This window comes from Engystomops pustulosus, chromosome 7, assembly GCF_040894005.1.
Source record: "Engystomops pustulosus chromosome 7, aEngPut4.maternal, whole genome shotgun sequence".
Taxonomy (NCBI): Eukaryota; Metazoa; Chordata; class Amphibia; order Anura; family Leptodactylidae; genus Engystomops; species Engystomops pustulosus.
This window is the reverse complement of record NC_092417.1, coordinates 168,167,473-168,223,995: the sequence shown is the minus strand read 5'-3', so window position 1 is coordinate 168,223,995 and position 56,523 is coordinate 168,167,473. Positions and strand designations below refer to the sequence as shown.

The 56,523-nt window shown below is 46.3% G+C and overlaps 2 protein-coding genes across 5 annotated transcripts; one reads left to right on the top strand and one right to left on the bottom strand.

Annotated features, from left to right (window-relative positions):
* Nucleotides 1-3,749: 3,749 nt before the first annotated feature.
* On the bottom strand, nt 3,750-35,565 carry USP47 (ubiquitin specific peptidase 47). 4 transcript variants are annotated; one of them, XM_072118859.1, is made up of 29 exons: nt 35,384-35,565; nt 25,353-25,412; nt 24,458-24,649; nt 24,082-24,195; nt 22,549-22,702; nt 22,323-22,419; nt 21,940-22,085; nt 21,383-21,462; nt 21,142-21,291; nt 20,421-20,516; nt 20,190-20,342; nt 19,082-19,246; nt 18,876-19,004; nt 18,057-18,133; nt 17,757-17,812; nt 16,578-16,690; nt 16,400-16,504; nt 16,013-16,220; nt 15,807-15,922; nt 15,508-15,627; nt 14,194-14,956; nt 8,648-8,823; nt 7,696-7,776; nt 6,716-6,831; nt 6,523-6,641; nt 5,616-5,746; nt 5,486-5,533; nt 5,206-5,336; nt 3,750-4,281 (listed from the first exon to the last, which is right to left on the bottom strand). In XM_072118859.1, the coding sequence occupies exons 1-29, from the start codon at nt 35,420-35,422 to the stop codon at nt 4,107-4,109; spliced, it is 4,110 nt and encodes a 1,369-aa protein (XP_071974960.1). In that variant the 5' UTR covers nt 35,423-35,565; the 3' UTR covers nt 3,750-4,106. The 4 variants fall into 4 exon arrangements, with proteins under 4 accessions (XP_071974960.1, XP_071974961.1, XP_071974958.1 ...); XM_072118860.1 differs by lacking the exon at nt 25,353-25,412; XM_072118857.1 differs by lacking the exons at nt 25,353-25,412; nt 35,384-35,565 and adding an exon at nt 29,240-29,384.
* A 13,564-nt stretch (nt 35,566-49,129) lies between these two features.
* On the top strand, nt 49,130-55,041 carry LOC140069061 (uncharacterized). Its single transcript, XM_072114392.1, has 3 exons — nt 49,130-49,191; nt 51,530-51,607; nt 53,632-55,041. The coding sequence occupies exons 2-3, from the start codon at nt 51,566-51,568 to the stop codon at nt 54,850-54,852; spliced, it is 1,263 nt and encodes a 420-aa protein (XP_071970493.1). The 5' UTR covers nt 49,130-49,191; nt 51,530-51,565; the 3' UTR covers nt 54,853-55,041.
* The last annotated feature ends 1,482 nt before the right edge of the window (nt 55,042-56,523 follow it).

Sequence of the window (56,523 nt, the reverse complement as noted above, 5' to 3'; positions counted from 1 at the left end):
CTCAGACCAGCCCTTCTGGCACCAACAACCATGCCACGTTCAAAGGCCACAAATCACCTTTCTTCCCCATACTGATGCTCGGGAGAACTGCAGGAGATTGTCTTGACCATGTCTACATGCCTAAATGCACTGAGTTGCCGCCATGTGATTGGCTGATTAGAAATTAAGTGTTAACGAGCAGTTGGACAGGTGTACCTAATAAAGTGGCCGGTGAGTGTAGAGGTCATTGTACAGGGAGGGGGGAGGAGATAAGCTGTGACATCATCTATTGTCAGTAGTGATGTAATGATGGGTCAGTGTTATCTATATAGAGGTCATTGTACAGGGAGGGGGAGGAGATAAGATGTGACATCATCTATTGTCAGTAGTGATGTAATGATGGGTCAGTGTTATCTATATAGTGGTCATTGTACAGGGAGGGGGAGGAGATAAGCTGTGGCATCAACTATTGTCAGTAGTGATGTAATGATGGGTCAGTGTTATCTATATAGAGGTCATTGTACAGGGAGGAGGAGGAGATAAGATGTGACATCTATTGTCAGTAGTGATGTAATGAGGGGTCAGTGTTATCTATATAGAGGTCATTGTACAGGGAGGAGGAGGAGATAAGCTGTGACATCATCTATTGTCAGTAGTGATGTAATGAGGGGTCAGTGTTATCTATATAGAGGTCATTGTACAGGGAGGAGGAGATAAGCTATGACATCATCTATTGTCAGTAGTGATGTAATGATGGGTCAGTGTTATCTATATAGAGGTCATTGTATAGGGAGGGGGAGGAGATAAGCTGTGACATCATCTATTGTCAGTAGTGATGTAATGATGGGTCAGTGTTATCTATATAGAGGTCATTGTATAGGGAGGGGGAGGAGATAAGCTGTGACATCATCTATTGTCAGTAGTGATGTAATGATGGGTCAGTGTTATCTATATAGAGGTCATTGTACAGGGAGGAGGAGATAAGATGTGACATCTATTGTCAGTAGTGATGTAATGATGGGTCAGTGTTATCTATATAGAGGTCATTGTACAGGGAGGGGGGAGGGGATAAGCTGTGACATCATCTATTGTCAGTAGTGATGTAATGATGGGTCAGTGTTATCTATATAGAGGTCATTGTACAGGGAGGGGGAGGAGATAAGCTGTGACATCATCTATTGTCAGTAGTGATGTAATGATGGGTCAGTGTTATCTATATAGAGGTCATTGTACAGGGAGGAGGAGGAGATAAGCTGTGACATCATCTATTGTCAGTAGTGATGTAATGATGGGTCAGTGTTATCTATATAGAGGTCATTGTACAGGGAGGGGGAGGAGATAAGCTGTGACATCTTCTAATGTCAGTAGTGATGTAATGATGGGTCAGTGTTATCTATATAGAGATCATTGTACAGGGAGGGGGAGGAGATAAGCTGTGACATCTTCTAATGTCAGTAGTGATGTAATGATGGGTCAGTGTTATCTATATAGAGATCATTGTACAGTGAGGGGGGAGGAGATAAGCTGTGACATCATCTATTGTCAGTAGTGATGTAATGATGGGTCAGTGTTATCTATATAGAGGTCATTGTACAGGAAGGGGGAGGGGATAAGCTGTGACATCATCTATTATCAGTAGTGATGTAATGATGGGTCAGTGTTATCTATATAGAGGTCATTGTACAGGGAGGAGGAGGAGATAAGCTGTGACATCATCTATTGTCAGTAGTGATGTAATGATGGGTCAGTGTTATCTATATAGAGGACATTGTACAGGGGGGGGGAGATAAGCTGTGACATCATCTATTGTCAGTAGTGATGTAATGATGGGTCAGTGTTATCTATATAGAGGTCATTGTACAGGGAGGGGGGAGGGGATAAGCTGTGACATCATCTATTGTCAGTAGTGATGTAATGATGGGTCAGTGTTTTCTATATAGAGGTCATTGTACAGGGAGGGGGAGGAGATAAGCTGTGACATCTATTGTCAGTAGTGATGTAATGATGGGTCAGTGTTATCTATATAGAGGTCATTGTACAGGGAGGGGGAGGAGATAAGCTGTGACATCATCTATTGTCATTAACGATGGGTCAGTGTACAGGGAGGGGTAGGTAAGTTTCTAGTGTCAGGTAGGTGACCCCCCCCCCCCTCCCTAATCCCATGAAAGAAGAGACGTGGATATCATTTTTCCATTTATTGGCATGTTCATTGTTGTAAACAGCGCTCAGCATGAAAAAAACAAAAAAAAAAAACAAAAGAAATTATCAAAACCTTGTACTGATCTGTTATAAATTAGATGGCAATTTCCAAAAAAAAAAGCAACCCCTCTCTGTGGAAGGATCCATGACACTGGGGGGGATGTAGAGATAATAAATGAATAAATGATGACGGATTTGATGCCGTTTTACTGGAGATGATTAAAAAACGGGGGGGGGGGGGGGAAACGGAGAGAAAATGTTCACAACTTAAAACAGCGACTCGAAAAATGTCATTAAAAAATCCCCCACAAGCGAGAACAGGAGTCTCTATAGTACCAGGCGCCGGGGGAGTGGCTAACGAAAAAAAAAACAACTTAAATAGACCGGCAGCGATAGCGTCCAATGTACACAGTGTAGATATGTAAGAACGCCATAGGGGGGGCGCCGCCGCTATGTGTCAAGGGGGAGGGGCTATTTACACTCTCAAGGAAAACACAGTAGAAGATTTCTCTATTGCAAAGCGAGGAAACCAGCTCTGCCCCGGCTGCTGCAGAACTACACGTCCCAGCAAGCGTGTGTGTGGGGGAGGGGGTCAACCAGGGGATAATTACTTATTATCACATTATTAATTTATTATTTATTTTTAATTATTATTATTAAAGGGACAGCAACATTTATTTTCCATTCCATTTCTCAGGTCTCTGCTTGCTGTCAGTGAATGGAAAAGTTTAATATTAAACACAGGGCAGCTGAAAAAGTGTCCTGCTCCAAGCTCTAGTTAAAGGGGGTGTCTAAAGATAAAATAATAGTCCCCACAGAGAGTGAATGGAGTAGTAATGTACCCGCTCCAGCATTCGGTGTGTAAAGGACCCCCTGTGTTTGTGATCATTGGGGGCTCCAGGGGTAAATCAGCATGTGACCCCCTATCCGGCTCATCTAGAGACTTTCAGGTTACCCGACAAATTTCTGGTGGATTTTGGCCACTCCATCGGATGTGTCCTCATTCACAGACAGCACGCAGAGTAAGGAAAAATTACATCACACAGTATTTAAAGGGGCAATACAGGATGAGGACAAACCATGGCAGCCGCCTTCAACCTTGTGTGCGATACTGTGGGTCAATGGTCTACACCTCAAGTTGGAGGTTACACTGTCCCTGGTTTGGAAGAAAGCGGCCATGTTTATGTATTCCTCTATGGCAGTGATGGGCAGCATTTGCAAAACTACAACTCCCAGGGCCTCAGAGTCACCTAGGAGTTGTAGTTCAGTAAGCGCTGGACTGCTGGATTCCGGATTCTTCCATATGGACACTGCTGGGACGTGTAGTTCTACGGCGGATACAGAGCTGCAATACCTTGCTCTATTGCATGTCATACCTCATCCCCCGCTCCCACCAAGGCTGCGGCCGGACCCCGTCTCAGCCCACCGGCAGGCGAGAGGCCAGTCCCCTAGTATACAGCAGTATCCAGGCCACATACAGACTCGCACTCTCAATGAGGTAATGTGTGTATCAGCAAAATAAAAGTGTCCAGGCTTTATTTTTTCTTTTTTTTTTTACTTTTTCTTTTCCCCCCCCCCAAAAAATAGAAGCCTGAAGCCATCCAAGGCTGTAGCCGCGCGCGTCTTACCTGAGCGAGGTGATGCCCCAAATCCTCCTCCGCTGATTTAACTTAATATATCTTTACATATATTCTCAATTCTTATTTGCACATCCCTTTCAGCTTTACAGTTTAATCGACCAATAGTGCAGAACATGATTAGAAGTCACATACAAGGAACCCAGAAGGTTACTAGGCTGCTGATTGGCTGAGACACAGCCGGCCAATCAGTGCTGGTGTCATAGCTTCGTCTCCTCCCCCTCCCTTCTCCTGCGGCAGTGAAAACCTGTCTGGGAAAAAACGAGAATCCTGGCGCTAGCGCAGCGGACGTCAGTCTTGTGCGGAGTCTTTATTGGACGGCGCGTCCAGGTAGATCTTCAGCGCCTTCTCTTTGCGGGGGGAGTAAGTCACGCGGTGTCCCGTCTTCTGCAGGCGGCTGCTCTCCTTCTTCATCAGCTCGTTCCTCTGCTCGTCCGACAGCTCCACCAGATCCTCAGTCCTGTCTCTGGGGAAATACAGAGGGAGATTCTGTAAGAACAACATCTAGTGCAGGGTCTGTAGGCTACTGAAATCCTCTGTGCTGCTGGAAGACCCAGCGGCTCCATTGTTCCATCTTTGACAGTGCATGAGCCAATCCATAAAAACTCTGTATTGCTTTTTAAATCAGATAACAAGTGCATCATGTTCCCCCCAAAGTGGCCGCCAGCGGCCTGCCCCACTCCCCAAAGTGGCCGCCAGCGGCCTGCCCCACTCCCCAAAGTGGCCGCCAGCGGCCTGCCCCACTCCCCAAAGTGGCCGCCAGCGGCCTGCCCCACTCCCCAAAGTGGCCGCCAGCGGCCTGCCCCACTCCCCAAAGTGGCCGCCAGCGGCCTGCCCCACTCCCCAAAGTGGCCGCCAGCGGCCTGCCCCACTCCCCAAAGTGGCCGCCAGCGGCCTGCCCCACTCCCCAAAGTGGCCGCCAGCGGCCTGCCCCACTCCCCAAAGTGGCCGCCAGCGGCCTGCCCCACTCCCCAAAGTGGCCGCCAGCGGCCTGCCCCACTCCCCAAAGTGGCCGCCAGCGGCCTGCCCCACTCCCCAAAGTGGCCGCCAGCGGCCTGCCCCACTCCCCAAAGTGGCCGCCAGCGGCCTGCCCCACTCCCCAAAGTGGCCGCCAGCGGCCTGCCCCACTCCCCAAAGTGGCCGCCAGCGGCCTGCCCCACTCCCCAAAGTGGCCGCCAGCGGCCTGCCCCACTCCCCAAAGTGGCCGCCAGCGGCCTCCACCCCGCCCAAAAAGTTTGGGGAGGTCATAAAACTATTACTGAACTCATGAAAGGCCTCTCGAAAAATTATTTTAGGAGACCACACAACCACAAGATCAACACACTCTTCTCTCCTGAAACACTCTGTGCTGCTGAAGAATGACACTTTCTCCATGATGTGCCCGACTTACCTGTAGAATATCACAGCACCATCATCCGAGATGTACAGGGGCCAGGCATTCAGTGTCGATACTTTCGGGTTCCAGTCCAAGTCCTGGTGAATCTCTAGAATGGATATGTCGCAGGGGAACGTCCCTCGGCCCTGGAATAGGAGAGGACACAACTTCATTAGGACCACGTGGAAACAGCTGCCATCACAGGTAGTAGTTTATGGAATCACTACATGAGCAATTCCCTTATTCAGATCCTATTCCTTTAACCAGTTCTTGTCTGTCTGATATCAAGACTTACTTTTGCAAATTCTAAGTTCTCCAGCGTTATTTCTCCGAGCTCACAGATCTGGAAGAAGAAAGGGTAACATCACGTCATTTTTATGGAAGGATAATGGGAGTCCACCCAGCACGGTCACTACTCCACTCACCTTCTCCCTTAGCTCCACCACACTGTTAGTCTCCAGAACAATCTCCTGGAAGGGATCCAGCTTGAGCTGTGACGGCCGCCACCTCCGGGTGAGGAGAGACAGCTGGGACATGGACTTCATCTTCTCACCCTCTGCCAGGAGAAACAAGGGAACGGGTTGGTCACACACAGATTAGGATCCCTGCTGCTTATATATGACCAACAGGCAATAACCACAAGTTCCATATACCCCATGCAAGTACTATACAAAGATGTGAATATATATCATATATATGTCCCTACCTGTGGATCACGGTTGCATTTGCATAGTACTCCCTGATGTTGGGAGTCCCTGCGGGACTACGGTCTGTCTGACAATGCTCCTACAAGAATGCAGGGGCTCCTATGGCAATGGTGGCTATGATGCAGGGAGCTTAGCATTTAGGGTATCCAGCAGCACAGAAACTATTGTGTACAACCATGTTCTGTCTCAGGTACACAAGGTGGTGATAGGACACAGACGTGTGAAGCAAGGACCCCTTTTAATTTGCCGTATACAGAAAAGGGTTCAGTAACAAGTTAATGGGGGGTACAACACATGATACCCCCTTCTGATCCTTTAATAGCAGCAGCCCTGGGACTGTATAGTTGAAAGAAGACACAGCTGCATCCGCTATATAGCATCTGTGCAGGGCTTTCACTGAGCTGCAATAACCAGGAACAGCCAGTGGAGGGAGCAGTTGCTCATAGGTCTGTACACTGACAGAGCTGGCGCTGGGGTGCATGGCGCTGGGGTGCATGGCACTGGGGTGCATGGCACTGGGGTGCATGGCACTGGGCCCCCGCTGATCTGACACTGATGACCTCTCAATATCTGAAACGTGGAAAACTCTTTACTAATAAGAGCAAAGTCATAATCAGTATCTTACCTTCCAGCACTTCCAGGAAGACTTCCCAGTTGCTTGAAATACTAATCTCATTCTCATACACGTGGTAATCTAGGAATACTGTGCCCGGATTCTTCCAGGTTTTCTTCCGTAGACGGAATCTGCAGCAGATAAGAGTCACGTGATGCGTCTGTACATTATAGGACGACTTATGGTGGTGCGGACGGCCACCTACCTGTCTATAGAGAGCTCCAGGCCGCACTGCTCCCTGAGCTGGGGGATCAGCTCCTCTTTAGACTGCCGCACGCTCATCCCTTTGGCGAACACTGCGTCCAGGAGGAACTTGCAGGGCTGTGAAATAAATCAGGACCGCAGAGCTGGAGTAACCCTTCATATACCATCAATTAAATTAAAACCATTAATTTTATATATACACACAACACATTGTGGGTGGTTTGTTTATTGTAGTAAGATCTTCGCTTACATATCATTATGAGCCAGTCCCTTTCACACTCCCATAACTACCATGTCTGCCGTACGAGCAGGAAAAGGAAGAATGTTACAATTCGCTGCAAGCTACCAGAGATCTTAAAAAGTAGCGAGCAGTAAATCTAAAAGAAAAGACTACAATGGCGCAAAAATGGCAGCTGGCTCACAGCCAACATAGAGGTGCATTATACACAGGTATGTTGGGGTGCGCTAACCATGGCTCATCGTGTCTGAGCCTAAAGTGGCATTGGTGTCACAGCAAGGATCAAGTGAACAGGGGCCCCTGGTATCCCAAATGATCCTCCGTATATACTCGTGTATAAGCAAAGCAGTAGATGGCACTGAAAGTAGCAGCTAAGAGTCTGGGGTATTCATTTGGGGGTACAACTGACCCTATCAACAAGTTATATCCTATACTGTGGATAGGAAAAAAATCTTGTTATGAGCAGAACAGCAAGCGAATGGTAGCAGCGGCCGCTGTACGGATCACACCGGTGCAATAGACACAGACACTGGTAGTGATTGTATGCGTCTGGTGCTATGGAAGGACCAGCCAGGAGCAGACACTGGTAGCGATTGTGTGTGTTGCTAGTCTGATGCTAAGGGCCAGCCAGGACTATCAGGGAAATTCTACAGGTGAACAAGGACTTGTTTTCATCTTTAATTATTTGCAAATAACTGGATCTGTCTTTAATAACACACAATAAATATGGGGCGATCTCGTACCTCGGCCTCATTCACCAGGAGCTGGAACACTTTCACTCTGTATTCTCCTTTCTTCAGGGCCCGGCCAAGCCGGATAGTGATCTATAGGTGAAAGGAAGCAGTTAGTTATAACACAATATGCAGATACACATCCCCAGATCTCTTTGTGACCCTAAGCCAATGCATCACTGATCATGACGCTTGGGTCGTGTACACACTGTCAGCACTAAAATCCCTTTACCATAGGACATTTATGTTGATCTTCCAGCTACATGCAGAGATCATAGTGTATGGGGACATATCTATGCTCATCACGATCATCCATCCATCACATGTCCACAGCACGTCCACTCTTTAAACAAGACAGTGTGCTGCTGACACACCAGCAAGTTTATGAATAAGAGATGAGATTAGCGGCCCCCTGGGGAATATTTACATGCAGTGATGGGACGGGCTCCATTGTTTGTTCACCCTGTTATCCGCCTGTGTGTAGATATCAAACACTTGCTGTGCATGTGACGGGCAGACTGAATTATAAGCAGGTCAGTGAAGAGATGTAATGTCAAAGACACAGAGCTAACAGGAAGAGGGCGACATGAAGGGATGATCCACCTTCTTAAAGGAACGCTCCAGCCAAAGCTAATTCATTGGATAATGCAGGGTGCAGAGCCTGAAGGGATGAGCAGAACTCATTGTCATTGTATTACTAGAACCTTCTAGGCCCAGCACAAGGTATCATTCAATGAATCCGCCATGTCTGTAGTGTTCCTTTGATCAGTTTTTCGGTCCTGCGGAGGCCCCCAGGGCTCCAAGTCTGGTTTTCATGCCACAAGCCGTGCTGCTTGTCCTATTCAAGTCTATAGCAGCGGTACCACAATCCATCATCATAAGCAGCGTGTGCAATAACTAGGAGCCATGATCTCCAGGTACATCTGATCCTGCAGGAGAGATCACGTTCCTGCATTATAAATACCTTGTTGTCATCAGAAAAGGAGGAGAGGGTTTCATTCAGCCGAACACTTTCGAACTCCTGGTTGCTGGCATAAACACGGAAGACTTTAAACTGGGAGGACGAGACCCCCACGAAGGGCTCCAGCTGCTGCTTGAAGGCCGAGAGGGTGATCCTCTTATCTACATTCACCAATAAACCTGCAGGAAAAGAAGAGACTGCTGTCAGAAGGTGACGTCTCCGTCATTATTTATACAGAGGACACTTAACCCCTAGGGGACGCAGCCTCTTTTGGCCTTAAGGACGCGGTCCCATTTTTCAGATCTGCCCGGTGTCACTATAAGTGGTTATAGCTTTGGAACGCTATGAGATATCCGGGGGATTTTGAGATTGTTTTCTCGTGACACATTGTACTTCAAATTAGTTTAAAAATTTGGATGAAATTTTTTGCGTTTAGTTATGAAAAAAACCAAAATTTGGCAAAAATTTGGAAAAATTCTTTATTTTCAACACTCTAAATTCCCTACTTTTGATGCAGATAGTCATAGCACCCAAATAAATTCATAACTTACATTTCCCAAATGTCTGCTTTATGTTGGATGGTTTTTTAAGATTCCACATATTTTACTAGAATGTTATGAGGCTCAGAATTTAGGTATCATTTTTCATTTTTTGTAAAATCACCAAAACCCGTATTTAGATGGACCTGCTCAACTGAGAGGCCTAAATAATAGCAAGACTCATAAATTACCCCATTGTGGAAACTACACCACTCAATGTATGAAAAACCACTTTTAAGAAGTTTGTTAACCCTTTAGGTGTTTTATAGGGGTTAAAACAAAATGGAGGTGCAGTCTACAAATTGTAATATTTTTTCACAATACACTCATTTTGGGTGGAAAATTAAACATTTACAATGGATTAAATTAAAAAAGGCTCCACAAAGTTTGTTACCCAATCTCTCCCGAGTACACGGATACCCCATATGTGGTGGTAACCTGCTGTATGGGCGCACGGCCGGGCATAGAAGGGAAGGAGGCGCCATGCAGATCAGATTTGCTATGTCACATTGTACAGGCTTTTCTTTTTTTAATGTGGACCTATAGGGGCTTATTTCTTTTGCCACATGAGATGCACTTTTCTGGTACGTAATTTCGGGGAATCTATAGGCTAATTGGTGAGATTTTATTAACTCTTTGTTGGTGGAGGAAATGAAAATCATCACTTTTTAGGAAGATTTTTGTTTGTTTTTTTTTTGGCCGTTTACCATACCATAAAAATAGTATATTATTTTTATTCTATGGGTCGCCACGATTACGAAAAGACCTCATTTATATAGATTTTTTATTTTTCCCATTTTTACTGAATAAAAAGTAATTTGGCAAAAATGTTGTTAATTTTAGCATCACCGACTTTCATATGCATAACTTCTTTATTTTTCGCCTCACAAATCTGTTTAAGGGCTTATTTTTTGCAAGAAGGATTGTTCTTTTTAGTGGTCTTATTTTAGATTGCATAACATTTTTTAAATTAATTTTTAGAGCATTTTTTATAGGGTATTAATTGAAAATGGTCTTTTTTTTGGAGCTTTTTGTTGGGTTTTTTTTAACGGGGTTCACTTTGCGAATCTAATAACGATTCTGTTTTATTATTCAGATTGTTACGGACGCAGGGATACCAAATATGTGGGGGTTTTGTGTATTTTATTCAATTGTACTGAATAAAAACTAATTTGGAGAAAATCGTGTTCATTTTAGCATCACCATCTTTTCATATGCATAACTTTTTTATTTTTCGGCTGACAAATCTAGTTAGGGGCTTATTTTTTGCGAGAACAGTTGTTCTTTTTAGTGGGCTTATTTTGGAGTGCATAACATTTTTTAAATCACTTTTTAGAGCATTTTTTATAGGGTATTAATTAAAAATTATCTTTTTTCGGAACGTTTTTGCGTTTTTTTTTCTACAGCGTTTACTGTGCGGGTCCAGTAACGATTCGGTTTTATTATGCAGATTGTTACGGACGCGGCAATACCAAATATGCAGGTTTTTTTTTGTGTTTTTGTGTTTTTTATACTTTATTAAGTGTTTTTATAGGAAAGTGACATTTTAGGGGCTTATATTTTAATGTATTTATTTTTTATTTATTGTAATGTGATAACTTTAGTGTTTTTTACTTTTTTTTTACTTATACATACTTGAACTTGAACCAGTGATGCTCTGATCACTGGTTTAAGTCCAATACACTGCTCTACAATACTATTTTATTGTAGAGCAGTGTAAACTGTCTGAGCAAGCTTGCGCATGCTCAGACAGTTTACAGTCAGACCCGGAAGGGGTCTGGCTGCCATGGAAACCGGGCAGCTCCGGGGCACATGCCAGTCCTCGGAGCTGCCCAGAAGTGGATCGGATCCCCCGATAAGCGGCACGGGGGATCCGATCCACAGCGCAAACACCCTTACACGCCGCGGGCATGCTTGACCGCGGCGTGTAAGGGGTTAACACCCGCGATCGGAGCCGGCTCCGATCGCGGGTGTTAGCGCAGGCTGTCAGCTGTACTAGACAGCTGACAGCCGCTGCTTCTGGTGCCGGCTCCGTTCGCGAGCCGGTGCCAGAAGCAGGACGTTATAGAACGTCCCCGTGCGCTCAGTATGTAGCCTCGGGGACGTACTATAACGTCCTGGTGCGCCTAAGGGTTAAGGACCATGAAAGTTCAACCGCAAATTATCTACCAAGATTTGCACTTAACACCTGCAACGTGTGGGTGAGATATGGTAAACTGTGATCCGCTAAGCTGCAGAAAAATCTGTATCCATCTGCTGCAGAAGTAACCAGCCATTAAGATAGAAAGGGCTTTGTAGTTGCATGAATTTTCAAGATTCACCCCAAAAGTGATCGCCCCCTATTGTACAGTTCAGAATCAGGACTGAAGTAGAAGGTGAGACATGAAGTTTTCTCGCAACAAAGAAAACTTTGTTTGGAACTTTGCAAATTTGACATCTAAATGTCAGTTGAGGATAATGAAGCGAGGTGCTGCTGGTACACACAACGGCTTTCAGTATACACGCTCTACTGTTGATGCAGTATAAAACATGATGAAACACAACTTAATTATGGTTAACCCCTTAAGGACGGAGGGTTTTTCGCCTCATTTCTCGCTCTCCAACTTCAAAAATCCATAAAACTTTTTCATTTTTCCGTGTACAGACCTGTGTGAGGGCTTATTTTGTGCGTAACAAATTTTACTTTCCCGTAATGTTATTTATTTTAACATGCCGTGTACCGCGAAGCTGAAAAAAAATTCCAAATGTGGAAAAATTGAAAAAAAACCGCACGTGCGTCACGTTCTTGTGGGCTCAGTTTTTACGACTTTCACTCTTCGCTCCAAATAACACGCCTACTTTATTCTTTGTTTCGGTGCGATCGCGGTGATACCAAATTTATATAGGTTTTATTGCGTTTTAATACATTTTCAAAAATTAAACGAATGTGTACAAAAAAGAAAAAACAATTTTTGCCATCTTCTGACGCTAATAACTTTTTCATACTTTGGCGCACGGAGATGTGTGAGGGGTCATTTTTTGCGAAATGAGGCGACGTTTCCATTGCTACCATTTTGAGGTCTGTGCGACATTTGGATCATTTTTTATTTCATTTTTTATGTTATGTAAAAAAGTGTAAAAGTCGCATTTCGGACATTTGGGCGCCATTTCCCGCCTCGGAGGTCACCGCCGGCCGTAACCGTTTTTATATTTTGATAGATCGGGCATTTTGGGACGCGGCGATACCTAATATGTCTGTGATTTTTACTGTTTGTTATGTTTTATATCCGTTCTAGGGAAAGGGGGGTGATTTGAACTTTTAATATTTTATGAATTTTTTTTATTTTTTAAACTTTTTTTTTTCACTATCTTTTAGACCATCTAGGGTACATTAACCCTAGATGGTCAGATCGCTGCTACCATATACTGCAATACTTCTGTATTGCAATATATGGCATTTTTGCAGCACATTCATTACAATGAGCCACTGGCTCATTGTAACGAATCTGCAGCTGCCAGATAGCCTCGTGTCAAAAGAAGACACGAGGCTACCATGGCAACCGATCGCCGCCCCCCGATGAAGTTCGGGGGCGCGGCGATCGAAAAAAAGATGGCGGCGCCCGCGCGCCGCCGGCTTTTAAACGCCGCCGGCGGCGTTTGGGGGGTTAATAGCCGCGATCGGTGCAAGCACCGACCGCGGTTATTAGCGGTGGGGGTTTTATGCAAAATGCAAAAACCCCCACCTCTGTATGAAGAGGACTCAGCCCGTGAGCCCTCTTCATACATCCCTTATACCTCTGCGCCGTAGCTCTACGGCGCAGAGCGTTAAGGGGTTAAAGGGAACCTGTCAGCATAAATGGACCCAATCAACCGCTAACAGTTTGTTGTGAAACAGAATAACATCATCCAGATCATGTTTCTTTCATGGACCAATGTGAAGGCATAATCCAGAAAATCAACTTTGTAGTGAGGTGTACTTTGGTTGCATAAAGTCACGAAGGCTCAGAGTTTAGTACGGAAGTCAAGCTCTCGGAACCTCAGAATGTCACCTCTATTGTGATTGACGTCATTCACTCTTATGGAGAGATGGTTATGATGTCCCTGGACGGAGGACCATCGATTACAGCGAATGGGGCATTTGGAGCTTGAATTCTTCGCTCAACTTTATATTACCATTTTGCATTTAACTTCAAAGCTAGTTTTCTGGATGATGCCACCACACTGGGTCATAAAAGAAACACGATCAGGAAGATTTTTAGCTGCATGACAACATACTGGTAGTGACTTATTAGGTCAATTTCTGCTGATAGGTTCCCTTTAGGTAGGGGATGAAATGTCCTTTCTAGAACTCCCTCTTTCATTTGAAATCTCACCCTTTTACCTGCAAAATAATAAAATATATATTACATAGTATTCTTGTCATATTAAAGATTAGAATCCCCTCTTTCAGATCACATAAGACTTGTATTGCATTTCTATCTAGGTCTTTAACTGCCTGTATCTCAAGCTCTGTATGTGTCATCTGAAAGAGGAGATCCTTATCTTTAATATGACACATGCAGCATGTTCCTAGGTGTTCTAGAACAGAAGATAGGGGAGTCTGAAGCAACAATCCCCCTGCAGCTTCTAAATTTGACTCATCTCTGGCATATATGACTCTGACACATGACATTTCTTTACTATGAATATCCTAAGAAGTTTCGTTTTCTGTGTGACAACCTCCTCTATTCCATACTTGTGTGGGGTAGTAAGTAGTGTAATGGGGTAAAATATGGAGCCCCTTTGAGTAAAGTATTTGAGCAAGAAAGTTATTTAGCATCAAATGCTCCTGCACATGTTCATATTATACACATTGAGATAAAATGGGGCCTCTACTGTACCCCATTGTCCATACTTACAGAGGAAGAGTATGGCCTCTGTACACGATCATACAAGATCTATACAGAGGTCAATGCTTTAGAGGTTAATACTCACCAGTATCACGAGAAACACATAAAAAACAAATAATCCAAGAAAATTACAAAAACTTACATTTTTGTCCCTCCCCGGACCCATCCGCCCCAGAGTTCATCTCGGCTTTGAAGTACATGTACTGGGCCTCCCCCCGGCTCTTGGCGCTCTCATCATATTCGCTGTCGGTCCCGGAGTCTTCTTCGGCCGTGTCCCACGTCTCCTTCTTTCCTTCGTTGGCTTTGGACCTGCGGCTGCTGGTTATACTGTGCGAGTCGAGGCCGTTGGCCAGAGGGATGGGGGCATTGTCCGCATTGCACAGAGTGTCGCTGCTATGGCTTGAGCTGAGAATATCACTGTCCACAGAGCTGGTGCTCCGGTCATTGTTAATATCAGAGTCCGATCGCTCTTCTGATGCGAAGTTGTTTTCGGGGTCAGCTGGGAGAATCCGGTTTTCCAGTTCTCTGTTGTCGGCTGACCCTGAAGAATCCGCCTCGTTTAGTGGAGAGTCAATGTTCTCAAAGTCGCTGCCCTCTGTGCTCTTACTGCTGTCCCCATTACCGCTCTCTTCCTGCTGCTGGAGCGAGAGGGACTTCAGTTTTTCGGTGCTTTCCTCCAGGATTGCATCCACGGATTTGTTGCCGCCTTTTACCCGCGCACAAAAGTCATCCGGTCGCGCAGAGTCTCCACAAGGCTTTGGACAGGCGGCGCGGCTGCCCGGTGCGTGTTCCGGTAATGACACGTACAGTCTGATAGTGTTGGCGTGACGGTCTAGAAGCTTCCACAGGTGAGAATCCGGAAACTGCAGCTGGTGATCGGTGGAGTCTGAGCTTTCTACAAATACCTGCAGGGAAAGGTTTGACAAACTCAAGTCAGAGAATGGAAGCAATCACATTGCAGGATTTGTGCAGTTTTAATCCCCACCATTATATTACATCACAAGTGAAGAATTACTGAGCAGTAGGAATCAGTGAGCCACCCACAAATCAGATCTCTGAATCCTTTTCCACATGTTACATACAACGCTTGCTGCAACACAGATGACTGCTGCAAATCTGCAGTCATTTTAAGAGCGCTTTATGGCAAGCTTTATTTGGTTGCCATATGATACATGATGCAATAATTTCATCCGAAAGATTGGAATCCAATGATACCAAACTGAAGAAAAAGCCTATGGATGCCCGGAAAGGACATTAGTTACGGTAAATATTGCAAAATTACATATTGCTGAATAAGAAGTGATGTTATACTGAAAAAGCGCTAGACCATAATACTTGTGTGAATACACACACTCACTTGTCCTTGGTGAAATCAGAGAAGAGAGGACATTGAGTGACACCACTGCTTATGGTAGCATATTCTCTAGGAGCCCCTTCTGGTCCCTGTAGCACTTACCTTATTGCTTCTGAAGAACCCTTCGGCCTTCAGAGTTTTATTGGGTACACTAAGGAGTCGCAGGTCATTGTAACATCTTTCCAGAACGATCCGCATGTGTTCAGGAGGCAAATCTATGCTCTGCAAGACACAATAGTCACCACGTTTAATACAAAGTGAATTGGAAGGAGCTCAATGTAGAAGCCAGTCCTATACGTATCCGGCATTGTGGAGACACACACACACGACTACAGTAACATCACATAAATGCGGACATTCCATTGCTAAATTCTAAGTGTTTGTTATGTACTTAACCCGACCTTAGAGATCAGCTGCTTAAACTCCTGGATGGTTTGACTGAGATAGGCGCGAACACTGACGGGAGGAGCGATAGCTTCAGTCTTCAAGTCCACCACATAGACCTTCACCATCACCTCTGAAGACAAGACAGAGATAGCGACAGACTGTAGACAGGACATGGACTAATAAGTATACAGACAGAATAAGACCAGGGCTCTTGTCTCACCCCCAGGTTTATAGGACTGGAACACTTGGTCCGGCCGCTTGGTTTCCAGCAGGAGATCAAACATATAGGAGGACTTGACGCCTCCGAGCAGCAGCCCCATCGGCCGATCTTCCTCATCCTCATAAGAGCGCTCCAGGTAATCGTGAAACTCATCGTATTTCACTAACCGGCAGCAGTCCAGCGGAACAACACCCTCCAGATCCATTATCTGGAACATAGAGCGTCATAAGCACAAGTCTAACAGGTCATGGGGGTGGCGATTAGGGTCATAAGGAATAATCATCAAACCCATCGCCACAAAATCATAATGTTACTCTTCCTGCACATGGGATAAAGATTCCAACCCAGGACCATGATCCCTTATCTCAAAACAAAAAGATGCAATACCTTATAGGCGATCTCCACAGCCTCTTTCATGGTCTTGTCCTTGTGAACTTCCAGCTTATTCTCCATCAGGATTTGCTTGAGGGGATGCATACAGAACAGCTTCAGCTATAAGAGAACAGAGCGTTACTCCAAGTCCTTACTGTATGTCCCCTGCGCCAGGTGTAAGGCGGATACTTACTTTACATGTATTACGCTCAATCTCCCGCTGCCGCTTCTCCTCCTCCTCCTGTTCTTTCTCCTTCTGAACCAGATGCTTTATGTGCTCTGGAAAATCTGAGGCCTCAAGGAACTCTGAAAAAACAATACAGAATATGTGACTGAGGTCAGAGGTGCTGGGGTCAAACTGTACCCAATAATTCATATTACCCTCTATAATTTTAATTATTGCTGGATCTAAATCGACTGCATTTGGTCAATGTGTGCAAAGAGACTACACCACAATAGTGAGTGCACCAGCAGCAGAATAGTGAGTGCAGCTCTGGGGTATAATACAGGATGTAACTCAGGATCAGTACAGGATAAGTAATGTCATGTATGTACACAGTGACTGCACCAGCAGCAGAATAGTGAGTGCAGCTCTGGAGTATAATACAGGATGTAACTCAGGATCATTACAGGATAAGTAATGTCATGTATGTACACAGTGACTGCACCAGCAGCAGAATAGTGAGTGCAGCTCTGGGTATAATACAGGATGTAACTCAGGATCAGTACAGGATAAGTAATGTCATGTATGTACACAGTGACTGCACCAGCAGCAGAATAGTGAGTGCAGCTCTGGAGTATAATACAGGATGTAACTCAGGATCAGTACAGGATAAGTAATGTCATGTATGTACACAGTGACTGCACCAGCAGCAGAATAGTGAGTGCAGCTCTGGAGTATAATACAGGATGTAACTCAGGATCAGTACAGGATAAGTAATGTCATGTATGTACACAGTGACTCCACCAGCAGCAGAATAGTGAGTGCAGCTCTGGGGTATAATACAGGATGTAACTCAGGATCAGTACAGGATTAGTAATGTCATGTATGTACACAGTGACTCCACCAGCAGCAGAATAGTGAGTACCGCTCTGGAGTATAATTCAGGATCAGTATAGGATAAGTAATGTCATGTATGTACACAGTGACTGCACCAGCAGCAGGATAGTGAGTGCAGCTCTGGAGTATAATTCAGGATCAGTATAGGATAAGTAATGTCATGTATGTACACTGACTGTACCAGCAGCAGAATAGTGAGCGCAGCTCTGGAGTAGAATACAGGATGTAACTCGGGATCAGTAATGTCATTTAATTAAAAGGTAGGCTAGTGAGATTATAATTTGCAAAGAATAAATATTAACTGTTACTCACTTGCATTTCTTGCTGGGTTCTTGAGACGGTACATTAGCATATATGCATTAGTGGAACTGGAAATAATAATTTTAAAAAAAGTTATCAAATGTGATCTAATTAAAAAAAAAAAAAAAACACTAGCTACTAAGTCCACATCCCAACCATACTGACATTACTGATGCAGATAATGGCTGGCATTGAGGCAGAGTTCACACAGAGAATGTTGGCACAGATAATAAACCCAAATTATTACTATGGCAATAGCAGGATACGTCACATCGATAAGAATCAGACGATAAAAGCACAGGATGTACTCACCTAGCGAAGGCACTGGAGTAATAACCACGATTCCCTGTAGATCCCCCATAGGTTTTCTTAATATCCTCTGGAGTGATCTGTAGAGAAACAAAAGGCAAAATAAAATGTCTGAATCCCCCAGCAAGTAACAGGTGAGAAGGGATCTTTTAGACCAGGGGTGCCAGAAGCGGCACTCTGAGCCCTTTCTGTGGGCACCCAGGCTGTAACCCCAGAATGAGGTTCACCAGACAGAACTCAAAGAATCTTCCTACAATGATAGACGAATTTAGATGAATTTGCCCTCCTCCTTTCAACTGGGTTGGTGTCCTTGGGAGGTTGAAGGATTGAAAGTTGTCAATGAACAAGGAGAAATACATTACTGCGCTGGCACTTTGGAATGAATAAGTGGCTTTTGCTTGAAGTTTGGGCACTCAGGCTCTAAAAGGTTCGCCATCACTGTTTTAGACTATGTCCAGAACATGGGCATCATCTTGAAAGCTGCTACATTGCATTAAATGGGTTTTCCCCCTTAGGATAGGACACAGCCTATAAGATCTCCCCTCACCCATGACTCGCTGGCGGATCAGATATGTCATTGCCATTTCTGAAATATAATGGGGTCCATTTGGGACTTTGGATTAACCCTGTAGAAATCTGCTCCATTCTGTAGGACTAACAATATAAATAAGTACAGGACCATAGACCTGAATGTACTGCTTTCATCAGAACCAACTATGAAGTCAGAAATCCAGTCTCTAAGCAGTTTCTGGTCCTGGAAATATGACCCATATATAGTCTATATAGTGATATACTGAAAAAGTGCCAATTGCCACCACTGACCCGACTGACGTGCTGATCATTGAAGCTGTACCACTGGTCGTCAGTGAAGGACTTGATACAGGCGTAGTAATGTCCGCCCGCAGCGCTGCCCGAATGGACCATCACAGAAAACAGTTCATACAGAGAATTCTGGAAAAGAAGAAGGATTCATGTAAGTTTTCACTCTCTGCTCGGTTCTGCGTCTCCTCCTGTCAGTCTCAATTTACCTTCTCTAGAGATTTGTTTGGCTTGTCAACGCTGCTGCTGCTTTCGAGACAAATCCCTTCATCCAGGGCGTCATCCGTGCAGAAATCATTGCTCATCTGGTCGCTGTGACAGCTCCCCTCGTTCTCGGCCCCGCTGTCCGTGCAGCTCTCTGTCTGCGGGGACTTCTTGAGGAAATAAAAACAAAGACGCAGGGAAACGATAAATGTTACTGACGGCTCTGGTCACATCAGGAGCTCCCGTGCGTCACAACGTGAGCACAGGAAAGTTCCACAATAGTTCATACACCAAAACCTGTGCAGATTATGGACAATATTCTGAATCCTGATATACTGATTCTATACGAACCTATGGATTATTTTTAATTGACACATTTTACCCGCACTGATACACTGTAGCAAAATATCAGAGCAGGTGTATTCAGAACGCCAGATATCTTAGAATGTTTCAGTGGGTTTTAAGTTTTTTGAAGTGAAGCTCTACCTTTAGACTGATCTGGCAAGCTCTGTGTAGCGCTGCGTAATCTGTGTGCACTATATAAAGTTATTAATTATTATTATTTAGCCTCTAAAAGTGACTCATCACATGCAAAATAAGACTGCTCTCTGCTCATTTGCATATGACATTGAAGGCGATTTATGAAATCTTGTGAAATCTGCCTATTGACTATAAATACACATATTCCGGAGCTGACACCAGCGACTCCTATGGGAGAGCTTTCCTATAGGTCTCTGGGGAGATAAGCTGTGACGTCATCGTAGAGGAATGCTGGATCCTGTGTCTTATCTACACTTACACGATAGTGTTCATTATACATGTGCTGATAAGTGAGGTCACTGCTGCAAAGAAACCTTCATGATAACAGGAAATGAACCCCGTTATTTTGGTTTAGTTGGTAACGTGGGTGCAGGCGGATTTTCTTTTTGAATCCAATGATATGGAAATAAACAGGTAAATTCCCTAGTTGGCCACAAGCAAGTTCGCCCAAATTTTTTGTCACTTGACACGACTCAGTCCAGTGTTATGAGGTTCGGTCGAGAAAATGTATTTCTCAGACCGATCTTGCTCGTCGGCAAGCAGCCTTTACCCTAAAATGCAACAAAAATGTACCTCATCTTCAACATCGATAAAGGGGCTCATGTCCAGCTCCTCGGGGAAGGTCATGCGGTCGTTCAGCTTGATGCGATGCATGCTGGTGTAGTCAAAGTCAAATCTCTTTAGCTGCAGAGTCAGGAGGTAAGGAAAGTGCAAAAAGCGCAGGCCCTGTGGAGGAAAAGTCATCACTTATAGGTCCTACACCCGAATGTATATAACGTGATGTAAAAGCTTCGGACATCTAACCTTCCTGGCATCGCACTTCTTCTTGCAGCGCTCACAGAAGTACTGGTTCGGACCATCCAGTGTCTCGGGCTGAATGAAGGCGTGCAATGCTTCTTCCTGGAGTTGAGGAGAGAAGATTAGTCCATAACGTACAGAATGACTAGGACGTCAGCACACATAACAACCGCCGTGCAGAAACTACATATATGTAATATTTCTATGCAACTTGTCTACTCCATTTGATGAAGACATCAGGAAAATACATTCAACGATATTGAATACTTATGTGTAAGGATGTATTCAGTCGGGTCCTGTTCCTTGTAATTAATTAAAGGGTGGAATGACCAAGCGTCCTACTGCCTCATTCGATGTCTATGGGACTGAAAGTGATCACAGCTTTTGTCGGATATAGCCGAATGCTGCACTTGGCTATATCAATTAGCGGTGGAGAAAGCAACAGATCATATGGCACACGGGTTACTGGCTGCAATAATAATCTGGAGTACAACGGACCATCACTGAGACCCCACCGATCAGCAAATTAGCCCCTACTTGTTGATTGTCCGGCGCAGGTAAAATATGGTGCAGATATTACAGTGCAGATCTCTTTTATGCTTCAGATTTTCACCATAGACCAATTCCATCTCATGTGATGCAGCCAAATGTAAACAGTATAATACTATAGTCCCAATTCACATATAAGACCAGGAAAATATTAGGATGAACTTTAGGATGTACGCACCACACTGCCAAACGCTGTGCTGGAGCCATAAGGCCTGATGACAAGTGGGATATCCAGGAAGGTGTCAATCCGCCAACTCTCGTAGCCGCACTCCAGGCACCGGACGTAGTCCTTCAGCTTGCCCTGGTAGAGCTGATTGATGAGGTCAGCCTGTAGCATACACAGAACACGTCTAAGAGGATTAAAGGGCTTTTCCCTGTTGATAACCTGCGCGGATCAGCTTCCCGCAGTGGACACGTACCTGCTCCGTCTGCTTCCACTTCTGCTCCAGTGCATCGAACATAACCCTGCACAGCTCCTGGACGTCATGCTGCTGCCATGCTGTCAAAATACAAGACAGATGTTAAGCGAGTCAGTAGTGGAGATACATTTCTTTAAAATTAAAACACCCTGTCTAGGCGGCAATGTATAATAATAGGGTGCAAAGTTATTAGGGTGCCAAGAACTACCAGCCCGGAAACCGTGGTGATTTATGGAATATGTGTGGTTTCATTGCATATTTGCAGGGAACTACTATGAGTAGGCAGCGGAAAATGACAAGTTGTTGCATTTATATAAACTTCAAAACTACTAGGAAAAACCCACTCCTGTGCATGTACCCTAAGAGAACCTACTAGTCTAGCAGTCTTAATCTACAGAGGCCAGAATAGACTATTTTGATGATTCAGGCCCTACTGATATATACGGAATATGCTAGGAGTTGTTCCTGGTGTATATGTTTGGCCTAGAGTGTACATAGTCTTATCAATCATTTACAGCACAGTACAATGTATTGCATTGACTACATTCTGCCTTCACCTTCACTACTGTCCCAGCCAAAGCTTCTTGTCACGTCTGTCGTTTCGATTGCCCTCTTTTTACTAGTTTGCAGTAAGACAAATAATCTCTGTAGCTGGTAAGGGATGCTGGTGACTGGGTCTTCTTCGGAGTCCTCAAATGCCCACCTGGAAGGACGTTTCAAATTATATTGACATCACACAGAGATTTAGTCAACCGCAAAAGAAATTACCAAGATTTTCACCCCCCCCCCTTCTTATTTCATACTGATGACCTATCCATCGGTTGCTATACCATGAACAGAACATTTTGCTTCTGGATTTGTCCATTGTATATTTTTCAGTGCCCTGATGGTGTGAAGACCCCAATAATCAGAAAGAAAGCAGAGGTGCTTAAATACTGACTTGTAAAGAGCGTTCCGAAATTCTGGCGTCATAAACAGCGTTTGGATGAGACTGTTCAAGTAGCAGGTCATGGCCTGATTCACTAAACCCACATAACCTGGGGACAGAAAGATAAGACACAAGTGATTAGAATGGCACAATGTCATTGGAAGTGAAGCGAAATACAGCTCATCTGTATTACACACAGCAGGCTGCACAGAATAGACTATACTGTAACTAGGATTACCGGTGTCTGACTTGCTGAGGAGTGAGGAATAGGAGTAGTTCTGGCTGACATAATCACTGGTGCAACCCACTGACCCATCTCTGGGTAGCGGCCCGATGAACTTTTCTTGGGTGCTGTCCTCCAGACCGCTGCTGTCTGCGGTCCCAGATTCATCCTGGTAACAAAACTCATAGTAAGAAGAGGAATGGAAGGCTACATAATCACAGTACAGGACACAAGAAGAGCAATGAAAGGTTAATGCATAGGTTTAAGTGCAGCTCTACATGATTTTTCCTGATGTGCAAAACACAAAAAATCCAAAGTTATATTCTGTAGTATAACCACCATGCTGGAGGGCGAATGTGCAGACCTGTATGCATCAATATGTAGCATTAAAGGACATTACCACCAGATTACTGGTGATGGGGTCTTAAATAGGCTGCTCGTTATGTCTAGGGGGTGGAGAACAGTGTTTTACATGTATTTTGCCGTTTTTATTGCTGAAATAGTGCATAAATTTATGCACGGCCCCGCTGTATAACTCCTCCTGCCGCCGGGCCAGGGAACTAAGAGAGAGCACACACCCCGGCCCTCAGACATCACCGACCGGATCTTAGTTCCTTGACCGGCGGCATGCATAAATTAAAGTACGGGGAAGCCAAGAGCCGTCTGCCTGATCGTCTCCAGCACTTTTACATAGTTATTATTTTGGCAATAAAAATAAAAATCGCATAGACATAACAAACAGCCTATTTAAGACACTATCACCACTAAGAAAGACGCCTCAGTTATTCTGATCTTATAGCACCTCCATTATGCTGTTATACAAACCCATCTATAAAAAAAGTAAGAGAATAACTGTATATCAAAGTGGGCAGACAAGTCGGGGAACCCCTGTCTGCGCATTACTATTGATGCACATGAGGACAGTCCTCCTCGCTTGGCTGTGCATGACCTGTACATGAGATATATGTGTGGATGTATAGTGGTCTAATGTTCATGTACAGAATTAGACTTCAGGACTTTTCTACCCTGTGTTATATACATTTATTTTGAAAAGTAAATAAATTAAGGCAGGTTTAGGACCCTTAACCTACTGACCCATTTCATTTAAAGAGTTTGTACCGAGACTGATGGTTACCCCTTATGGACAGGACAAGAGATAACAATATGATCTGCGAGTCCGACTCCTGGATCCCCCATCAATCACTTCTCCTGCCATGCTTTGCAATACTATGGGAGCTTTGGAAATGACTCGGTACAACGCTTGAGTAACTGCAATATTTCCATTCACAACCTACGCAAATGCCGGAGATACACCAGCGACGTTCACTGCAAAATCCAACACTCCCATAGAAGTGAACGGCGTGTCCCAAGCAATGCTCAACCTCAATGATTCTAATGATCAGATGTTGGACCCTAACCAATCAGACTGTTATCCCCTACCCTGTGGATAGTGGATAAGAATCAAACTAAGCGAAATCCCCAAGTGCCGTATGAAGCACAGTAACATAACACTTTTCCAACCAATGTACACAGCACATGGCTGCTCACCGACGTCAGCTGCGGTTGCTCCCCATTCTTATCCGTTAGGTGAAGGAAATTCTTCTTTCCTGCCTCGAAACCGGCATCGACTAATGACTGGTTCAGGGGGGCATCCAGCTCGGTCTGGAATGACATGAAACAATATGAAATGGATTTAAATGCCTATAAAATATTCACAGTAAATTGAAATTATGAAATTACAATGCAAAAATTGGCACCGCAGAGGACATATCTGCAAAATGATTTCCCGTGCCACACAATGGCGGTGACTAGAGGGATCCACTTGGCACAGATCAGTTGAGGACATTACCAAGGGATTTGCGCGATTCTAGTCCATGGAGAAGTCATCATGGTGAAAAGCAGGAATTATAGGGACATAACTCACCATCTCCCCATTTGCCCACTTCAGGCTGAAGGTGCCATTGATGTAGCCCACTTTGCTGGCCACATCGTCATACAGCTGGCGCACGGAGGTGGAGGCGGGGAGGTTCAGCGTGATGCGCTCATTGATGGTTTTGCAGCTGGTGGTGTCTTGTACTATGCACAGCACTCGCGGTTCATCAGCAGCATTCTCAATCTGGGAGACAACAAGAACAAAACCCAAAAGTTATTCGCGGGGACAGACAAGGAGGTTATAGCATGCACAGGTTAGTATATCTGAACACGGCATTCAGCAAAACACACAACGTGCCGATCTGTGGGCACAGCAACTTACCAAACATGTCATGTAATTCCAGGTTATGTCTGTGCATTCAGTATGATAAGTATGCATTCACCAGATTATACCCCATTAAACTACTACCCCCCCTCCCCCTCTACCTATAATATATCTCCTCGAAAGTCATGCAACTATGAACAGAGAAGAGTCATATTTTACCTGGGAATATTCTGCAGGAGGAATATTGATTGCGACCTTCCTATCTTCTGTTCTATAGCAACTAGAATCATAGTTCTGGTGTCATTTTAAGAGAGAAGAATCTCATCTTTCAGATAACAGGCTTGCGGTTCTGTGAGCTACAGCACCAGAAAACATAGTAGGAAATGCGAGCTGCAGATAAAGCTCCAGCTCCGGTTCTGTAGTTCTATTATCTCTTAATATGACACCGGAAGTACGTTTCTGTTTGTGTATGATGTAGTATAACCAACTTCCGTCTCACCGATGTTAATGTATTACTACGACAAAGCAATTGTAGATGTCACAAGTGTTAGGCTCCATTCACATGCGGCAGCGATTGCTCTCACAGCACACGGGGAGAGCGCCCTGCGGGACAGAAAACTACCTGCGAGAACTTCTTCTTCATCTCATTAAAGATACTCTGTCTGCAAGTCCAAAACATACCCTAGGGTAGAAACAGGTCTGTGAGAAGTCAGGTATTGGACCTCCCCACTGCCCAGCGCTTGATCCAGAGAGGGATTGGGGTAGAGAGTTTACAGTGGGTGCACATTACATTCACTACCTTGGTTCATTTACCACCCAACAAATATTACATATATTATCCGAGACATGCGGGTCCCATCCTGACCCCCAAACACACAGCCAAAGTGACCCCTGTCCACCTATACTTCACCATTAAAAAGGAATCAGTCACCAGGTTTTACCCCATTAAACAACCCCCCCCCAGAGGTAGAGGATGAAATCTCCTTTCTAGAACTCCCCATTATGTGACATCTCACCCGTTTACCTATAAAAATCTCCTCCAAAGTCATGCGACAATGAGGAGAGAAGAGTCATGTTTAGAGGCTGCAGGGGGGAGTGACTTCAGACACCCTCCACCTTCTGTACAGTAACATCTAGAAACATGCTACTGGTGCCATATTAAAGATAAGAATCTCATCATGTGGTTCTGTGATGTACACTGAAACCTCACTTGTACTTATAAAAAAAAATCTTTTCCAAAGTCAAGTGACAATGAGCAGAGAAGAGTCATATTTAACCTGAGACCAAGCTGGTTAAAGCCTGCAGGGAGAGCGTCACTTTGGTTCTATAGTATCTAGAAACATGTGTTATCTTTTAAGTATTTCAGTACCTTTGTCTTGAACTACTATTTTCTCAGGTTCTGTATTTGTATCCATAATTTAACACCAGCATGATGTTTCTGGGTGCTATATAGCAGAAGATAGGGGTGTCTGAAATGCCACTTACCCTCTAGCCTTGAAACTTGACTCATCTCTGGTCAAAAATGACTCTTCTTGCTCATTGTCACATGACTTTGGAGCATATTCTAGATATGTAAACAGGCGAAATGTCACATAAAAGAGGGAATTCTAGAAAGGACATTTTATCCTCTGCCTGACGGGGGGCTGCTAGTTTAATGGGTTAAAACCTGGTGACCCCAGAGGCCAATCACAGCCATGGCTAGCAGGTGGGGACGTCCTTTCTCTAGATTAGCTGCATGGCCGCCAGTCCAGCAATAAGTCCAGGTCGTGTGGGGTGCACCCAAATTTAAAGTTCGGGTCTTCTCCCCTCTATAAATACATGAGACCCCCACATCAAACAAAGAAAAGTTGCCGTAGGTAATTGGCTGGTCAGAGTCGTCCTGGATGAAGGAATCTGCTCGGGCTGATAGACGGGGTACTGAGCAGTGGACGCCCTTATAATCTCTATGGACGAGGGTTGTCCTAAACGTGTAGGGTCCGCTATAACCACCCGGAATGGAGACTACAGATCTCATGTTTCCCCCTGGCAGTTTACAAGAACCTGAAACTTTCCTTCTCAGAAAAGTAAATGATTAACACTTTTACAACCGGGAGGAAGGGAAAAAATACATAAATGATTAAAAAAAAAAAACTTTATAAAACACGGAAGCCTCCTAAATATCTGGGGAGGATTTCAAAAGACGGATGAGGAAGGGGCGCGGGACCCACCCTTATACCTGGACTTTACACAATCAATGACTACAGATGTGTCACACTATATGACAGGTAAGTTCTGCCCGGACCAGACTTCTCCCGCTCCTCGCCGTGTGACCGATAACATTTCATCCTCCTGCCGTCATAAGTTTATATAAGAGCCGGAGCCAGCCCAGCGTGCCAAGTGTTACACCACCGTGTCAGCCGCCTGCTATATCAGATACTGGGGGTGGAGGGAGGGGGGTGTACACTTTGTAAATCCTGGGTGATGATAAATACGGCCTGTGCTAAAACGGGCCCGGATTCCTGAGATTGATGTCGCTAGAACAGGGATGCAAAACTTAGTAGATCTGATCCTCGGGAGTCTGGGGCAGCTGAGAGACGGCCACTGTGCCGGGGGTTGTAATGTCAGACATAAGGTTACACAGGAGTTACACAGCTCTCCACAGGTTAGATTTGGTATTGAAGTGCAGTTCTACAACTGGTGCTTGTCTTCGAATTCTGGACAACCCCTTTAACAAATGTACAATCAGGATCCCTTCTGTAGGGGAGCCAGCAGGGACCCCTCTATGATCATTGCCGCAGCGGGGGCACCCAACAGTGACCCCACTATGATCAATGCTGCAGCCGGGGCACCCAGCAGTGACCCCACTATGATCAATGCTGCAGCCGGGGCACCCAGCAGTGACCCCACTATGATCAATGCTGCAGCAGGGGCACCCAGCAGTGACCCCTCTATTATCATTGTTGTAGCTAAGACACCCAGCAGTGACCCCACTATGATCATTGCTGTAGCCAGGGCACCCAGCAGTGACCCCTCTATGATCATTGCTGTAGCCAGGGCACCCAGCAGTGACCCCTCTATGATCATTGCTGTAGCCAGGGCACCCAGCAGTGACCCCTCTATGATCATTGCTATAGCCGGGGCACCCAGCAGTGACCACTCTATGATCAATGCTGCAGCCGGGGCACCCAGCAGTGACCCCTCTATGATCATTGCTATAGCCGGGGCACCCGGCAGTGACCCCACTATGATCAATGCTGCAGCCGGGGCACCCAGCAGTGACCCCTCTATGATCATTGCTATAGCCGGGGCACCCAGCAGTGACCACTCTATGATCATTGTTGTAGCTAAGACACCCAGCAGTGACCCCTCTATGATCATTGCTGTAGCCGGGGCACCCAGCAGTGACCCCTCTATGATCATTGCTGTAGCCGGGGCACCTAGCAGTGACCCCTCTATGATCATTGCTGCAGCTGGGGCACCCAGCAGTGACACCTCTATAATCATTGTTGTAGCTAGGACACCCAGCAGTGACCCCACTATGATCAATGCCGCAGCCGGGGCACCCAGCAGTGACCCCTCTATTATCATTGTTGTAGCTAAGACACCCAGCAGTGACACCTCTATGATCATTGCTGTAGCCAGGGCACCCAGCAGTGACCCCTCTATGATCATTGCTGTAGCCAGGGCACCCAGCAGTGACCCCTCTATGATCATTGCTGTAGCCAGGGCACCCAGCAGTTACCCCTCTATGATCATTGCTGTAGCCAGGGCACCCAGCAGTTATCCCTCTATGATCATTGCTGTAGCCGGGGCACCTAGCAGTGACCCCTCTATGATCTTTGCTGTAGCCAGGGCACCCAGCAGTTACCCCTCTATAATCATTGTTGTAGCTAAGACACCCAGCAGTGACCCCTCTATAATCATTGCTGTAGCCAAGGCACCCAGCAGTGACCCCTCTATGATCATTGCTGTAGCCGGGGCACCCAGCAGTGACCCCTCTATGATCATTGCTGTAGCCGGGGCACCTAGCAGTGACCCCTCTATGATCATTGTTGTAGCTAAGACACCCAGCAGTGACCCCTCTATGATCATTACTGTAACCGGGGTGCTACAGTAGCAGTGACCTCTCTATGACCAGGCGATCATAGGCAGGTTGGAGGGTCTTTCTGCACCATATAATTTACAGTATATACCAAAATCAACAACATCCTCATGCACTGTGTGAACTGGAGGCAAAATTGAAATGAAAACTATTAACCATTTGGGGTATGTCCCCCTCCAATAAACACTTGCACTGAATCTCTCTGCAGGTTTACAAGGCAGACAGAGCTGAAGGTTACATAAGCGGCAGTATACACTATAGCCCCCTCCCCACCCGGGGCTGCTTACATTTACTGCTTAGAGGTCACAGGACTTCATGTACCAGTATATACATCTCTATATGTAAGATTCAAGGTCGCAGGAGGGACTGACCCCTACATAAGGGCATGGAATTAAAGGGAACCTCTGCTCATATGTGTATGCACTCACCTGACTGAGGACGATAAGTCTGAACTCATCTTTGGATTTGGAGCACGACAAGAAAAGATTGATGAAGAACCTCAGTAAGGAGACGTCCGTGCCGTGAATCACGGGGCTCATTTTCAGCACATTGCTTTACCGCAAGAACACCCGCCGTGGCCCAGGAGGGCATTTTTCACCATGCCCGAGACCCACAGACCCAATGAATGAGTAACCAACGCCAAGTGACTTCCCGAGGCTCCAGCGTCGTCTTGAGATTTTTGGGGGACGGGTGAGTGGAGATTTACTTCCTGGTCCATGTAGAAAGTTTCTTGCTCCTTATCTGTAAGACTTTGAGCTCCACTCTGTGCCATATACTGTACACTATAAAACACGTCAGCGCGTGGACGGAGACAGGAATTTATACTGCCGGCTCAAGAGGGAGAAGAAAAAACGTCCGCAATGAGTAACAACGGCCCTGGCAGGACCTGTAGATCATTACAGCACAGGGCGCTCCTCTATACTGACCCTTCAATGTATGGACGGAAGAAGAGGAAGAACACCTTCCTATACTTCCGACAACCCCCAGGTACGTACACTGTGACACAAAGTCTACCACTACGTCCGAGTAACCAGCTTTTCCAGATTCCTAATGAATCTTGTGGACGCATATCTTATTAGACACATTCATCCCCTATCCACAGTATACCCCGGGGGGCAGACCACTGGAACCGCAAGCGACTGGTAAGACAGGAGGGACCACAGTCAATCATTCAGGACTCTTTTGATATGTATCCTAATCGGTGGTCCACCAACCGCTCTTCTGCTGCGATCCGATCAGACAAAGTAAGCCCCCTCCCAGGCAAATATGGGAGCAGTATCAAGGTGGCTCACTCAAATTATAAAGTAAATAACTCTAATGATACTCCGAATATCTAATAACCCAGAAAATCTAATGACCTGCCCATCAATTCTAGCACAGGATTGCAATCTGATTTTCACAATACCAGAAGCAGAAGCCTCCGTCAATGTGGAAATTTCCTGTAAAATGTCATTTCTCCGTCTTCCTGGAGGCTGGTTTGCATTATGGAATTATGAAGGTCCAATAATCCAAAATGGATTCATCATCCGGAAACCATCATAGAAATCACTGCAAACTACCTGATATTAAAGGGACTGGCAGCCTAAAATTACAGAGAATAATCCACATACCCTGTTTCCCCTAAAATAAGACATCCCCCAAAAATAAGACCTAGTACAATATTGTTCAGGCTTAGAAATATAAGGCCTCCCCTGAAAATAAGACCTAGCGGCAGTCATTGCAGCAGCTCCCCCCACACCATACATTAGTAGTAGGAAATCTTTTAGAGGCTGCAATAGGTTGTGACATGGGGAAGAATTCATGGAAGAAAATCACTGGCTGTTGTGCTGCAAATGTGATACCAGCAGCTATCAGGAAAAGAAGAGTCATTTATAGAAAGTGCTTTTACTAAACATGAGAGACTGGGGCCAATGGTTCTAATAGAAATAGATCATAAGAAATACAGCCTGAAATTCAGAGTTTGGAGAGTCATAAGGATGTTAGATAATTTTTGTTCAATGATAAATGTAAATTCTTGTTCATGGAAAAATAAGACATCCCCTGAAAATAAGACCTACTGCCTCTTTAGGAGCAAAAATTAATATAAGACACTGTCTTATTTTCGGGGAAACAGGGTAGTAGCTGCATATACCTCTTGTCTTTTGTATAGGTGATAAGTGGGTGATTACTAGGAGCCAGACGGCTGAGCCCCTGGCACTGGATGGAATAGGGCTGCACATGCATGATAATATCTCGCAGATCCTCGGCCACCCATACACACCACCACATATTCCTAGGGGGCCAGAAACCCCCGATTGTACTGGGAACAGCCCTTTAAAAGGGATCTCTTTATCCAAAGATTGTTGCTCTTACTATTGGGACCCCCAGCAATAGAAAAGAGTGGACAGAATGCATCCCCCCACCATACTGACTGGAGTGCAGTTAAGCATATCCAAGCAGCACTCCAACTTTCATTTAATATGGCTTACACAGACAGTGTTCCTAGAAGTTCCCCTGGGGTGAACTCAGCTTTTGGGCCCTGAGTCTACCAGAGGTCGGACCCCCTGCGACCAGACTCTTAGCCACTATCTGCAGGGTGAAAACTTAAATATTGGGGGTCCCTCTCCCAAAAGCAGATCCTGAAAGACGTACTGACAAAACTCCCATAGAATTCAATAACACAAATTGTAGTTTATCAACAACTGATAGGCCACAGGTTGGAGTATTGTATATGACCTTTACAGAACTTTTCAGGGGGAAATTTGTTGGTCGGCTGGGGCTTTGCACAGGTGTTGTATGAGAACACGAGTAAATCCCCGGTGCAGGGACAGGGAGAGGTATTACTTCTCAGCTAAAACCTTGCTCCAGGTTTAAGATACAAGATTAACTCCAGATTAGGATGCAGCGAGAAACATAGCGCCGGGACAGGTATAAGAGCCGAGAGCTAGATGCCGGTCAGACATACGATAAGCTCCTATTAGAAGTTATGCTGAATGGTTAATCTGCTCCGGGAAAAAGCTGAGGGAATCGTCCTCTAGAGTCCAAATGAATGTTTGTTCCCAATAAATGTCAAGGGAAAAGGTGTAAAAGTGGAATGTATACGAGAAGTCGGCTGCAGAACTCTTCTCTATGCCAATAGACAGGGTGAGGAGACCCCAATCAGTATCAATGAGTGGGGGTCTGACCCCCTGAAATGGTTTGGGGGGGTTGTTAGGGTTGCATGGTCGGAGCTCCCCTATACCCCACAGCAGTAACAGTTGTAGTGTAAGAGCCAGCAGCGGGTGAGGGTAATGACAGCTGCCGGTAACACATGGCACAGGAGCAGGTGGTCTGCAAAACTGTCTTTTACCATCTGCTGCCCCAAACCTCTCCAAAAAGTGGACAACATCAAGCACACTCCCTGAGATAACAACAACATCACCCTCCCATATATGGAGCGGAATAAGGGGGGGGGGGGGCAGGGATCCCAAAACCCAGGGCTCCATAGAGGCATCAGAGCCGAGGAGCAGGTGACCACTACGTGAGGATATAAATTTAGCCGCACACATCTCGGCCAAAAGTGAGGAACGTTCTCCACGTAACAGCTGCCTGCAGAGATAAAAGCGTGGTCAACCGCTAGCGCACAGCCATCATAATCTTAAAGGGACGGTAACCCGCGCTGTAGACATTGATCATTGTGCAGCTGATGTTCTGTGACACAGACTAAAGTGGAGGATACAGCAGCACCTGCTCCAGGTTTTGCCTAGTCTTGTGTGTCACAAACCCCAATTTTGGATTTTTGGATAGGTCAAGAAGTGATTCGGGCTGGAAACCCCTCTTTTAAGCCATTGGGCCCTGGCCTGTTCATGACAAGTGCTCTTAATCCAGGATTATAGCAAGGCTACTTACAGCTGTGAGATAAGTTGCTGTCTGATGCTGCTGATATTTTGGGTCATGTAATTGTATCACTGCCAACCAAATTGGCCTCTTCATATGATTCATCTTCTCCCCTTCCCAATGATAAACCCTGACGCACGACCCGGTGACGTGAGCTGTATATTGAGATGTGTGAAGAGTTACCCAAGGTCAAAGAACTAAAGGGGTATCCCTGCTATGGAACACTAGTGAAAGTGGAAATCCCCTTAAAATCAGTGCAGCACAGTCCCTGGCGGGACGCATATTACTGGGGAAGACAAGGAAGAGGAGACAGGCCCCGGCTGCGGAGCGCTGTGTGTACAGGGAGCACAATGTAAACTGAGGTGGAGCAGAGGCCGACAGTAAACACAAGACGTCACTTCTCACCGGGCTCTTAAAGGAACACTCCAGGCCAAAGGATCCCTGTGTCATGCCCTGCACCTGGACAACATCTGTTTTCTAGAAGAAACCTTTAAGAGAGAGAGCAAACTAGCCCCTTACAGAGTTTATACCCAGCTTTCTACATGATTCCAACATGTTACCAGTTACAGTGTCAGTCTTCACCGCAGTCCCCGCATTGTGTCTATGAACCAGAATAAACAGAACAAGACTGCAAATGCCACCTTCAAAACTGGCAAGTGATTTTATGAGGTTTTATATGACCAGGCAGGACCAGACTTTGATTCCTGCAAACCAAAGAAATCCTAGTACAGAACCACCTGACTCCCAGTTATTATCCCAGTCACGATGTAAAAGTAGAAATCGTCTCAGTTTGTGTTTCTCTGAGATTCTCTTTCCATAGGAACTGAGATAACATTGTACGGGTGTGACAACTGGGTGCACCAGCAACGGAGAGAACAGGGGTCCCTCTAATGAATGGAGGGACTGAACTCCACCATAGATGGTGGCGCTGTGCCTGCTGCTTCATTCATTAGATGGAATTTCCAAGACTGAGGATTTATATTTCAATACCATCCAGGTGATACAAAGTAACAAACCAAGGAGAATAGTAACAAGCTGTAAAAGGTACTGGTGTCCCCTACATTGTAACCAAAGGAAATAAGGTGACAATCGTGGACGACTAAAGTGAGGAGAGAGGTCAAAGTTTTGATAAAGAGAGAGGGCACAGAGGAACCCTAAGGGCGCATACACATAGAGGAATATGCCGCACGGTGCTGTATGCCAAGAAAAGATAGGATATGTCCTATTTTCATGGGGTACGGAACAGTAAGGTGCAGGCACAAGTGCTGCTCCCTTAGGGCGCCGTGCGCCCATTGCCATCTATTGGGGAAGTATATTGGTCGTATATACGTCCCCCATACGGCAGTGTGAATATAGCCTAAGACAAAGTAAAGTAGGGAAAGCAAGATAGAGTGTGTAGAGATGTAGTTCCACAGAAATAGGGCAGAGCATAATGGTGACAGGGTAACATGATACTGGAGGGGGTGAAAGTAATAAAGTGACAACAAAGTGCAATACCATCAATAAAAACAGCAACACAACGTGACACAGCCCTACCAGCCAGCACTACAGCAACACAACATAGCACAGTGCCGAACCCACTAGAGCTTTATAAAGCAACACAAGACTCCACCAGCAACTAATGTAGTGATAGATTCAAGTACTGCCACCATCTAATACAAGGACACAATTACAGTGACAAATACAATACAATCTCATACAGTGGGGCTTGACGTTACCCCTGGCGGTGGAGAGGGATCTCATACAGTGGGGCTTGACGTTACCCCTGGCGGTGGAGAGGGGTCTCATACAGTGGGGTCTGACGTTACGCCTGGGGGTGGAGAGGGGTCTCATACAGTGAGGCTTGACGTTACCCCTGGCGGTGGAGAGGGATCTCATACAGTGGGGCTTGACGTTACCCCTGGCGGTGGAGAGGGATCTCATACAGTGGGGCTTGACGTTGCGCCTGGCGGTGGAGAGGGGTCTCATACAGTGGGGCTTGACGTTGCGCCTGGCGGTGGAGAGGGGTCTCATACAGTGGGGCTTGACGTTACGCCTGGCGGTGGAGAGGGGTCTCATACAGTGGGGCTTGACGTTACGCCTGGCGGTGGAGAGGGGTCTCATACAGTGGGGCTTGACGTTACGCCTGGTGGTGGAGACGGGTCTCATACAGTGGGGCTTGACGTTGCGCCTGGTGGTGGAGAGGGGTCTCATACAGTGGAGCCTGACGTTGCGCCTGAAGTGGGGTGCCTCATACAGTGGAGCCTGACGTTGCGGCTGAAGTGGGGTGTCTCATACAGTGGAGCCTGACGTTGCGGCTGAAGTGGGGTGTCTCATACAGTGGAGCCTGACGTTGCGGCTGAAGTGGGGTGTCTCATACAGTGGGGCCCGGCACCAATCTGGCAGGAACTAATATGAAGCCCACACACTGCACCAGGGCCGGGGACTTACACTGTGACCAGGCACAGCAGTAACAGTGGCACTGACTGCACTTATAACACAGTGTAACAACACTTCAGCAGTGGTAAGTCACACAGTGACAACATACACCGTGCAGCCTGATACATGGGCCCGGCACTGCAGCTCCACTCAGTAGCTAGATCCAGGCTAGAGGAGGTTAACATTCCGGCTTCCTGCAGCTAAGGGCCCCTAATCCCTGGAGCCTGCTGAGGGCCCCTGCTCCTGCACAGCTGAGAGGCCCGGAAGTGGCTGCCCGCCCCCCGGAAGCGCCCGCTCACCTCTCTGGGTACCAGGGGACTGTCCTCTCCGGGCACCATCTCCGTGCTGGACGCGGCCGGGACTGAGAAGCTTCAGGCGGGGATCATCATGAGGAGCCACAGCACGGATCTCACTGCCAGGAGTAGACGCAATCAATGGAGAAATGGCCGACAGAACTCTCGCGAGAGGACGTGCGCCGTCACTTCCGGTCCGCGGGCAAGACGATACGGTCACCATAACAACTATCATGTACGGTCTAGGGGCTACCATCTTGGTGCTCTCAGTGGGTACAATTCAAAATAAGCCATGAAAACATGTATAAATAAAGTTGATTTGTTGCTTTTTTTTTTACTTTATGTTTTTTTCTTTACTTCACAAACATTTTATGAGACATCTGAGCGGTCCCTATGGGCAAAGCAGATACAGTTTTAGGTGCCAGTTTCAAGATCAGTACAGGATAAGTAATGTCATGTATGTACACAGTGACTGAACCAGCAGCAGAATAGTGAGTGCAGTTCTGGAGTATAATACAGGATGTAACTCAGGATCAGTACAGGATAAGTAATGTCATGTATGTACACAGTGACTGCACCAGCAGCAGCATAGTGAGTGCAGCTCTGGAGTATAATACAGGATGTAACTCAGGATCAGTACAGGATAAGTAATGTCATGTATGTACACAGTGACTGCACCAGCAGCAGAATAGTGAGTGCAGCTCTGGGGTATAATACAGGATGTAACTCAGGATCAGTACAGGATAAGTAATGTCATGTATGTACACAGTGACTGCACCAGCAGAATAGTGAGTGCAGCTCTGGGGTATAATACAGGATGTAACTCAGGATCAGTACAGGATAAGTAATGTCATGTATGTACACAGTGACTGCACCAGCAGCAGAATAGTGAGTGCAGCTCTGGGGTATAATACAGGATGTAACTCAGGATCAGTACAGGATAAGTAGTGTCATGTATGTACACAGTGACTGAACCAGCAGCAGAATGTTAAGTGCAGCTCTGGGGTATAATGCAGGATGTAACTCAGGATCAGTACAGGATAAGTAATGTCATGTATGTACACAGTGACTGCACCAGCAGCAGAATAGTGAGTGCAGCTCTGGAGTATAATACAGGATGTAACTCAGGATCAGTACAGGATAAGTAATGTCATGTATGTACACAGTGACTGAACCAGCAGCAGAATGTTAAGTGCAGCTCTGGGGTATAATACAGGATGTATCTCAGGATCATTACAGGATAAGTAATGTCATGTATGTACACAGTGACTGCACCAGCAGCAGAATAGTGAGTGCAGCTCTGGGGTATAATACAGGATGTAACTCAGGATCAGTACAGGATAAGTAATGTCATGTATGTACACAGTGACTGCACCAGCAGCAGAATAGTGAGTGCAGCTCTGGGGTATAATACAGGATGTAACTCAGGATCAGTACAGGATAAGTAATGTCATGTATGTACACAGTGACTGCACCAGCAGCAGAATAGTGAGTGCAGCTCTGGGGTATAATACAGGATGTAACTCAGGATCAGTACAGGATAAGTAATGTCATGTATGTACACAGTGACTGCACCAGCAGCAGAATGTTAAGTGCAGCTCTGGGGTATAATACAGGATGTAACTCAGGATCAGTACAGGATAAGTAATGTCATGTATGTACACAGTGGGGCAGATTTATCAAGCTGTCTGAAAGTCAGAATATTTCTAGTTGCCCATGGCAACCAATCACAGCTCAGCTTTCATTTCATTAGTGCTCATGAATATTTTAAAGGGATGCTGTCATTGGTTGCCATGGGCAACTAGAAATATTCTGACTTTCAGACAGCTTGATAAATATGCCCCAGTGACTGCACCAGCAGCAGAATGTTAAGTGCAGCTCTGGGGTATAATACAGGATGTAACTCAGGATCATTACAGGATAAGTAATGTCATGTATGTACACAGTGACTGCACCAGCAGCAGAATAGTGAGTGCAGCTCTGGAGTATAATACAGGATGTAACTCAGGATCAGTACAGGATAAGTAATGTCATGTATGTGCACTGTGACTGCATCAGCAGCAGAATAGTGAGTGCAGCTCTGGGGTATAATACAGGATGTAACTCAGGATTAGTACAGGATAAGTAATGTCATGTATGTACACAGTGACTGCACCAGCAGAATAGTGAGTGCAGCTCTGGGGTATAATACAGGATGTAACTCAGGATCAGTACAGGATAAGTAATGTCATGTATGTACACAGTGACTGCACCAGCAGCAGAATAGTGAGTGCAGCTCTGGGGTATAATACAGGATATAACTCAGGATCAGTACAGGATAAGTAATGTCATGTATGTACACAGTGACTGCACCAGCAGCAGAATAGTGAGTGCAGCTCTGGGGTATAATACAGGATGTAACTCAGGATCAGTACAGGATAAGTAATGTCATGTTTGTACACAGTGACTGCACCAGCAGCAGAATGTTAAGTGCAGCTCTGGGGTATAATACAGGATGTAACTCAGGATCAGTACAGGATAAGTAATGTCATGTATGTACACAGTGACTGCACCAGCAGCAGAATAGTGAGTGCAGCTCTGGGGTATAATACAGGATGTAACTCAGGATCAGTACAGGATAAGTAATGTCATGTATGTACACAGTGACTGCACCAGCAGCAGAATAGTGAATGCAGCTCTGGGGTATAATACAGGATGTAACTCAGGATCATTACAGGATAAGTAATGTCATGTATGTACACAGTGACTGCACCAGCAGAATAGTGAGTGCAGCTCTGGGGTATAATACAGGATGTAACTCAGGATTAGTACAGGATAAGTAATGTCATGTATGTACACAGTGACTGCACCAGCAGCAGAATAGTGAGTGCAGCTCTGGGGTATAATACAGGATGTAACTAAGGAACAGTACAGGATAAGTAATGTCATGTATGTACACAGTGACTGCACCAGCAGCAGAATAGTGAGTGCAGCTCTGGGGTATAATACAGCATGTAACTCAGGATCAGTAGAGGATAAGTAATGTCATGTATGTACACAGTGACTGCACCAGCAGCAGAATAGTGAGTGCAGCTCTGGAGTATAATACAGGATGTAACTCAGGATCAGTACATGATAAGTAATGTCATGTATGTACACAGTGGGGGTCATTTACTAACGGCCCGATTCGCGTTTTCCCGACGTGTTACCCGAATATTTCCGATTTGCGCCGCTTGTACATGAATTGCCCCGGGTTTTTGGCGCACGCGATCGGATTGTGGCGCATCGGGGCCGGCATGCGCGCGACAGAAATCCGGGGGCGTGGCCGAACGAAAACCCGACGTATTCGGAAAAACCGCCGCATTTAAAAACCGAAATGTGTCGCTTGGGAAGCGCTCACCTTCACCTGCTATGGGATGGTGCATTCCGGGGCGTTAAGATTATTTTCGGCGCAGCAGCGCCACCTGGTGGACGGCGGAGGAACTACCTTCCTAAATCCCAGCCGGACCCGAATCCTGTGCAGAGAACGCGCCGCTGGATCGCGAATGGGCCGGGTAAGTAAATCTGCCCCAGTGACTGTATCAGCAGCAGAATAGTGAGTGCAGCTCTGGAGTATAATACAGGATGTAACTCAGGATCAGTACATGATAAGTAATGTCATGTATGTACACAGTGACTGTATCAGCAGCAGAATAGTGAGTGCAGCTCTGGAGTATAATACAGGATGTAACTCAGGATCAGTACAGGATAATTAATGTACACACTGACTGAACCAGCAGAAGAACAGTGAGTGCAACTCTGGAGGTGGATGAGGGGAGTGCTGATACAATGTAAATAGAGAGGATCAGGGGGTTCTAATTGTATAAGGACCCCCTCATCCCCGGCAGTCCATGTATATTGTATTAGGACATGCCTCATGTATATGAGGTGCAGGGGATGAGGGGTCCTGATTAGAGATGAGCGAACATACTCGTCCGAGCTTGATGCTCGGTCGAGCATTAGGGTACTCGAAACTGCTCGTTGCTCGGACGAATACTTCGCCCGCTCGAGAAAATGGCAGCTCCCGCCGTTTTGCTTTTTGGCGGCCAGAAACAGAGCCAATCACAAGCCAGGAGACTCTGCACTCCACCCAGCATGACGTGGTACCCTTACACGTCGATAGCAGTGGTTGGCTGGCCAGATCAGGTGACCCTGGGATAGACTAGCCGCTGCCCGCGCTGCTCGGATCATTCTGTGTCTGGATGCCGCTAGGGAGAGAGCTGCTGCTGGTCAGGGAAAGCGTTAGGGTGTTCTATTAGCTTACTGTTAGGCAGGAGTGATTCTCAAAGAACCCAACAGCCCTTCTTAGGGCTACAATAACGTTCTACTTTTTTTTTTTTTGTTTGCTTGTGGCTGGGCTTGCTGGCACTAGTAGTGCAGCTAGTACCATATTGTGAGGAATTTGCAGGGGGACTTGCTACCGTTGTGTTTAGCGCTTAGTGACACACATATCCACCTCAAACACCGAAGTGGGAAAATTTATTAGGGGTTTGAGTTCAATTAGGCACAGTCTGCCAGTTTCTTTTTATTTTACGTTTATTTTTTCATAACTCAGTGTCATCTCATCTGGCATAGTAGTGTGCTTTCATACTTGGCTAGAAAATAGCCATAGGAGAATCCAAACGGCTTACTTGCGCCTACAGTAGCGTTATATATATTTTATTTCTGGTTGATCTGCTGGTGGCTGTCCTTGCTGCAGTGCATATACTAGCCAATTGTGAGGAATTTGGAGTGAGACTTGCGACCACTGTGTTTAGCGCTTAGTGACGCACATATCCATCGCAAAGACCGAAGTGGGATAATTTATTAGGGGTTGGATTTCAATTAGGCACAGTCTGCCATTTCCTTTTTATTTTACGTTTATTTTTTCATAACTCAGCGTCATCTCATCTGGCATAGCAGTGTGCTTTCATACTTGGCTAGAAAATAGCCATAGCAATAGGATAGCATTGTTTGGTTTTAAAAACTAAAAAACACAAAAAAAAAAACTAAAAAACACAAAAAAAAAGTTAAAAAAAAAATTAAAGTTATATAACTTTCATTTTCAAAATGTTTAACCCGAGGGCTAGGGGTAGAGGACGAGGATGAGGGCGGGGACGTGGGTGTCCATCTACTGCAGGGGTCAGAGGCCGTGGTCCTGGGTGGGTGGGGTGAGACACCACCTGCTGATGAGGGAGCAGGGGAACGCCGCAGAGGTACGCTCCCTAGGTTCATCATGTCTCAAGTTACTGGGACTCGTGGTAGAGCACTGTTGAGGCCAGAACAGTGCGAACAGGTGATGTCGTGGATTGCCGACAATGCTTCGAGCAATTTGTCCACCAGTCAGTCTTCCACGCAGTCCACCCATGTCACCGAAATCGGCACTCCTCCAGCTCCTGCACCTCAGCCTCCTCCCCCCCAGTCTGCCCCCTCCCAGGAAAATTTGGCATTTGAACCGGCATACTCTGAGGAACTGTTTTCTGGACCCTTCCCACAGTCACAAACCACTTGTCCGGTTGCTGCTGAGCAATTTTCCGATGCCCAGGTTTTCCACCAGTCGCAGTCTGTGGGTGATGATGACCTTCTTGACGTAGTGGAAGAAGTGTGTAAAGAGGTGTCGGACGATGAGGAGACACGGTTGTCAGACAGTGGTGAAGTTGTTGTCAGGGCAGGAAGTCCGAGGGGGGAGCAGACTGAGGGATCGGAGGATGATGAGGTGACAGACCCAAGCTGGGTTGAGAGGCCGGGTGAACACAGTGCTTCTGAGACGGAGGAGAGTCCTATAGCAGAACAGGTTGGAAGAGGCAGTGGTGGGGCCAGACGGAGAGGCAGGGCCAGAGCAGGTGCATCAGCGCCAAATGTGTCACGTAGTGAAGCTCCCGTGGCGAGGGCTCCCGCGGCGAGGGCTAGATTTTCAGAAGTCTGGAGGTTCTTTAAGGAAACACCGGATGACCGACGGACTGTGGTGTGCAACCTTTGCCAAACCAGGATCAGCAGGGGTTCCACCACTACTAGCTTAACTACCACCAGTATGCGCAGGCATATGAATGCTAAACACCCGAATCAGTGGCACCAAGCCCGTTCACCTCCGGCCGTGCACACCACTGCTCCTTCCCCTGTGTCAGCTGATAGTCAGCCCCCTGCCCAGGACCCTGGCACAAAAACCCCATCGTTGCCTCCACGATCCTCCACAGCATCCACCAGCGTTCAGCTCTCCATACCCCAGACGCTGGAGCGGAAAAGAAAATATAGTGCAACCCACCCGCATGCCCAAGCCTTTAATGTCCACATCTCCAGATTGCTTAGCCTGGAGATGCTGCCCTATAGGCTAGTAGAGACCGAGGCCTTTCGCAACCTCATGGCGGCGGCCGCCCCTCGGTATTCGGTCCCCAGCCGCCACTACTTTTCCCGATGTGCCGTCCCAGCCCTGCACCAGCACGTGTCAGACAATATCATCCGTGCCCTGACCAACGCCGTTTCTGACAAGGTCCAGGTCTCAAAGGCCTACTATGCCTCCTCCTCCTCCCACCCCTCCTCCACCTCCTCCTCCGAACTACCATCCGTGGGCATGGCGCCATCAGTCGCTAGCTCTAGGCACAGCAGCAGTGCCGTCGCTAAGCGACAGCAGGCGGTGCTCAAACTGCTGAGCCTAGGCGATAAAAGGCACACCGCCCAAGAACTATTACAGGGCATCACGGCGCAGACTGATCTGAGGCTGGCACCGCTGAACTTGAAGCCAGGCATGGTTGTGTGTGACAACGGCCGTAACCTGGTGGCGGCTCTGCAACTCGGCAGACTGACACATGTGCCATGCCTGGCCCATGTGTTAAATCTGATAGTTCAGCGTTTCCTCAAGACATACCCCAATCTGTCAGATTTGCTCACGAAGGTGTGCCGCATCTGTGTGCATTTCAGGAAGTCCAGCACAGATGCTGCCACTCTCAGGGCAGCGCAGCGCCGCCTCCAACTGCCCGCTCACCGACTGTTGTGCGACGTGCTCACGAGGTGGAATTCAACATTAACCATGTTATCCAGAGTTTACCAGCAGCGCAGAGCGATTGTAGACTGCCAGATGTCAACTTCCACCAGAACTGGTAGTCAGGTCAGTCAGCTTCCTCAAGTCTACAATGAGGAGTGGACGTGGATGTCTGATATCTGTCAGGTGCTGAGTAACTTTGAGGAGTCAACACAGATGGTCAGTGGCGATGCCGCCATCATCAGCCTCACCATCCCGCTGCTTGGCCTGTTGAAAAACTCTCTGATCAGCATGAAGTCGGAAGCTTTGCGCTCGTCACAAGAGACGGGGGAAGAAGATTCCCTTGTTGATAGCCAAAGCACCCTCAGGTCTGTTTCTCAGCGCATATCGGAGGAGGTGGAGGAGGATGAGGAGGAAGAGGAGGAGAATGTTGGCGAGACACAAGAGGGGAGCATTGCTCAGACCTTCACTGTTCAGCGTGTATGGGCAGAAGAAGAGGAGTTGGAGGAATTGGAGGAGGAGGAAATGGACAGTCAGGCCAGTGAGGGGAGTGAATTCTTACGCGTTGGTACTCTGGCGCATATGGCAGATTTCATGCTAGGCTGCCTATCCCGTGACCCTCGCGTTCAAAGAATTTATTCCAGCACCGATTACTGGGTATTCACTCTCCTGGACCCACGGTACAAGCAAAATCTTTCCACTCTCATCCCTGGAGAGGAAAGGAGTGTGAGAATGCATGAATACCAGCAGGCCCTGGTGCACAAGCTGAAACAGTATTTCCCTTCTGACAGCGCTAGCGGCAGAGTGCGTAGTTCTGCGGGACAAGTAGCGAGGGAGAGTAGGCAAGCAGGCAGCTTGTCCAGCACTGGCAAGGGTACGCTTTACAAGGCTTTTGCCAGCTTTATGTCACCCCAGCAAGACACTGTCACCTGTCCCCAGTCTCGGCAGAGTAGGGCTGATCTTTACAGAAAGATGGTGAGGGAGTACGTAGCTGACCATACCATCGTCCTAAATGATCACACAGCTCCCTACAACTACTGGGTTTCAAAGCTGGACATGTGGCACGAACTGGCGCTGTACGCCTTGGAGGTTCTTGCCTGCCCTGCCGCTAGCGTCTTGTCCAAGCGTACACGCCTGTCGACTGACAGCGCTGACAGGCTGACGCTTAAGATGAATAAAGGCTGGATTTCTCATAATTTCCAATCTCCACCAGGTGAAGGAAGCTCAACCTGAATAATTTATGCACTCCTCCTCCTCATTTTCCTCCTTCTCCTCCTCTTTGTACACTAAAGCAGAGGAAACTGGCTATTTTTTGACAGGGCCCACTGGCTCTAGCTATAGTACTTTATGCATTTAATTTTTCTGGAGGGCCACCTACCCGGTCCTCTGTTTTAAACAATTTTTGGGAGTGCCACATACAGGCACTCAATCTATTCCATTTTTCTGGAGGGCCACCTACCTGCTCCTCTGGTTTGAAAACTTTTTGGGACTGCCACATACAGGCACTCAATCTATTTCATTTTTCTGGAGGGCCACCTACCTGCTCCTCTGGTTTGAAAACTTTTTTGGACTGCCACATACAGGCACTCAATCTATTTCATTTTTCTGGAGGGCCACCTACCTGCTCCTCTGGTTTGAAAACTTTTTTGGACTGCCACATACAGGCACTCAATCTATTCCATTTTTCTGGAGGGCCACCTACCTGCTCCTCTGGTTTGAAAACTTTTTTGGACTGCCACATACAGGCACTATCCAAATTAAATTGTCTCCATAGCAGCCTCCACACGTTGTCTCCATTGCTACCTCCAAAAGTCGTCCATATAGCTGCCTCCATACATCGTCCCCTTATCAAACGAGGTGTGTCAGGCACAAATTTGGGTTGTTTTCATGGATTCCACATCAAAGTTGTTAACTTTGTCGCCACCCTGCTGTGTTATCCACAAAATATACTGGCAAACTTTTACCATTTAGGGATATTATTTCAGCGCTTCTTGCGCATCTGTTTACATTCCCCTCATCCGCCATATCCCAAACTTATAAGAACGCTACTACACTTAACTTGGTGCAGGCTGGGACCGAGTCTGACCCTGGGGCTGGTCATATACTGCCGACGCCGAGGATTGCGGGGCCTACCTCGGTCCAGGTCTCAAAGGCCTACTATACCTCCTCCTCCTCCCACCCCTCCTCCACCTCCTCCTCCTCCGAATTACCATCCGTGGCCATGGCGCCATCAGTCGGTAGCTCTAGGCACAGCAGCAGTGCCGTCGCTAAGCAACAGCAGGCGGTGCTCAAACTGCTGAGCCTAGGCGATAAAAGGCACACCGCCCAAGAGCTATTACAGGGCATTCCACATCAAACTTGTTAACTTTGTCGCCACCCTGCTGTGTAATCCACAAAATATACTGGCAAACTTTTATCATTTACCGATATTATTTCAGCGCTTCTTGCGCATCTGTTTACATTCCCCTCACCCGCCATATCCCAAACTTATAAGAACGCTACTACACTTGATCTTATACAAAAGGTTCTTAGAAGTGCTGTTTGGGGAGTAGCCTAGAGACAGGGGCTTGGATTGGCGAAAGCTCGCCTGGCAGCGGAGCGCCAGCTCCATGCCAAGATCCAACTAACATAGTTTTAACTGCAGCACCTTTAATCTACTACTAGTTCACTGCCTCCATACATGGTCCCCTTATCAAACGAGCTGTGTCAGGCAGAATTTTGGGTTGTTTTCATGGCTTCCATGTTAACTTTGTCGCCACCCTGCTGTGTAATCCACAAAATATACTGGCAAACTTTTATCATGTACCGATATTATTTGAGCGCTTCTTGCTCACCTCCTTTGGTTCCTCTCTGCCACCCATTGGTTTGAAGCCTGAGTCCATTTAGGGTATGTCGCCATGACACTCTCTAGCCTGCTGCCGCTGCCTCTGCATGCCGTCCCCTATAGTGTCAGGGTCAATTATTGGATGTTTTAGATGCTATCTAGCTTCATTCTGTCACTCTGTCATGGCCATGCTGTTGCCCATAGTTTTGGCATAATGGTGCGATTAGGCAGCCTCAGAGGCATCCATGCATGCTGCCCCTGCTGTTTCCTGTCCATTTCCGTGGTGTTTCCATCCTTTTCTGAGGTTCCCAGGTGTTTGGCCAAGCTTCCCTGTGCAGAGCCTTGGTCCCCTTGAAAAATGCTCGAGTCTCCCATTGACTTCAATGGGGCTCGTTATTCGAGACGAGCACTCGAGCATCGGGAAAAGTTTGTCTCGAATAACGAGTACCCGAGCATTTTAGTGCTCGCTCATCTCTAGTCCTGATACAATGTACATGAGGTGCAGGGGATGAGGGGGTCCTGATACAATGTACATGAGGTGCAGGGGATGAGGGGGTCCTTATACCCTGTACATGAGGTGCAGGGGATGAGGGGTCCTGATACAATGTACATGAGGTGCAGGGGATGAGGGGTCCTGATACAATGTACATGAGGTGCAGGGGATGAAGGGTCCTGATACAATGTACATGAGGTGCAGGGGATGAAGGGTCCTGATACAATGTACATGAGGTGCAGGGGATGAGGGAGTCCTGATACAATGTACATGAGGTGCAGGGGATGAGGGGTCCTGATACAATGTACATGAGGTGCAGGGGATGATGGGTCCTGATACAATGTACATGAGGTGCAGGGGATGAGGGGGTCCTGATACAATGTACAGGAGGTGCAGGGGATGAGGGGGTCCTGATACAATGTACATGAGGTGCAGGGGATGAGGGGGTCCTGATACAATGTACATGAGGTGCAGGGGATGAGGGAGTCCTGATACAATGTACATGAGGTGCAGGTGATGAGGGGGTCCTGATACAATGTACATGAGGTGCAGGGGATGAGGGGGTCCTGATACAATGTACATGAGGTGCAGGTGATGAGGGGGTCCTGATACAATGTACATGAGGTGCAGGGGATGAGGGGTCCTGATACAATGTACATGAGGTGCAGGGGATGAGGGGTCCTGATACAATGTACATGAGGTGCAGGGGATGAGGGGTCCTGATACAATGTACATGAGGTGCAGGGGATGAGGGGTCCTGATACAATGTACATGAGGTGCAGGGGATGAGGGGGTCCTGATACAATGTACATGAGGTGCAGGTGATGAGGGGGTCCTGATACAATGTACATGAGGTGCAGGGGATGAAGGGTCCTGATACAATGTACATGAGGTGCAGGGGATGAGGGGTCCTGATACAATGTACATGAGGTGCAGGGGATGAGGGGTCCTGATACAATGTACATGAGGTGCAGGGGATGAGGGGTCCTGATACAATGTACATGAGGTGCAGGGGATGAGGGGTCCTGATACAATGTACATGAGGTGCAGGGGATGAGGGGGTCCTGATACAATGTACATGAGGTGCAGGTGATGAGGGGGTCCTGATACAATGTACATGAGGTGCAGGGGATGAAGGGTCCTGATACAATGTACATGAGGTGCAGGGGATGAGGGGTCCTGATACAATGTACATGAGGTGCAGGGGATGAGGGGTCCTGATACAATGTACATGAGGTGCAGGGGATGAAGGGTCCTGATACAATGTACATGAGGTGCAGGGGATGAGGGGGTCCTTATACAATGTACATGAGGTGCAGGGGATGAGGGAGTCCTGATACAATGTACATGAGGTGCAGGGGATGAGGGGTCCTGATACAATGTACATGAGGTGCAGGGGATGAGGGGGTCCTGATACAATGTACATGAGGTGCAGGGGATGAAGGGTCCTGATACAATGTACATGAGGTGCAGGGGATGAGGGGGTCCTGATACAATGTACATGAGGTGCAGGGGATGAGGGGGTCCTGATACAATGTACATGAGGTGCAGGGGATGAGGGGGTCCTGATACAATGTACATGAGGTGCAGGGGATGAAGGGTCCTGATACAATGTACATGAGGTGCAGGGGATGAAGGGTCCTGATACAATGTACATGAGGTGCAGGGGATGAGGGGTCCTGATACAATGTACATGAGGTGCAGGGGATGAAGGGTCCTGATACAATGTACATGAGGTGCAGGGGATGAGGGGTCCTGATACAATGTACATGAGGTGCAGGGGATGAAGGGTCCTGATACAATGTACATGAGGTGCAGGTGATGAGGGGGTCCTGATACAATGTACATGAGGTGCAGGGGATGAGGGGGTCCTGATACAATGTATATGAGGTGCAGGGGATGATGGGGTCCTTATACCCTGTATATAAGGTGCAGGGGATGAGGGGTCCTTATACCCTGTATATAAGGTGCAGGGGATGGGGGGCCCTGATACAATGTACATGAAGTGCAGGTCCTGATACAATGTACATGAGGTGCAGGGGATGAGGGGGTCCTTATACAATGTACATGAGGTGCAGGTGATGAGGGGGTCCTGATACAATGTACATGAGGTGCAGGGGATGAGGGGTCCTGATACAATGTACATGAGGTGCAGGTGATGAGGGGGTCCTGATACAATGTACATGAGGTGCAGGGGATGAGGGGTCCTGATACAATGTACATGAGGTGCAGGGGATGAGGGGTCCTGATACAATGTACATGAGGTGCAGGTGATGAGGGGGTCCTGATACAATGTACATGAGGTGCAGGGGATGAGGGGTCCTGATACAATGTACATGAGGTGCAGGGGATGAAGGGTCCTGATACAATGTACATGAGGTGCAGGGGATGAGGGAGTCCTGATACAATGTACATGAGGTGCAGGAGATGAGGGGTCCTGATACAATGTACATGAGGTGCAGGGGATGAGGGGTCCTGATACAATGTACATGAGGTGCAGGGGATGAGGGGTCCTGATACAATGTACATGAGGTGCAGGGGATGAGGGAGTCCTGATACAATGTACATGAGGTGCAGGGGATGAAGGGTCCTGATACAATGTACATGAGGTGCAGGGGATGAGGGGGTCCTGATACAATGTACATGAGGTGCAGGTGATGAGGGGGTCCTGATACAATGTACATGAGGTGCAGGGGATGAGGGGTCCTGATACAATGTACATGAGGTGCAGGGGATGAGGGGGTCCTTATTCCCTGTACATGAGGTGCAGGGGATGAGGGGGGTCCTTATACTCTGTACTTGAGGTGCAGGGGATGATGGGTCCTGATACAATGTACATGAGGTGCAGGGGATGAGGGGTCCTGATACAATGTACATGAGGTGCAGGGGATGAGGGGGTCCTGATACAATGTACATGAGGTGCAGGGGATGAGGGGGTCCTGATACAATGTACATGAGGTGCAGGGGGTGGGGGTCCTTATTCCCTGTACATGAGGTGCAGGGGGTGGGGGGTCCTTATAGTCTGTACATGAGGTGCAGGGGGTGGGGGGTCCTTATTCCCTGTACATGAGGTGCAGGGGGTGGGGGGTCCTTATTCCCTGTACATGAGGTGCAGGGGATGAGGGGTGTCCTTATACTCTGTACATGAGGTGCAGGGGGTGGGGGTCCTTATAGTCTGTACATGAGGTGCAGGGGGTGGGGGGTCCTTATACTCTGTACATGAGGTGCAGGGCGCAGACATTGTATAGTAAATAGTGTGACCTGGTGGTGACCTGTCTCCAGTGATGTGACCGCGCAGCCCACGTGCACCCTGTAGCGCATGCAGCAGGTAGGTGACATCCATGTGCTCACACTGGGGTGCAGTCTGCACTGATATGGGGTGTTATTAGCGCCTCTTTCCTGGTCTCCTTACCTGTATTTCTCCCCGTTATTCCTTGCACTGCTCCCCGCGGCCAGCAGGTGTCCTCAGCGGAGCCCGGGCGGAGGAGTCGGGACCGCGGGGGATTGCGCGCCAGAAGCTGCAGGTGATAATGTAGGGTGCACTGTATAGGGAATATGTGGGGTGCAGGGCTGAGGTGTATAATGTGGGTGCAGGGCTGAGGTATAATGTGGGTGCAGGGCTGAGGTGTATAATGTGGGGTGCACTGTATAGGGAATATGTGGGGTGCAGGGCTGAGGTGTATAATGTGGGTGCAGGACTGAGGTGTATAATGTGCAGGACTGAGGTGTATAATGTGGGGTGCACTGTATAGGGAATATGTGGGGTGCAGGGCTGAGGTGTATAATGTGGGTGCAGGACTGAGGTGTATAATGTGCAGGACTGAGGTGTATAATGTGGGGTGCAATGTACAGGGAGAATGTGGGGTGCAGGGCTGAGGTATAATGTGGGTGCAGGGCAGAGGTGTATAATGTGGGGTGCATAGTATAGGGAGAATGTTGGGTGGAGGACTGAGGGGCATAATATGGGGTGCACTGTATAGGAGAATGCGGGGTGCAAGACTGAGGGGGAGAATATGTTGTGCACTATTTAGGGAGAATGTAGGGTGCAGGACTGAGGGGCATATTGTGGGGTGCACTGTAATGGGAGAATATGGGGTGCAGGACTGAGGGCTATAATGCAGGGAGCAGTACAGAGGGGAAGAACGCAGTGTGCATTGCATATCGAGAATATGGGGTGTAATGGATATGGAGAAGGTGGGGTGCAGGACTGAGGGCTATAATGCAGGGAGCAGTACAGAGGGGAAGAACGCAGTGTGCATTGCATATCGAGAATATGGGGTGTAATGTATATGGAGAAGGTGGGGTACAGGTTTGAGGAGGAGAATGTGGGGTGCATGACAGAGGGGAAGAACGGAGGGGTGCATTGCATATGGAGAATGTGGGGCGCAGGACTGAGGGGGAGAATGCAGGGTGCATTATATAGGGAAGATGCCGGATACAATACTGAGGGGGAGAATGTTGGATGTTTCCGGGGCATAGAGATATTGTTGGGTGCAGTGGTAAGGGGTTTATAATGTGGGTGAATAATGTATAGTGGTCTATACAGGGAGCATGTGGGTTGCAGAGCATATATTATTATGTGGGGTGCAGTACAGGGGGGCTATAGTGTGAGATGTATTATACAGAGAGAATGGGGGCTGCAGCATTTATGCAGACAGTGTAGTGCAGAGCATAGATTATAATGTGGGGTGCATTACAATGCAGATTTTTCATTCAGCACAGGGGCTATAATGTGGGGTAAATGATATGGAGTGAGATGCAGTACAGGGAAGTATGTGATGTGTACTATTTGGAGACAATGGGGGTCATTTACTAAGGGCCCGAATCGTTCTTTTTCGTCGGGTTTCCCAAAAATTACCGGTTTGCGCCGAATTGCCCCGGGTTTTGGCGCACGCGATCGGATTGTGGTGCAACAGAGGGGGGCGTGGCTGTCGGAAAACCCAAGATAGGATGATGAACTCCGGCGGACTTCAGCGCAGCAGCGACACCTGGTGGACATCGGGTGTACTACCTTAGTAAATCGCCGGAAGACCCAAATCCTTGACTGAAAACGCGCCACTGGATCGCAACAGGACCAGGTAGGTAAATGTTCCCCAATGGGGCTCATTTACTAAGGGTCAGAGCGCCGCACTTTCGTTGGATCTCCCAAATATTTCCGTTTTGCGCCGAATTGGCCAGGATTTTGGCACACGCAATCGGATTCCGGCGCCGGCTTGCATGCAACAGAAATCGGGGGGCGGGCCATTTAACAACCCGACAGATTCGGACAAACCGTGGAATTTAAAAAAGGATTAGTGTCACAAGATCAAGCACTCACATGCACCGGGAAGAAGCAGGTGAACTCCGTCGGACCTCGGCGCTGCAGCGACACATGCAGGAATTCGGACGCATGATGTTAGTGAATAGTGCCGTTACCATCTATCAAAGAGTGTAATACATACCAGTGTAGTAACGTGGGGGGTATAGTGCACACTACATGTTTTGACAGTGGAGAACATATACTGTGCCATAATACTAGGTGCTTGGTATTGGTGGTATTTAGGATGCATGATGTTTTGGTGCCATGCAAAGAAGGCGGGTGCAGTACATGCAGTCTAATGTAGGGGGCAGTGCATACAGTATATACATATATACATAATAGAAGTATAATAAGGAGGCTCGGTGCATGCAGTGTGATGCGGGGGTGCAGTGTACAATGTAATAATATACAGGTACTTTGAATACATTGTAGTTTGGGGGTGAAGGACATATGCTGTGATGTGGGTGCGCTGTAATAATTTAGCTGTACAGTAATAAAAGTGTAGGGTTGGGGTGCAGTGCATCCATACACCATACAAATATTGGTTTTCCTTTATGTTCCAGAGAGAAAAATCTCAACAGAAAAAAATAGCAGACATCATGAGCCAGGCGTCATTACAGGAACCTCCAGCTTTACGCCAGGTAGTCACCTCATCCATGCCTCCAGTACTGTCCATGTAGGCATTTATAATCTGATAATATCTATGACAAAGCTGAACAGATCCCATGATGCAGGTGTGAACTGAGCTGAAAGCCGACCATAATCTGAATGCAATCCTGCATAGGGCGACAACCTCCAAATCCCTGGGCAATTCAGCACAAATCGGAAAAATTCTGGAAACCAGGCGGAAAACCGTGATTCGGACCCTTCGTAAATGTGCCCCATTGTGTTTACAAAATGGGTGCGTTCACACAACGTATGAACACAACCTGAAAGGGGCATAGTCTTTGGGAGAGTTATCAGTCAATTCCAAACTAAGGGTGAAGACACACATGGCGTTTTTGGGCCGTTTTTACTAAGTGCGTTTTCAGATCGTTAAAAAACGCATGCTGTACCATGCGTTTTTGTCCATTTTTCATTGCGCAATTTCGGAAAAACGGACAAAAACGCATGCGTTTTTAACGATCTGAAAACGCACTTAGTAAAAACGGCCCAAAAACGCCATGTGCGTCTTCACCCTAAAGCCTCCAGTCTGTCTGGAGCCTCCAGTCTGTCTCCTGCTGCTACTACCCACTTCTTGGGGCAGCTGCTCTCAACGGGTCCTTGATTTTAACACTGATTTTTCCAAATTCTCCAAGCCAAAAGTTATTGTTTGAATTTACCCTCATATATACAATTTCTTCTACTTTCTTACTTGGAAGAGTTTAGTGGTTACATGACTTTGTGTGTTACATAGGAAACATGTGTCAAAAGGGGATATTGTTACAATGTAGAAACTATGTATTAAATTCAGGGAACCTGATGAACCTCGGCGTGAAGTTTTACTACTGCAAACTTAAAGAAGTTGTCCATTAAAAAGATTGATGATTACGATTACACCCATCGTGTAGAGAGCAGACACAAAAAGCAAGGGGTTTTGCAAGATTGTCCCCTGGGATAGGCCATCAATATCCAGTTGGGAAATGTGCACAAGTTCGCGTGTCACTTGCACATTTCTGGCCTTGTGTTGTTAATCTGAGCAATCTAATCTCACAAGATTTTAACTCATTATACTATTAACCACTCCCCAAGTAAGGTAGGAATTCCCCCTTTTATTTGAAAAATCATAAAATCTTCTCTAAAGTCACGTAACAATGAGCTGAGAAGAGTCACTTTTTGTTGTTTGAGGAACATCACTTCATTTGCTTCTATCTTTAGTTCTATAGTACCTAGATATATGTTGTCATATTAAAGATAAAAATCTCATCTTTCAGATTGCATCTGGCTTGTGGTTCTGTGATCTACAGAACTGGAAACACAGACAAAGGCGAGAATTGACATTTTATCTGCAGCTGAAATTCACTACTATGGCCCACATTTATCAAAAAATGTACTACATTTTTTTGTGCACCTTTAACATAGAGCGTGCAACACAATTCTGTCGGACACTTCATCATCAATGTGGCGCATGGTCCGACTGTGCACCAGAGCTCCCCTTTCAGTGCAGAATTTTGTGTCGTGACGGGTATAGTGTCCAGACACTTTATACATATATGTGCAAGCAGCTAGCACTAAAAACTTTCCATACCTCCTGTTTTGTAGGTCGCAGATGAGATTCTTATCTTTAATATGATACCAGCAGCATGTTTAGATGCTTTAAAACTGAATATAGGGGTGTTTGAAGTGAAGCTCCACCTACAGCCTAAAATCTTGACTCACCTTAGTCAAATTATGCTCACTGCTCACTGTCACATGACTTTCGAGGAGATTTTTTTTTAGGTAAATGGGTGAGATTTCACATGAAGGGAGAATTCAAGAAAGGACCTTTCATACCCTAAATAAGGGGTGACAGAGTCCCTTTAACACCGAACACTGTAGAAAGGAGATAACTATAATTTGTAGGAAACCTATTTCGGGGAATATATCTTCTGTACTTTTGATCAAAATGTATGAGACTTGTGTTTCTGAGCAATTTTCCACCCCACTAAAATGTCATTTTTGTGTCTATATTTTTCACTTTTCCAAGCTGGACAAAACAATAAGAGAGGAAATTGAGCAATTTACAAGTTCTTCAGAAAATTCTTTGGGAAGTAAGAAAAATAAGGTACAGAAGAAGGAAACGAAACATCCTAAAATGTGCGACACATTGCAACTTGAAGATGTAAACCGTTCCCGGTGTTACATGGAGGAACAAGACTCTTCAAAGAAGAAGAAGCTGGAGAGGAATAGAGCTTCCAAAGAATCCAATGAGAACCACCCACCGCAGGAAGTTACCCATCCTGAAGATATTCCTCCTCTAGGGTCACCAGTGATGCTGAAGAAAAGCAAGAAGAAAAAGCAGCAGCTTCCTCCAGATGTCCAGTTATCTGCCAATTCTACATCAAAGATTGAGCCCCTTAGACCAACTCCTGAGAACATCGGAAGTTGGAAAACTCGGAAGAGTAGAATCCTGGAGACCACTACTGACCAGAAAGATGAGAAGACCTCTAAGAACGATGATGGGATTCCCCAGCGTATTAAAAAACATCCATTGTCCTTACATCAGCAGAACAAGGTCACGTTTCTGTGCAGCACCCCATTGTCTTCTCCGGCCGCCTCTTTAAAGACCAAGAAGAAAACCAAACTCAATGGTCCAGGCAAAAACGACGAATTTAATGGCTTCTCCGATCACAGTCAAGACCTCTTCATCACTCAGAGAAAGTTTGTGTCGTCCCATGTTAGTAGCGGAGACTCGCCACCTCTTGGCCAAGAGCAATTCCTATCTCAGCTCTCTTGTCGTGACCGTTACAGTTCGGGAAGCAACCATCAAGTGGTCTTAAAGGAAACGTCCACTCAAACCGACCACGATTTGTCCTTCTTGTCCTTGATGAGCCTTGTCAAGAAAGTCAAAGTCTTGGTGCCGTGTTCAGAGAAGCCCCTGGATCTCTCACTTCCATCTCGAATCAGAGCCAAGAGGAAAGTCCGGAATTACAGTAATGAAGTCATCGTAATACCGTCTCAGTCGCCCCCTATGGGCCAGGAGGCTTCCAGTAAAAGCAGTCTGAAATTCAACTTCAGTCCCATACCAAAGTTTGATGAAACAAAGTTCATCCAGACTGTATTAAACAGCTCCTATTTCTTTAAGGGTAAAGGGGAACCAGGTGAAGCCACTCCTATCACTCCGTTAATTAAAGGGAGTGAAAGAGCCAAGAAAAGGCCAAAAAAATGTGGGGTTACACCCAAAAAGAGACTGAAGCAGCATCATTAAGGTCTTATTGTCGTTCCGCTATGTATTTCTATTACTATTGTTTTCTGTGTTTTATATCAGTTGGCCACAAATTTACAGACTGTATTCAGCAACAGCAAGTTCCCTCCCTAACACGTTTCATTGTTTATTCAGTTTATAATATGAGAATTTTTATGGATTGAAATGCATGATTCTTACTGTTTTATACGTTTTAAGATTGTACGTATTCATTTATATTTTTACTAAATAAAAACTGATTAACTCTAAAGGTCGTCATTATATAGACGCAATATTATAAATATAGCTCACAATTCACCAGTTTTCATTTTCTTTGTCTTGAAGCACTGAAATCTTTATACTGTTGAAGATCTGTCATTAGACTATGTGCAAAAATATAACAACTATAATACTGCCCCCTATGTACAAGAATATAACTACTATAATACTGCCCCCTATGTACAAGAATATAACTACTATAATACTGCTCCCTATGTACAAGAATATAACTACTATAATACTGCCCCCTATGTACAAGTATATAACTACTATAATACTGCCCCCTATGTACAAGAATATAACTAATATAATACTGCCCCCTATGTACAAGAATATAACTACTATAATACTGCCCCCTATGTACAAGAATATAACTACTATAATACTGCCCCCTATGTACAAGAATATAACTACTATAATACTGCCCCCTATGTACAAGAATATAACTACTATAATACTGCCCCTATGTACAAGAATATAACTACTATAATACTGCCCCCTATGTACAAGAATATAACTACTATAATACTGCCCCCTATGTACAAGAATAGAACTACTATAATACTGCCCCCTATGTACAGGAATATAACTACTATAATACTGCCCCCTATGTACAAGAATATAACTACTATAATACTGCCCCCTATGTACAGGAATATAACTACTATAATAATGCCCCCTATGTACAAAAATATAACTACTATAATACTGCCCCCAATGTACAAGAATAGAACTACTTAACCACTGTAATAATGCATACTACATAAGCAGGAGAATTTTTTTGTATGAATTTCTTAGATGATTTATAATAAAACAATTTAAATACAAATCATTTTCCATAATGAGAAGAAATATGGATTTGCAGTGAGCAGTATAATTACCTGCAGGCCCTGTGAATAGCGGATTGTAGTACTGTAATTAATGGAGTGGTTAATTAAGGAGTAATAGAGTGTAATCAGCAGCTCGGCGATGAAGTATATACAGTAAGATTAGTAATGAGTGACCTGTTATAAGACTAATTAATGACTGATACATCTGAATGCAGATTCTATATGATTAGAGTCTGGTTATTGCTTTTATGATTCTTTGTAACTGGAAGATTTCACATTGTAAAATCTGGTGTCAATTTTGCTTGTTCCAAATTTAAGGTCAGGAAACATCATACAGAAATGTCACCATTTCTCCTTATATGAAATTCTCTTGTTGAGAGAAGTTTTGCCCTGGAAAACTACATTTTGGGGTTGTGGATTTTACTTTGTTGTGTGTTAATTGTACGTCATTCTATAAGCCGTCATTTACATCTATGTCTTGTTTTGTACCCACAAACATGAGAACTCTCCAGAGAACTTCTGGATAAAGCAGGGATACTTCGCAGGTTGTACTTGACACTGACTCAATTCCCCTCTTCCCTGTACC

What these genes read in the sequence shown, in the direction of transcription:
- USP47 (XM_072118857.1), bottom strand. Translation starts at nt 29,350, where the DNA reads ATGAGCCCCGTGATTCACGGCACGGACGTCTCCTTACTGAGGTTCTTC. An exon ending in TGGCTGGGACAGTAGTGAAG is followed by an intron (nt 21,463 to 21,939) that starts GTGAAGGCAGAA and finishes GTATTTTGACAG; the next exon opens with CATGGCAGCAGCATGACGTC. An exon ending in GTCCGGGGAGGGACAAAAAT is followed by an intron (nt 8,824 to 14,193) that starts GTAAGTTTTTGT and finishes CTTTTCCTGCAG; the next exon opens with GTTTATTGGTGAATGTAGAT.
- LOC140069061 (XM_072114392.1), top strand. Translation starts at nt 51,566, where the DNA reads ATGAGCCAGGCGTCATTACAGGAACCTCCAGCTTTACGCCAG. An exon ending in AACCTCCAGCTTTACGCCAG is followed by an intron (nt 51,608 to 53,631) that starts GTAGTCACCTCA and finishes CACTTTTCCAAG; the next exon opens with CTGGACAAAACAATAAGAGA.